Here is a 72,089-nt window from a genome sequence, read left to right on the forward strand (position 1 = left end):
TGGAGGGGAGCAAAATTAGAGTTTTCTAGTATAAGATGTGTGATTGGCAGGAATGACCTTTAAGGTTCCTGCCAAACCTGAAATTTGATGACTTTATGACTACAAAATTATCATAAAACTTCACCTCCACTTTTTATTCATTCTGCCCTCTGTTCCCCTTGTCACTGTTTCCTTTCTATTTTGTTTTCAGCAAGCCTTCCTAGAAATCCTTTTAGATTCATTTACTCTAGACATTCAAATTTAAGATATGACGTCTCAGTCAGTGCTTACCAGCAAATAGTAGCACTCAACTATTACATTTCTGGTTTGATTTTATCTTGTATTTCCCAAGATACACCCAAGGAAGTTTGTTTTCATTGACTCAATACCTTATTTAAATATATATGTACTTATTATATGTCCAGGGTGAAGAGCGCATTATAGGAACAGGAGAAACTTAGAGAAATAATACCATGCTTCCTGCCTCCCACCTGATGCCTACTGTCAAGCCATCTAGACTATGAGTTTCTGAGCATTTTCTGAACAGAATTTTATAATTTCCCTAAATAACATTCCTAAGTATAATATGTTTTATAAATTCATTTAAATTTGAAGCTGTACATGATATTATAGTTCATTTAATACAATTCATATTTTTTATAAAAAATCAAAGTCCGACTACATAGCATCTCCATAATCAATGTCTCAGAATTCTTTTTCATTGCGTTACATAAAGTTCCACCTAATGAAATAGGAATGAAGGCAGAGGAAGTGCCTTTGCATCCAGTTATCTAGAAATGTGGGCAATGGTAGCCAGGGTACTGACAGGCAGCATGAGTGCTTATTTCTAGCTTCAGAAACTATCCTATAAATCAGTGCTTCCCAAAAGTCTGCCTGACAGTGATTCATCAGAATCACAGGCAAGTTTAACAAAAACTCAGATTCCTGGATCCCTTTGAAAGAAGATGGTTGAATTAGATTTGTGGCTGGACCTTGGAATATCTATTTTTACTTTTCGACACTTTTAATCACCATCACTATGAAGGAGATATTCACAATAGACTTTGTTTTTTCACATCTTTCTTACGATTTTGTTTTGATAGTTTAGAATTTTTAGTTTCACACTATTCTTTTATTTTTTTTTAATTTTTAATTTCATTTTATTTATTTTTTTATACAGCATGTTCTTATTAGTCATCAATTTTATACACATCAGTGTATACATGTCAATCCCAATTGTCCAGTTCATCACACCACCACACTCACACCCCTGCCGCTTTCCCCCCTTGGTGTCCATGTGTTTGTTCTCTACATTTGTGTCTCAATTTCTGCCCTGCAAACCGGTTCTTCGGTACCATTTTTCTAGGTTCCACATATATGAGTTAATATACGATATTTGTTTTTCTCTTTCTGACTTACTTAACTCTGTAGGACAGTCTCTAGATCCATCCACATCTCTACAAATGACCCAATTTCGTTCCATTTTATGGCTGAGTAATATTCCATTGTATATATGTACCACATTTTCTTTATCCATTCATCTCTCAATGGGCATTGAGGTTCCTTCCATGTCCTGGCTATTGTAAATAGTGCTGGAATGAATAATGGGGTGCATGTGTCTTTTTGAATTACGGTTTTCTCTGGGTATATGCCCAGTAGTGGGGTTGCTGGAGTATATGGTAATTTTATTTTTAGATTTTTAAGGAACCTCCACACTGTTCTCCTTACTGGCTGCATCAATTTACATTCCAACCAACAGTGCAAGAGGGTTCCCTTTTCTCCACACCCTCTCCAGCATTTGTTGTTTGTAGATTTTCTGATGACACCCCTTCTAACTTGTGTGAGGGGGTACCTCATTGTAGTTTTGATTTGCATTTGTCTAATAATTCGTGATGTTGAGCAGCTTTTCATGTGCTTCTTGGTCATCTGTATGTCTTCTTTGGAGAAATGTCTATTTAGGTCTTCTGCCCATTTTTGGATTGGGTTTTTTGTTTTTTTAATAGTGAGCTGGGAGCCGGAGGAAGATGGCGGAAGAGTAAGACGCGGAGATCACCTTCCTCCCCACAGATACATCAGAAATTCATCTACACGTGGAACAACTCCAACAGAACACCTACTGAACGCTGACAGAAGACCTCAGACCCCCCAAAAGGCAAGAAACTCCCCACATACCTGGGTAGGTCAAAAGAAAAAAAGAATAAACAGAGACAATAGGATATGGACGGGACCTGCACCAGTGGGAGGGAGCCGTGAAGGAGGGAAGGTTTCTACACACTACAAGCCCCTTCGAGGGCGGAGACTGCAGGTGGCGGAGGGGAAAAGCTTCCGAGTAGCGGAGGAGAGCACAGCAACAGGGGTGTGGAGGGCAAAGCAGAGAGATTTTGGCACAGAGGATCGGTGCCCTCAGGCACACACCAGCCCGAGAGACTTGTCTGCTCGGCCGCCAGGGCGGGCGGGGCTGGGAGCTGAGGCTCGGGTATCGGCTTTCAGTTGGAGCGCAGGGAGAGGTCTGGGGCTGGCGGCAGGAAGAGAGCCTGAAGGGGTTAGTGCTAGCCCGGAGGGAGTCCGGGGAAAGGGTCTGGAGCTACCGGAGAGGCAAGAGACTTTTTTCCCTTTTGTTGCCTGGTGCGCGAGGAGAGGGCATTCCCCTCCCTCCCCTCTGCCTGAGTGAGCCAGAGCCCCCGAATCAGCGGCTCCTTTAAACCCGTCCTGTCTGAGCGAAGAACGGACGCCCTCCGGCGACCTACGCGCAGAGGCGGGGCCAGGTCCAAGGCTGAGACCCGGGAGCTGTGAGAGCAGAGACAGGGAAATCTCTCTGTGCAGCCTCCGAGGCAGCGGATTAAAGCTCCACGGTCCATTTGATGTGCCCTGCGTCTGTGGAGTGCATGAATGGACAGCGAATCATCCCAAATTGAGGAAGTGGACCTTGAGGACAAGATTTAAGACTTCCCCCTCTTTTTTTTTTCCTCTTTTTACAACGAATTATCTCAAATTAAGGAGGTGGACTTAGCAAGATTTCAGACTTTTCGCCCTTTTCCTCTTTTTACAATGAATTATCCCAAATCGAGGAGGTGGACTTGGAGAGCAAGATTTTTGATTTTTCCCCCTGCTCTCTTTTTGTGAATGTGTATGTGTAATCTTCTGTGTAAGATTCTCTCTGTATAGCTTTGCTTCCACCATATGTCCCAGGGTTCTTTCGGTCCGTGTTTTTTTTCAATAATTACTTTTTAATTTTAATAACGCTACTATATTTCATACTTTATTCTATTTTACTTTACCTGCTCTTTCTTTTTCTCCTCCCTTCCCTTCCTCCCTCCCTCCCTCCGCTCCTCCTTTCCTTCTTTCTTTTTCTTTCCTCCATCCCTCCCTCCCTCCCACCCTTCTTCTTTCCACTTTCTTTTTCTTTCCTTCCTCCCTCCCTCCCTCCCTCCTGTCTTTCTTTCTTTCTTTCCTTCCTCCCTCCCTCCCTCTCTTCTTCCATTCACTCTTCCTTTTGCTTTCATTCCTCCCTCCCTCCCTCCTTTCTTTCCTTTCTTTCCATCCTTCCTCCCTCCCTCCTTTCTTTCTTTCTTCCTTCCTTCCTTCCTTACTTCCCTTCTTCCTTTCTTTCAATCTCTCTTTCTTTCTTCTACTAATTATTTCTTTCTACTTTTTCTCACTGTTATTCTGAGCCGGGTGGATGAAAGGCTCTTGGCGCTGCAGCCAGGAGTTAGTGCTGTGCCTCTGAAGTGGGAGAGCCAACTTCAGGACACGGGTCCATAAGAGACCTCCCAGCTCCACATAATATCAAGCAGCGAAAATCTCCCAGGGATCTCCATCTCAACACCAGCACCCAGCTTCAGTCAACGACCAGCAAGCTACAGTGCTGGTCACCCTATGCCAAGCAACTAGCAAGGCAGGAACACAACCCCACACATTAGCAGAGAGGCTACCTAAAAACATAATAAGGCCACAGGCACCCCAAAACACACCACCAGACGTGGACCTGTCCACCAGAAAGACAAGATCGAGCTTCAACCACCAGAACACAGGCATTAGTCCCCCCCACCAGGAAGCCTACACAACCTACTGAAACAACCTTAGCCACGGGGGACAGACACCAAAAACAACGGGAACTACGAATCTGCAGCCTGCAAAAAGGAGACCCCAAACACAGTAACATAAGCAAAATGAGAAAGCAGAAAAACACACAGCAGGTGAAGGAGCAAGATAAAAACCTACCAGACCTAACAAATGAAGAGGTAATAGGCAGTCTACCTGAAAAAGAATTCAGAATAATGATAGTAAAGCTGATCCAAGATTCTATTTCCCAGATCCAAAATCTTGGAAATAGAATAGACAATATGCAAGAAACAGTTAACAAGGACCTAGAAGAACTAAAGATGAATCAAGCATCGATTAAAAACACAATAAATGAAATGAAAAATACTCTAGATGGGATCAATAGCAGAATAACTGAGGCAGAAGAACGGATAAGTGAGGTGGAAGATAAAATAGTGGAAATAACTGATGCAGAGAAAAATAAAGAAAAAAGAATGAAAAGAACAGAGGACAGTCTCAGAGACCTCTGGGACAACATTAAACGCACCAACATTCGAATTATAGGGGTTCCAGAAGAAGAAGAGAAAAAGAAAGGGACTGAGAAAATATTTGAAGAGATTATAGTTGAAAACTTCCCTAATATGGGAAAGGAAATAGTTAATCAAGTCCAGGAGGCACAGAGAGTCCCATACAGAATAAATCCAAGAAGAAATACGCCAAGACACATATTAATCAAACTGTCAAAAATTAAACACAAAGAAACCATATTAAAAGCAGCAAGGGAAAAACAACAAATAACACACGAGGGAATCCCCATCAGGTTAACAGCTGATCTCTCAGCAGAAACTCTACAAGCCAGAAGGGAGTGGCAGGACATAATTAAAGTGATGAAGGAGAGAAACCTGCAACCAAGATTACTCTACCCAGCAAGGATCTCATTCAGATTTGATGGAGAAATTAAAAGGTTTACAGACAAGCAAAACCTGAGAGAGTTCAGCACCACCAAACCAGCTTTACAACAAATGCTAAAGGAACTTCTCTAGGCAAGAAACACAACAGAAGGACTATAGCTACAATAACGAACCCAAAGCCATTAAGGAAATGGGAATAGGAACATACATATCAATAATTACCTTAAATGTAAATGGACTAAATGCTCCCACCAAAAGACACAGAGTGGCTGAATGGATACAAAAACAAGACCCATATATATGCTGTCTACAAGAGACCCACTTCAGACCTAGAGACACATACAGATTGAAAGTAAGGGGATGGAAAAAGATACTCCATGCAAATGGAAATCAAAAGAAAGCTGGAGTAGCAATTCTTATATCAGACAAAATAGACTTTAAAATAAAGACTATTAGAAGAGACAAAGAAGGACACTACATAACGATAAAGGGATCGATCCAAGAAGAAGATATAACAATTGTAAATATTTATGCACCCAACATAGGAGCACCTCAATACATAAGGCAAATACTAACAGCCATAAAAGGAGAAATCGACAGTAACACAATCATAGTAGGGGACTTTATCACCCCACTTTCACCAATGGACAGATCATCCAAAATGAAAATAAATAAGGAAACACAAGCTTTAAATGATACATTAAATAAGATGGACTTAATTGATATTTATAGGACATTCCACCCAAAAACAACAGAATACACATTTTTCTCAAGTGCTCATGGAACATTCTCCAGGATAGATCATATCTTGGGTCACAAATCAAGCCTTGGTAAATTTAAGAAAATTGAAATTGTATCAAGTATCTTTTCCGACCACAATGCTATGAGACTAGACATCAATTACAGGAAAAGATCTGTAAAAAATACAAACACATGGAGGCTAAACAATACACTACTCAATAACGAAGTGATCACTGAAGAAATCAAAGAGGAAATTAAGAAATACTTAGAAACAAATGACAATGGAGACACGACGACCCAAAACCTATGGGACGCAGCAAAAGCAGTTCTAAGGGGGAAGTTTATAGCAATACAATCCCACCTTAAGAAACAGGAAACATTTCGAGTAAACAACCTGACTCTGCACCTAAAGCAATTAGAGAAAGAAGAACAAAAAACCCCCAAAGTTAGCAGAAGGAAAGAAATCATAAAGATCAGATCAGAAATAAATGAAAAAGAAATGAAGGAAACGATAGCAAAGATCAACCAAACTAAAAGCTGTTTATCTTTGAGAAGATAAACAAAATTGACAAACCATTAGCCAGACTCATCAAGAAAAGAAGGGAGAAGACTCAAATCAGTAGAATTAGAAATGAAAAAGGAGAAGTAACAACTGACACTGCAGAAATACAAAAGATCATGAGAGATTACTATAAGCAACTCTATGCCAATAAAATGGACAACTTGGAAGAAATGGACAAATTCTTAGAAATGCACAACCTACCAAGACTGACTCAGGAAGAAATAGAAAATATGAATAGACCAATCACAAGCACTGAAATTGAAACTGTGATTAAAAATCTTCCATCAAACAAAAGCCCAGGACCAGATGGCTTCACAGGCGAATTCTATCAAACATTTAGAGAAGAGCTAACACCCATCCTTCTCAAACTCTTCCAAACAATATCAGAGGAAGGAACACTCCCAAACTCATTCTACGAGGCCACCATCACCTTGATACCAAAACCAGGCAAGGATGTCACAAAGAAAGAAAACTACAGGCCAATATCACTGATGAACATAGATGCAAAAATCCTCAACAAAATACTAGCAAACAGAATCCAACAGCACATTAAAAGGATCATACACCATGATCAAGTGGGGTTTATTCCAGGAATGCAAGGATTCTTCAATATACGCAAATCAATCAATGTGATACACCATATTAACAAGTTGAAGGAGAAAAACCATATGATCATCTCAATAGATGCAGAGAAAGCTTTCGACAAAATTCAACACCCATTTATGATAAAAACTCTGCAGAAAGTAGGCATAGAGGGAACTTTCCTCAACATAATAAAGGCCATATATGACAAACCCACAGCCAACATTGTCCTCAATGGTGAAAAACTGAAACCATTTCCACTAAGATCAGGAACAAGACAAGGCTGCCCACTCTCACCACTCTTATTCAACCTAGTTTTGGAAGTTTTAGCCACAGCAATCAGAGAAGAAAAGGAAATAAAAGGAATCCAAATTGGAAAAGAAGAAGTAAAGCTGTCACTGTTTGCAGATGACATGATACTATACATAGAGAATCCTAAAGATGCTACCGAAAAACTACTAGAGCTAATCAATGAATTTGGTAAAGTAGCAGGATACAAAATTAATGCACAGAAATCTCTGGCATTCCTGTACACTAATGATGAAAAATCTGAAAATGAAATCAAGAAAACACTCCCATTTACCATTGCAACAAAAAGAATAAAATATCTAGGAATAAACCTACCTAAGGAGACAAAAGACCTGTATGCAGAAAATTATAAGATACTGATGAAAGAAATTAAAGATGATATAAATAGATGGAGAGATATACCATGCTCCTGGATTGGAAGAATCAATATTGTGAAAATGACTCTACTACCCAAAGCAATCTACAGATTCAATGCAATCCCTATCAAACTACCACTGGCATTTTTCACAGAAGTAGAACAAAAAATTTCACAATTTGTAGGGCAAAACAAAAGACCCCGAATAGCCAAAGCAATCTTGAGAACGAAAAACGGAGCTGGAGGAATCAGGCTGCCTGACTTCAGACTATACTACAAAGCTACAGTAATTAAGACAGTGTGGTACTGGCATAAAAACAGAAAGATAGATCAGTGGATCAGGATAGAAAGCCCAGAGATAAACCCACGCACATATGGCCAACTTATCTTTGATAAAGGAGGCAGGAATGTACAGTGGAGAAAGGACAGCCTCTTCAATAAGTGATGCTGGGAAAACTGGACAGGGACATGTAAAAGTATGAGATTAGATCATTCCCTAACACCATACACAAAAATAAGCTCAAAATGGATTAAAGACCTAAATGTAAGGCCAGAAACTATCAAACTCTTAGAGGAAAACATAGGTAGAACACTCTATGACATAAATCACAGCAAGATCCTTTTGGACCCACCTCCTAGAGAAATGGAAATAAAAACAAAGATAAACAAATGGGACCTAATAAAACTTCAAAGCTTTTGCACAGCAAAGGAAACCATAAACAAGACCAAAAGACAACCCTCAGAATGGGAGAAAATATTTGCAAATGAAGCAACTGACAAAGGATTAATCTCCAAAATTTATAAACAGCTCATGCAGCTCAATAGCAAAAAAACAAACAACCCAATCCAAAAATGGGCAGAAGACTTAAATAGGCATTTCTCCAAAGAAGATATACAGACTGCCAACAAACACATGAAAGAATGCTCAACATCATTAATCATTAGAGAAATGCAAATCAAAACTACAATGAGATATCATCTCACACCAGTCAGAATGGCCATCATCAAGAAATCTAGAAACAATAAATGCTGGAGAGGGTGTGGAGAAAAGGGAACACTCTTGCACTGCTGGTGGGAATGTGAATTGGTACAGCCACTATGGAGAACAGTATGGAGGTTCCTTAAAAAACTAAAAATAGAACTACCATATGACCCAGCAATCCCACTACTAGGCATATACCCTGAGAAAACCATAATTCAAAAAGAGACATGTACCAAAATGTTCATTGCAGCTCTATTCACAATAGCCCGGAGCTGGAAACAACCTAAGTGTCCATCATCGGATGAATGGATAAAGAAGATGTGGCACATATATACAATGGAATATTACTCAGCCATAAAAAGAAACGAAACTGAGCTGTTTGTAATGAGGTGGATAGACCTAGAGTCTGTCATACAGAGTGAAGTAAGTCAGAAAGAGAAAGACAAATACCGTATGCTAACACATATATATGGAATTTAAAAAAAAAAAAATGTCATGAAGAACCTAGGGGTAAAACGGGAATAAAGACACAGACCTACTTGAGAATGGACTTGAGGATATGGGGAAGGGGAAGGGTAAGCTGTGACAAAGGGAAAGAGAGGCATGGACATATATACACTACCAAACGTAAGGTAGATAGATAGTGGGAAGCAGCCGCAGAGCACAGGGAGATCAGCTCGGTGCTTTGTGACCGCCTGGAGGGGTGGGATGGGGAGGGTGGGAGGGAGGGAGATGCATGAGGGAGGGGATGTGGGAACAGATGTATATGTATGACTGATTCACTTTGTTATAAAGCAGAAACTAATAAAAAAAAAATAGTGAGCTGCATGTGCTGTTTTTGTATTTTGGAGATTAATCCTTTGTCCATTGATTCATTTGCAAATGTTTTCTCCCATTCTCTGTGTTGTATTTTCGTCTTGCTTATGGTTTCCTTTGTTGTGCAAAAGCTTTTAAGTTTCATCAGGTCTCATTTGTTTATATTTGATTTTATTTCCATTACTCTAGGAGGTGGATCAAAAAAGATCTTGCTGTGATTTATGTCAAAGAATGTTCTTCCTATGCTTTCCTTTAAGAGTTTTATAGTGTCCGCTCTTACATTTGTGTCTCTAATCCATTTTGTGTTTATTTTTGTGTATGGTGTTAAGGAGTGTTCTAATTTCATTCTTTTACATGTAGCTGTCCAGTTTTCCCAGCACAACTTATTGAAGAGGTTGTCTTTTCTCCATTGTATATCCTTGCCTACTTTGTCATAGATTACTTGACCATAGGTGTGTGGGTTTACCTCTAGGCTTTCTATCTTTTTCCATTGATCTATGATTCTTTTTTTGTGCCACTCCCATCTTGTCTTGATTACTGTAGCTTTATAGTATAATCTGAAATCAGGGACTCTGATTCCTCCAGCTCCATTTTTAGCCCTCAAGACTGCTTTGGCTATTCGGGGCCTTTTCTGTCTCCAAAGAAATTTTAAGATTTTTTGTTCTAGTTCTGTAAAAAATGGCACAGCATTTGATAGGAATTGAATTGAATCTGTAGATTGCTTTGGGTAGAATAGTCACTTTCATAATATTGATTCTTCCAATCAAAGAACATGGTATATCTCTCCAACTGTTGGTATCATCTTTAATTTCTTTCAATAGTGTCTTATAGTTTTCTGCATAGAGATCTTTTTTTTTCCCTAGGTAAGTTTATTCCTAGGTATTTTATTCTTTTTGTTGCAATGGTAAATGCGAGTGTTTCCTTAAATTCTCTTTCATATTTTTCATCAATAGTGTATAGGAATGCAAGAGATTTCTGTGCATTAATTTTGTATGCTGCTACTTTACCAACTTCATTCATTAGCTCTAGTAGTTTTCTGGTGGCATCTTTAGGATTCTCTATGTATACTATCATGTCATCTGCAAACAGTGACAGTTTTACTTCTTCATTTCCAATTTGTATTCCTTTTATCTCTTTTTCTTCTTGATTGCCATGGCTAGGACTCCAAAAACTATGTTGAATAATAGTGGCGAGAGTGGACATCCTTGCCTTGTTCCTGATCTTAGACGAAATGCTTTCACTTTTTTACCATTGTGAATGATGTTTGCTGTGGGTTTGTTGTATATGGCCTTTATTACATTGAGGTAGGTTCCCTCTACGCCCACTTTCTGGAGAGTGTTTACCATAAATTGGTGTCGAATTTTATCAAAAACTTTTTCTGCATCTGTTGAGATGATCATATGATTTTTATTCTTCAATTTGTTACTATGGTGTATCACATAGATTGATTTGCATATATTTAAGAATCATTGCATCCCTGGGATAAATCCCACTTGATCATGATGTTTAATCCTTTTAATGTGTTATTGGATTCTGTTTGCTAGCATTTTGTTGAGGACTTTTGCATCTGTATTCATCAGTGATATTGGTCTGTAGCTTTCTTTCTTTGTGACATCTTTGTCTGGTTTTGGTATCAGGGTGATGGTGGCCTCATAGAATGAGTTTGGGAATATTCCTTCCTCCAGAATTTTTTGGAAGAGTTTGAGAAGGATGGGTGTTAGCTTTTCTCTCAATGTTTGATAGAATTCACCTGTGAAGCCACCTGGTCCTGGACTTTTGTTTTTTGGAAGATTTTTAATCACAGTTTAAATATCATTACTTGTGATTTGTCTGTTCATATTTTCTATTTCTTCCTGTTTCAGTCTCAGAAGGTTATACCTTTCTAAAAATTTGTTCATTTCTTCCAGGTTGTGCATTTCATTGGCATAGAGTTGCTTGTAGTACTCTCTTAGGTTTCTTTGTATTTCTGTGGTGTCTGTTGTAACTTCTCCTTTTTCAGTTCTAATTTTATTTATTTGAGTCCTCTCCCTCTTTTTCTTAATGAGTCTGGCTAATGGTTTATCAATTTTGTTTATCTTCTCAAAGAACCAGCTTTTAGTTTTATTGATCTTAGCTATTGTTTTCTTTGTTTTTATTTCATTTATTTCTGCTCTGATCTTTATGATTTCTTTTCTTCTGCTAACCTTGGGTTTTGTTTGTTCTTCTTTCTTCAGTTCCTTCAGGTGTAAATTAGATTGTTTATTTGAAATTTTTCTTGTTTCTTGAGGTAGGCTTGCATAGCTATAAACTTCCCTCTTAGATGTCTTCTTGCATCCCATAGGTTTTGGATCACCGTGTTTTCATTGTCATTTGTCTCTAGGTATTTTTTGATTTCCTCTTTGATTTCTTCAGTGATCTCTTGGTTATCTAGCAATGTACTGTTTAGCTTCCATTTGTTTGTATTTTTTATGTTTTTTTCATTGTAATTGATTTCTTATATCATAACATTGTGGTCTGAAAATCTGCTAGATATTATTTCAATTTTCCTACATTTACTGAGGCTTGATTTGTGACCCAAGATATGATCTGTGCTGGAGAATATTCCATGCACACTTGAAAAGAAAGTGTAATCTGCAGTTTTTGGATGGAATGTCCTATAAATATCAGTTAAATCTATCTGATCTATTGTGTCATTTAAAGCTTCTGTTTCCTTATTTATTTTCAATTTGGATGATCTGTCCATTGGTGTAAGTGAGGTATTAAAATCCCCCACTATTATTGTGTTACTGTTGATTTGCTATTTTATAGCTGTTAGCTTATGTAATGTGGTGCTCCTATGTTGGGTGCATATATATTTATAATTGTTATATCTTCTTCTTGGATTGATCTCTTGATCATTATGTAGTGTCCTTCCTTGTCTCTTGTAACATTTTTTATTTTAAAGTCTATTCCATCTGATATGAGTATTGCTACTCCAGCTTTCTTTTGATTTCCATTTGCATGGAATATCGTTTTCCATCCCTTCACTTTCAGTCTGTATGTGTCCTTAGGTCTGAAGTGTGTCTCTTGTAGACAACATATATATGGGTCTTGTTTTTGTATCCATTCAGCAAGCCTGTGTCTTTTGGTTAGAGCATCTAATCCATTCACGTTTAAGGTAATTATCAATATGTATGTTCCTATGACCATTTTCTTAATTGTTTTGGGTTTGTTTTTGTAGGTTCTTTTCTTTTCTTGTGTTTCCCACTTAGTGAAATTCCTTTAGCATTTACTGTAAAGCTGGTTTGGTGGTGCTGAATTCTCTCAGCTTTTGCTTGTCTGTAAAGCTTTTGAGTTTTCCATTGTATCTGTATGAGATCCTTGCCTGGTAGAGTAATCTTGGTTGTAGGTTCTTCCATTTAATCACTTTAAGTATATCATACTACCCCCTTCTGGCTTGTAGAGTTTCTGCTGAGAAATCAGATGTTAACCTTATGGGAGTTCCCTTGTATGTTATTTGTCATTTTTCCCTTGTTGTTTTCAATAATTTTTCTTTCTCTCTAATTTTGGCCAATTTGATTACTATTTTTCTCAGTGTGTTTCTCATTGGGTTTATACTGTATGGGACTCTCTGCACTTCCTGGACTTGGGTGGCTATTTCCTTTCCTATATTAGGGAAGTTTTCAACTATAATCTCTTCAAATATTTTCTCTGTTCCTTTCTCTCTCTCTTCTCCTTCTGGGACCCCTATAATGTGAATGTTGATGTGTTTAATGTTGTCCCAGAGGTCTCTTAAGCTGTCTTCATTTCTTTTCATTCTTTTTTCTTTATTCTCTTCTGCAGCAGTGAATTCCACCATTCTGTCTTTCAGGTCTCTTATCTGTTCTTCTGCCTGAGTTATTCTGCTATTCATTCCTTCTAGTGTAGTTTTCATTTCAGTTATTGAATCATTCATCTCTGTTTGTTTGTTCTTTCATTTTTCTCGGTCTTTGTTAAACATTTATTGTAGCTTCTTGATCTTTGCCTCCATTCTTTTTCTGAGGTCTTGTATCATCTTCACTATCATTATTCTGAAATCTTTTTCTGGAAGGTTGCCTATCTCCACTTCATTTTGTTGTTTTTCTGCGGTTTTATCTTGTTCCTTCATCTTGTACATAGCCCTCTGACTTTTCATATTGTCTATCTTTCTGTGAATGTGGTTTTTATTCCACAGGCTGCTGGATTGTAGTTCTTCTTTCTTCTGCTGTGTGCCCTCTGGTGGATGTGACTATCTAAGAGGCTTTTGCAGGTTTCCTGATGGGAGGGACTGGTCAGTTTCACACTATTCTTGAGTTGCTTCAGTAATGCTTACTTAGAACTTCTATTACAACTTTCTTTTATATTATCTATATTCTCTTTGCTTTATTTTACATTGCTCAATATTTGTTCATATCTTGAGACTTGTTTTCCTTTATCTTGAGACTTTAATTCTGATTTCTTTTTATTTGGTCACATTTTTTAAAGCATTTCCTCATTTATGGTACCACTGAGATGGTACTGTATCTGGGTATAAAATGCCTTTATTTTGTCCAGAATTCTTGATTCTCAATTTCTTCAAAGTCTCCTCATTGATTTTAACTTTCAGCTAGATTTGGAAACCAGTTCTAAATCCTTTGACTAATAGCACAGTTACAGATCTCATGTGCTAACATTCACCTAAGAATAAATCACTACTCTCCTTTTTCCTTCTCATTTAGGTTGCTGTTGATAGTTCATTAAAGGCTGAAATTTTAAATCCAATGACCATCTATATTTTTCTTAGGCATGTGTTGAATGTTGTGTAGATTGCAAATCATCTCTGACAATGTGTTAATATTGTTCCTATAACTATATAGTGAAACTCTTGAGAACGGGGGTTGTGCCCTCCCACTGTGGCTGGTACTATGGCTTATAAAGTGTGTGAATTCCTTGGAATTCAGAAAGTTAATATGGAAGTGCATTGAGTAGATCTCACCTATCACATTGTTACAGAACAGAGGTACCTGTTATCTCCCAGAAAGGGGCCAATTGGAGTAATCCAGTTATTCTAGTCTCCTTCTTATTCTAATCTCCAAGGCAATATTTGTACCAATGGCTGAACCAAGAGTCAACATTTTCCATGATGAGCATATGCCTGTTGGATGGTCATTCATAGAGAGGGGTTGGAAAGAAGGTCCTTCCATGTGCAGACTCAAAATAAAAATGTTGACAGTGCCATCTTTAAGAAAGCAAATGGGACTCAAATTGAGCTGTTAAATGTATAATATTGGTCCAGGTTTCAACAAGCTGGATCAATTCCTTGTTTTAATACTCACTTTTCGGATTGTGTTGTTGTGCTGGGTAACTATTTTTTTTAATGTTATAATTATATAAGCAATAACTAAACAAGATCATCCTGAAAAGGTTCTAAACTTTATGGGCATGACTAAAGTCCTTCTAATCTCTACAAAGACCTCATTTCCCTCCAATATAACCACTGTTGCTATGAATGTATATCCTTCCACCTCTAAGACCTTGGGCAGGTTACTTAGCTTCTCCAAATTTAGCTTCTCACGGGTACACGCAGAAGCTGTGTTCTGCATCTGTGTCCCATGCTTCTGAGAGATGTAAATGAGATAACTAACTTATACAAGAGTTTTGATAATTCCATAAAAATGTAAATGTATTGTAATATGGATGAATATTAATGAGATTTATAAATATAAGATACAGTGAAATATACATAAACAATTGAAATAATTTTAAATTATTAAAAATTTATAAAATAAATTTCAGTCCTAGTTTAAACTCCTTGAGGGTAAGGACATTATAGCAACATTTTTAGAACTCAGCATCATAGGAAATATATGATTGTTCGAAACTTAAGTACTCTGTGATTAATTATCTGTTTTAATTTTTTTACTCTAACATCTCACTAATACATTTATATAATTTCCAGTTCCTGATCTTTAGGGGATGATTAGGACTGAACCTAAGAAAGAAACATAACTTTTGCATAAACAATATATATTAATTTATTAGAGCTGTGTATTAGTCTGTTCAGGCTGCCATTACAAAATACCATGGACTGGGTGGCTTAAACAACAGAATTTTTTTCCTACATTTCTGAAGGTTGGGAAGTCTAAGACCAACTTACTGGTAAGGTAGGTTTCATTCTGATGACTCTTGTCTTGGATTTAAGGTGACTGCCATCTTGCTGTGTGCCAACATGACCTCTTTTTTGTGTACACTCAGAGAAAGCATGAGAGAAGAGAGAACTCTCTTGACGTCTCTTTACTGAGCAATTTAATAAAAATGGCACCAAAAATAAAAGCCACTAATACTATCAGATCAAGGCCCCACCCTTATGAACTCATTTAACCTTAATTACTTCTTTAGAGGAAGCATCACTAAATACAGCCACACTGGGGCTTGGGGCTTCAATATATGAATTGTGGAGGACATAAACATTCAGTCTATAACAGGCTGACATTACAAAGTACCAGATACTGGGTAATTTAAACAACAGAAATTTATTTTCCCACAATTTTGGAGGCTAGAAGTCTGAAATCAAGGTGTCTGCAGGGTTGGTTTCTTCTGAGGCCTCTGTCCTTGGCTTGTAGATAGTTAACTTCTCCCAGTGTCTTTACATGGGGTCACCCTCTAAATCTGTCTGTGTCTAATTTATCTTTCTTATAAAGACACCATTCATATTTGATTAGTCATAGGTTCAGGACCAAAGTTAATTACCTAATTTTACCCTAATTACCTCATTGAAGATCCTATCTCCAAATATAATAACATCTGAATTACTGAGAGTTAGGACTTCAACATGTGAATTTTGGGGGATATAATTCAGCCCACGTTCATGTACAAAACACTCAAGACTTGAAAAGGGCGTTTTATGTCTAGAAAAGCTTATGATTTGCTCCAATCAACACACACTCAACTGATATATTCCCAGAAAGTAACTACTATCTAGTCCTTTATAAACTAAGTTTCCAAAGGTCAGTCATTTGCTGGAACTCATGCCCCAATATTTACTTTAATGTAATAAAACATATTTTTTAAAAGCATATCCCCAGTTAGTCCATGAACCTGCTTCATAATATAGCATGTCTTTTAGTTCTCATCTAACCCTTAATGTGTATAGACATTCCGGAATGAAATTTTCAAAAGATTGTTCAATAATTTATGCTGATCACTAATTTCCACTACTGCCCCTTTTCTTTTAGTCTGAATAAGTAAAGATATTTTAAGTTCCATCCTCCATTCCCAACAAAGAAGCTTTGCCTGCCCTTGTGCACATTCACTCAGTCAGACAGAAGTAAACCTAACTGGCAGCTTTCTAGATTCCTTTTGTATGCAGAGCTGCCTGCATGAGGCTACTATTATTAAGGTTGAGTTTTGACATTTCAAAGGAACACTGGAAGATTTTGACCTCTTTTGGAATTTGAAAGAAAAAAGATACTGATGAGTCTCTGTTCACCTTATCCAGTATTATTCTCCTCTTCCTTTCCTCCTTCTAACTAGTGAAAAATTTGGTTATGTATCTTTAAAATGAGATTCACTTCCTTTTCTAATTAACTGTCAAGAATAAACAAAAACAGTCTCTTCGATTTTAGCTCTCACACATAGGTTTTCTAGCTGGAGAAGTGACTTCATATGCAAGGTCTCTGCTACTCACCTCTTACCATAATCACCCACAATTAAACCTCATCAAGATTTTCCTCACTTCCATCTTCCAAGGACAAAAATAATGCAGGCTATTGTCATTTGTTTTATTCCAATAGGGAAACCCATGAGGGGTTTTATACTGAGACTTTCAGAATTTTCTTTTTAAATCACAGGACTGAGAAATAATGAGCTCTTAGCTTCATTTTCTTTTGTCTTTGTGTGTAGGTTGTATAATGTTTATTCTGCTGAAGTTGTATATTCTTTTCAGTAAAGTTCACTTATTTTCCAGTGTGCATTGGTATAGTTTTCTTCTTCCACTAGTATTAGGACAGATGCGTTGCCATTTCTCAGAAACCTCCAAATCATCAGCCTTATGTGTAGTAATAGAGTAAGACTGTGTATTTGCATAGGCATGTATGTGTGAATAAGTGTGTCTATAAGTCTGTATATTCACACACCTTTAGTCCCCTATGAGCTAAATTTTCACCAGCCACTAGCTAAGATTAGGAAACAGAATAGGTACTTGAAGACATTGTGTCAGCTCCTCCACAACCCCAAGAAATCTTGTGATGATCTGACATCATAATCAAATCAGTCTTCTCCCAGTTGAAAGGCAATACACTTTCCAAGTTATCCTATTTACTTCGAGTGAATTATCTTGCTAACCTGGGAGGATGAAACTCCATGCAGCATACCTAGCATTTGCTTCCTTTTAAACCTAAATCACAAAGGTATGCAAGCACCTATAACCACATACAAATTCCTGCACACACAGGATATAAATTCTCTTCTTGCCCTCCCCCTTCCCACCTACAGGGACGTTCAATTGTTACTTTTTCATCATTAGTTCCAAATTCAAGAAAACCTAATAGTTCTTCATTGCTTATGGAAGACGCCTCCAAATATCTGCAATGAGGAGCTAATTTTTATATCTCTGAATCATTGAAAGCTCTCCATGCCTGTGTTTGGGAAGAGATAATAGGATTTCTGAGAGTGATGTCTATGAATCACACATGGATCGATTATCTATATGAGCCTATCTCCTTGGAAATATGTCATGAAACACAGGAAAATAATTAAGGAAAAGAAGATTTTGTACCAGGCATTCTGTAGGTACGAATCCAGATAATGCATCGATGTCTATTCATCTATTTATTGGGGATTCCTAATTTGCAGAATTCTTAAGCATAATATTAAAAACCCTCCATAATTTAACTCTTCCATAGATCTCCATGCTATTTACTCCCATTGCTTACAATATGTACCTTATCACGCTACAGCTCCAAGGGAGCAAGAATCCCCAGTGTCACTGCACTGGTTTTTCCTCTATTGTCTGACATTTCAAATGATGAAACTCTCTCATCTTTCTCCTGTTTTCCCTTTAATTCAATCTTTCTAATTCTCTCAGTAGAACTGCAGGCTGCTTCAGAGGTTCTCAGGGTCTTCTGCAAGATTTCTGTGAATGGGGAGAAGGAATTGGGAGGTGTAGGTGAAGCCCTGAGTTCTGAGACCTTATCCTGTGCTTCAATGAGAGATGGTCTGCTTAGGTTTGTAAAATAGGAATTTAATATAAATAAAAGTTGAAGAAACAGTGCTTTATATCTCATCTCAAATTCAGCCCACAATGATACCTTTGTCCTCAAGTCTCCTATACTAATTTCTGTGGTTATGTGGCTCTTGAATTTTTGTTTATATGTTTGCATCTTATGTGTTTTTTGTCCAATTAACATGTATGCTCCTTTTGAATGCCACTTGTATCATTTGGTAATGTCATATTTCAATGTATTTTAAAGACCTGACCACTCTGAGTGTAGCAACTTGGATGGCTGTAGAGTACATGTAGGTATCATGAGAGAAATCTGTGATTTCACACTTTCTGCTCCAACTTTGTCATGGTTGTCACTCTGTCTTTTGCAAGTCAAATAGTCTCACTTTAATTGCTGAAGCTGTTAGATGCTCCTCTTTTTGGGAAGGCTATATTTACATAAGTGAAACAATTAGATAATAGTGCAAAGTCCCATTAAAAAAGTTGAAGAGAGGGTCAGACAATAGCCTATAAAAATGAACAAAAAATACTTCATACATGTTTAGTGCTAGCTTATACAAAATTCTTTCATGTTATCTCAATCAATTCCACAAAGATTTTGGTAAGATATTATTATCCCCTTTTTTTCAGAGAGGTTAAGACTCTTTTGTCCAAGGACATAAAACAGTAACTAATGATCTAAACATAATTTAAAAATCCTCATTTTATCTGGACTGAGCTGGTAGAACAAAACCTCCACAGTAGAAGTGGATCCCAAGTTGGAACAGAAGATAGGCTATTAAAATAAATGAGATCTAATTCTGTGAAAAATTCCATTGGCAATTTGATAGGGATTGCATGGAATCTGTTGTTTGCTTTGGGTGGTATAGTCATTTTCACAGTATTGATTCTTCCAATACAAGTGGAAGATCTAAATAAACATCACTCCAAAGAAGACATACAGGTGGCCAAAAAGCACATGAAAAGATGCTCAACATCACTAATTAGTAGAGAAATACAAATCAAAGCTACAAAGATGTATCACCTCACACTGTTCAGAATGGCCATCATCAAAACATCTACAAACAATAAAGGCTAGAGAGGGTGTAGAGAAAAAGGAACCCGACTACATTGTTGGTGGGAATGTAAATTGGTACAGCCACTATGGAGAACAGTATGGAGGTTCCTTAAAAAACTAAAACTAGAACTAGCATACGACACAGCAATCCCATTCCTGGGCATATACCCAAAGAAAATCATAATTTGAAAAGATACTTGCACCCCGATGTTCATTGCAGCACTACTTACAATAGCCAGGACTTGGAAGCAACATAAATGTCCATCAACAGAGGAATGGATAAAGAAGATGAGGTACATATATACAATAGAATATTACTCAGTCATAACAAAAGGACAAAATAATGCCATTTGCAGCAACATACATAGACCTAGAGATTGTCATACTGAGTGAAGTAAGTCAGACACAGAAAGACAAATATCATGTAATATCGCTTATATGAGGAGTCTAAAAAAAGGGTACAAATGAACTTATTTACATAACAGAAGTAGAGCCATGGATGTAGAAAACAAATTTATGGTTACCATAGAGGAAGTGGTAGGGAGGGATGAATTGGGAGTATAGGATTAACAGATGCACACTACCATATATAAATTAGATAAACAAGGATTTACTGTATAGCACATGGAACTATATTCAATATCTTATAATAAATTGTATATATATATATATATATATATACACACACACACACACACACACACACACACACATGTATAACAAAAGAAATAAATAAAATAGGGACCAAAAAAAACCACAACAATGGAAAATCAATGAAACTAAGAGATTATTCTTTGATAATATAAACAAAATTGATAGACCTTTAGCCAGACCCATCAAGAGAAAAAAGGGGATAGGGCCTAAATCAATAAAATAAGTGAAAAAAGAAGTTACAAATGAAACCACAGGAATGCAAAAGATCATAAGAAACGACTACCAGCAACTGTAGGTCAATAAAATGTACAACATAGAAGAAGTTGTAGTATATATATACACTGGAATATTACTCAGCCATAAAAATAATGAAATAATGCCATTTGCAGCAACATGGATGAGCCTAGAGATTATCATACTAAGTGAAGTAAGACAGAGAAAGACAAATATCATATGGCATCACTTATATGTGGAATCTAAAAAAAATGACACAAATGAACTTATTTACAAAACAGAAACAGACTCACTGACTCAGAAAACAAACTTATGGTTACCAAAGGGGAAAGATGAGGGGGAGTGATAAATTAGGAGGTTGGGATTAGCATAACACACTACTATATATAAACTAGATAATCAACAAGAACATACTGTATAGCACAGGGAACTCTACTCATTACTCTATAATAACTTATATGAGAAAAGAATCTGAAAAAGAACTATGTATATGTATAACAGAATCAGTCTGCTGAATACCAGAAACTATCAAAACATTGCAAATCAACTATACTCCAATATCAAATAAAAATTTTTAAAACTCTTTGCTATTCTAGTTTTCTGCTATACTGTGCTATTTTAAAGTAATGACCAACAATTTTTGTATAATATTTTTATATGTTTCACACAATTCAGAGCATGAATTCTCTATATATTGAAATACATCCAGATATTTATTCAGTGTATTGAAATTTTGAATCAAATAAATACTCACATGATCTCTGAGCAAAATAATCTTCTTTTAAAACAATTTAAGGTATTAAAAATATTTCATTTATCATCACTTTGTATGGTTGCTGATCTGAATGACTTCTTCAGATCTGGTTGCCCTTCAGTCTTGAACTTGAGTCTTCAGAAACCTTATAGAGGCCCCTGTTCTTTGGGTACCTTTTTGTCTCTAGGACATGCTCCATATGTGTACTTGGCTCCCACAATTCTTGGGATCTATAAACTCCTCATCTCTGCTTTTCTGTATCATTTATCACACAGAAGTTCCCTTGTTTCTTTCTGAATCAATTTGTTTATGCCTTTAAAGCACCATAAGTTTAAGCATTGGGGATACAAAATCCTGTATGACTTAGAATTTTCTATTCATGTATATTTCCTTCCTATAGGAAAATGGCAGAGCTGACAAATAGATTAAATCACTTGAATGGCATGGGGTAGAGGGCTAAATAAGGGTGGAAATAGAGTAATAGCTCAAAATACAGTCGCAACATAGCAGACCTTGCAGAACCCATCATATTCCACGGACTCAACCTTTTCAAAGATGCTGGCCAACTTTCAATTACTCATCTGCTATCTGTATCTCTGCCTGAGGTCTTCTCTGGAATGTTGGAAGGTCATAATCGTTCTGCCTGAAGCCAGAAATGTTGGTAAATTAACCCTATCCCTACCCAGGAGCCTTCAATGACTCTTGAGAGGTGGTATAAAATCACAGAACATCAACATTTCCCCAAAGGATTTAAATGAGACTGAGAGGCTCAGAATGTAATATTCAAGATGTCCAGGATACAATCCAAAACTACTTGGCATATATAGAATCATGAAAATCTCAAGTCTCGTGGGAAAAGATAACTAACAGAAGCAAATGTGAGAATGACATCAGCAAGATGGTAGAATAAGATATTCCATCCCTGTATCCCAACAGAAATATTGATTTGACAATTACCCATGGACAAAAATACCTTCACAAGAGCTCTGGAATCCAGGTGAGAGATTACAGCACCTGGATGGAGCACCAAGACAAAGAAAGACACATTGAAGAGGGTAGAAAGAACAGTTTCAATGTACCCATATCATCCCTCTCCCAAGCCCATAAAGCACAATGCTGATAAGAGATTCCCTTGGCCCAGAAGCTCTCCTGTGGGGGAACAAGAACAAAGTGAGTGTCCAAATTCACCATAGATCCCCAACACTAACTCCAGAAAATTTTGTTTCAGCCATTCTAATAAATGTGCAGTGATATCTCATCACGACTTTTATTTATATTTCTCTAATGACTAATAATATTGAACACCTCTTATGTGTTTAATTTCCATTCATATATATCTTTTGGTGAATTATCTCCTCAACTCTTTAGACCCTTTATTAATTGTGTTGTTTTTTTTTTATTTTATGAGTTTGGGAGTTGTTTGTATAGTCTGGATAAAAATCCTCTGTCAGATATGTGATTAGCAGATACTTTGTCACAGTTGGTTGCAAGTCTTTTTTTTTTTTCATCTTTATTGAAGTATCATGTACATACCATATAATTTATCAATTTTCAGTTTATAATTTAATATTTTTAAATACATTTCCAGAGTTGTGCAGCCATTCCATTACTACATTCCAGTTTTAGAATATTTCCATCATCTAAAAAGATCTCTGGTGAACTTTACTGTTAATATTCATTTCCATTCCCATACCCATACAGAACAAAGTTACTTTTTGTTTCTATAGATTTGCCCAATTCTAGAGATTTCACATAAATTTAATCATGCAATATGCAGTCTTTTTTCTTTTTTTTGGTCTGGATTTTTCACTTAGGATAATGTTATTGAGATTTATCTACATTGTAGCATCTATCAGCACCTCATTCCTTTTTATTATCGAATATTATTCTACTGTGTAGACATACCACATTTTATTCTGTTCACCAGTGATGCACATCTGGATTGTTTCATTTTGGGATTATTATGAGTAATGCTGCTATGAACATTCATGTGCAAATATTGAGGTAGAACTATTTCATTTCTCTGGGTAAATATCCAGGAGCGGAATTACTCAGTTGTATTGTAACTCTACTTTTGACATATTCAGGAGCCATCAAACTGTTTCCCAAAGAGACTGCACCATTTTAGGTCTCAACCAGCAAAGTATGGAACTTCCATTTATCCATAACTTTTCTAACACGTTTATTGTCTTTCTGTTTTTAGTTTTGGTTTGTATTTTTTATTAACCATACTCTTGGGTGTGAAATGTTATCCATTGTGGCTTTAATATGCATTTGCATAATGACTAATGATTTTGAATATCTATCTTTATATTTATTGGCCATTCATTTTCTTCTTTGGAGAAATGCCTATTCAACTCTTCTAACCATTTTTAATTGAATTGTTTATGTTCAGGGCTTTTTCTTAACTCCATTATGATGAGTAAAGACTCCATAATCTAGACCCTTTAATTTCTAACAATAATTTTATTGACCCCACATAAAAAAATAAACAAAAACTAACTTTGTATACAGCATGTAAACACTTTAAAATCCTTTTAGGACCTGACTAATATAATAAATTCATATATGCATTTGATTTAATCACGGGTCTTGGCTTTTCACTCCACAGACATAGTGTTCATTACACAATGTGCAGAAAGGTTGTAATCCAGATAGAGTCTATATTCCCAATTTAGAAGAATGTGCTGAAAGTAAGCAGTCATTTCTTAGTCTGGTGTATGTGTTTTCAGTTTAGTAATCCCCAGGAAAATGCTTTGTAAAATAACTTCTTCAACATTCACAAAGATTATTTCTCCTTTCATATGGAATTTCCTCTATATTCAAATTATACCACCTGTCATAATTAGGTTTTCATTTTTCTGTAATATCTATCTTACCTTTCAATTAAAATATGCACACAATTATTCACATCCATATATACACACTGAATTCTTATGCTACTAGACTGTAATCTCCCTTAGGGCAATGAACATGATTGTTTTAGCCCAAGATGTATTCCTTGAATCTAAGGGAATACCTGTCAAAAGTAGGCACTCAATAAATATTTGTTGGATGAGGAAGCAAATGAATAGCTGCAAGGCAGATTTTCTAGGGGTCCAAGTCCACCACTTATTCCAGTCCATGCCAATCTCTACCTTTTGTTCTCTCTATCATATTGAGGACTTTTATATTCGGCTGGCATATAATTGTGCTCTACTGAAACCTGTGAGTATGAAGATTTATTTTTCACAACAGAGTTATAAACTACTTGAATGCCAGAATCTGAGGTATCCCTGAAATGAGGAATCCTTCTCTTGTGTCTCTAATAAACTTCATAATTGCTGTCATTAACTACAACATGTAAATATAAAGATAACACTGGGAGTCAATTTAAAGAATGCTAGGATGATGCCCCAGTGACTCAGCATCACAACACACTGGTTGCTAGTCTTATTTTAATCTTATGCATGAATACTCCCAACAAGTCTTGGTCCTGATTCTACCCAGTCTTGGTCCTAATGTTATAACTAAGCTTGCATTTTGAATTCTAACTTCAGCACCCAGGTTCTTATTTTGGTAGCTCAGTGATGCTGTTCTTCCATGCTTGTTATACTGTTTCTACTTGCTAGGCATTGTCGTGACCCAACTTATGGCATCTACTGGTTATCCTACTTAGTCTAGCTTGAAAAAGCAGATGCCTTTCACCCACTGTCAGGATATGAGCACCTTATCCATGGGACATGCTCCTCCAGTTTCCTGTAGCTCAGACCTCCCATATCCCTTCCACTATTCCTTTGTCTGTCTCATCTAGAGGATTCCATTGCTCCCTCAGCCTGACAGGTCACCAGAGTCCTAACTTTGACCCTCCTTTTGTGTCTTCCACAGCTCTTAGAAGAGGGCTAAATTTTTGGTAACCCAAATTATAATATTTATTGCTGGATAATTACTATTTTAAAACTCTTGACATTCTTCTTTCTTTTTTGCTTTGTCTTTAAAAGACTTCAAAAAGATCTGCAAAAATCAGAGATCCCATCCCTTTCTTAAGCAGTCCTGTGTTTCAGAGTCCTTTCCAAGGTATATGAGTCCTCAAAGCTGGGAGTATGAATGCCAAATAACACATGATGGGAAGATGTTTATGCAAGCTAGGGTGAGAGCTATTCAGCTCAAAATACTGTCTTCACATCCTGCTGAAAAAACACCACTCTGACCCTGAAGCAACGATTTTCTCTCCAACATAAAGAGTTCTGTGATTAGAACTGTCCTCATTTGCTACAAATACCATTTTCAAAGGATTTTGGTGTGCCTCATATTTAAGCATTATTCATGTTAGCAGAGAAATTAAATTCCTCAAATCCTATTTAAGGCTGGGGATGGGGGGGATGGAGAGCAGGGGGATTTGCCCAATGATGCTAAAGTAGAAAACAGAGAGCATGACTTGCAGCTGTTCAGCTCTGTCTTAAACAAGAAAACAAATCTCCTAACCAGCTACCACCAAACACCCTTCACTTGGTTCCCATGGCAACACCTCTAGCCTCTGGTGCCCACGATATCTCTAATGCTTCCGACTAGTTGGATTCATTGGCACCTGCTCCCCTTGCCAGCTTTTGTCAAAACTTATTAGAATGAGACTCTTTTCCTATAGCACCAGGGGGAGAAGAAAGCAAACACATTTCGTTCACTGGAGATCCCTTTCAACTCCCAGTCAAGCCAGCATCTTAGGCTTCCTAAGGAAGAGAGTTCTCTCCTGGGCTCACTGTGTCCTGCATGCAGACATGTTCACCCTGACTCACATGTTGAAACAGTGACCTGGAAGTGTGGGCCGCTCTGAAAAGCTGTCCTTGCCCAGGGCCTTTGTTTTAGTCTATGATACCCAGGTTTCTGATGCTTTGCAAGGGAAGGAAATAGTTAGTCCAAGGAATAGGTGTTTTGATCCTTCAGGTACCATCAGCCAATGGGAGCAGCCACTGGTGATGTAATGCTTTTAACTCCTCCAGCTTGAGGATTTAGGGTGGGGATTTGTGGGGTTTGGATTTTCTCTGGCCTATATTGAACTAGATTTTTCTATCCAGCTATTTATGTCCTGTCACTTAAGTTCAGGTTTTCTTGAGAACACAGGAATGCGGCATTTAAGACAGGATTCAGAATAGAGCCAGACAAGCGGGATAAAACAGCAAGTGTAACACCAAACTTTTTGCCTATAATCCAGTGTTGTGGTTTTATGTGGCTTCCTGAGAGAGAGTATCAAGAGACCGTTTGGCTCCTTCAACCTGAGCTGACCCCAAACTTGAAGCAGCATAGATTCCTTGATATCATTTCATACTTTAATTTCTTCAATTCAGATCACAATTACCTATTAAAACTCTCTGGTGCTGAGGAACAGCCAGTGATCCTGGAGTTCTAAGGTGACCAACCATCCCAGTTTACTCCTGGCTGGGGGATTTCCCAGAAGCAGGACTTCCAGTGCTAAAATTGGGAAAGTTCAAGGTAAACTGATTTAATTATTTACCCAAAGTAAAGAATATAATAAATGTTTTAGGGGGAGAATGAAGACATTAGAATAAACTTTGTTGAGTAGAAAAAATTCAGGGTCAAATGGAGACGTGTAGTACCCTTTAAGTCTAATAAATTTATTCCCCTTATAACCTATGATTTAAAATACATGTTCAATATTGGTTTAATGGTGATAGAAACAAACTGACTTTTTAAAAAGAGTGTTTACCTCTTTTCACAGGTTTGTAGCTTCTACACTTACTATCCTTGTATCTTTTCATTTGTGCTTCCCAAAGTAAATTTTTACTTGCAAAAGGAAATTAGTGAATGTTGGGGGAATTTACTGAAGATTTCACTGGAGAATAAAGAAAGAGGCTTACATTGCATTTCAGTAAAAAATAAAGTTACATTTTTTATTTTGCCTGTTTTTTTTTTCTTGCTCACGCAGAAACAAGGTCACTTGTCCTGTTTCCAGAGGTTTTCAGAGCCAGAACCTCCATAAAAATACGGCACCATTTATCCCTTATTTGTGTGAAATAATTAGCTTTTTTCATTATTTCTTTCTCAAAACTTATGTAACCCTACCAACAAAATATATTTAAGAATGTGAAAGACATTATATTTAGGAAGTAGATCTTGTTTTCACTCAGTAAACACAGGATTTGCCAGTAGCTAAGAGTAAACACTTTTAGAAAAAAGCTAGCATTATAAAAATATTTTTAAATTAAATTCAGGATAATAGTATATTTCTTAACTGAGCAGTAGGATTGATTTATATTTCTACAGAAACATACACACATGGATCTGAGTGAGGCAACCAGAGTTAACTGACAACATAGTTCCCATTTATCTCATTCATGATTAAACACAATGCAGAAGGGATTCAGGCAGTTGGCTGGCTGGCTCATGCCAATGACTGATTCTCCACAGATCTTATATCATCAGAGGACTTATAAATTGTTCTGGAGTTAATGCATATATATGTAGTGGCTGAAGAATCATACAAGTCAACATGTGAACTTAAGTTGAGCAGTAGCAATAGTGATGTTTGACATAAATGGCAAGTCTATTGAGGACTCCAGAGGTAAGAGAATTCATGGAGGATGTCAGAGTTTAACTGGGAATTGAAAATTGAGAACAACTTTGTGAAAATTATTAACTTATACACTAGTAAGTATGAATTATGTTTGTGCTACACTTTACAAAAATTTAAGAAATATTGAATTGAAAATTTAATGAGATATACATATTACAATATATCTATTACAGTTAATAGCAGTTTCCTGCTCCATACTTCCCCACCTTAATTCTAATATTATGTATTTTAGTTGTTTCTTCAGTTATTTAATGCTATTTTCCTAAATGACAAATTTATACTCCTACTTCCTGATTTTTAAAATTTTTCTCTCTTGACATACTACTCTGTTGCAAAAAGGTTTAACACTTGTGCTACCTCTATCACACACACACAATTCCATTACTTTTGTGTCATATTTTCTTCTTTGAATATATAATTGTGTTTTATCATTTTCTTTATTTTTTCCTAAGTATCATTAATCTGTCTCTGAAATCTGTGTCACAGGTATAAAACATCTTTAACTTTTGTCTCATTAAGGTGAACTTATTTTATAAAATAGCAGTGACATATTTTCCTTGGAGACTTCCCATCTGGAATCTTGTGTTCAACAGCTACTATCTGAAATCTTTATTTTCTGGTGTGACTTCACAGTTGTCTTCATGGGATCTCTGTCACTATTACTCTATGAATTTTTTTCCATATTTCTTTTGTTGCCAAGATCCTAAGTACTCCTTTCTTTAATGACTGATTTTGTGGAAACATTTTCTTTTGTTTCCTTCTATATTTTAGAGTCATCATGTAAATTTTTGCAAAAAACTTACTGGGGTTTTGATTAGGATTACATTAAATATATAGATTAGTTGGAAACAAACTGACATCTTGACAATATTAGGTCTTCTAATTTATAAATATGGAATGTGTCTATAATTATTTAGGTATTAGATTTTTTTCATCAGTGTTTTATGGTTCTAGCATATACATCTTTGACATATTTCATCATATTTATACATGATATTTTGTAGCTCATGATTGTGGAGCTATAATAAATGATATTGTTCAATTAAGTTTACTTTTCAATTGGTCATTGCTAGTATGTAGAAATAAAATAGACTTTTGTATGTTGATTATGTATCCTCATGACCTTACTAAACTCACTTATCAGTTCTATTAACTTTTCTGTCACCTTTTATGATTCTTTAGGTCTCAAAATATGTTGTATTTTGTTCTTTCCCATATATATGACTATGATTTCTTTTCCTGCCTTATTATGCTGGCTAGAATCAAAAGTAGGATGTTGAATAAGAGTAATAAAAGTAGCTAGAGTGAACATTTTGTCTTCTTATGATTATAGATGGCACAAGTTCAGTCTTTCAACTTTAAGTATGATATTAGGTGTAGAATTTATTTATTTTTAGATGTAATTTATTATATTACCTTTCAGTTTGGGGAAATTGTTTAAAATTGTTTCTTTAGTATAATATTCTTTCCTATTTTTCTATTATCTACTCGAAAACTCAAAATAATGAAATATTGAATCTCCAGGACTGATGATTTTTTTGTGTTTCTTTCCTAAGTCTTTTATTAACAGTTTTATTGTAATGTAATTTAAAAACTATAAGATTCACCTATTTGAAGTTCAATGATGGTTAGTAAATTTACAGAGTTGTACAACCATCATAACAATTGAGTTTTAGGACAACACCATCACCCCCAGAAGAATCTTCATACACCATTGCAGTCAATCTCAATCCCTACCTCTAGACTCAGGCAACTATTGAGTGGATATATGATTGCTTTAGCACAATTTATAGGTAAAAATAATCTTGGGATAACCTTCAAGATGGCAGAGGAGTAAGATTGGAGATCACCCTCCTCCTCACAAATGCATCAAATGTACATCTACATGTGGAACAACTCCTACAGAACACCTACAGACTGCTGGCAAAAGACCAAGATTTCCCAAAAGCTGTGAGGCTGACAGGGTCTTGGTGTTCCAGCCAGGTGTCAGGCTTGAGCCTCTGATGTTGGAGAGCCGAGTTCAGGACCTTGGACCACCAGAGACCTCCAGGCCCAATGTAATATCAATTGGTGAGAGTTCTCCCAGATATCTCTATCCCAGTGCAAAGACCCAGCTCCACGCAACAATGAGCAAACTCCAGTGCTGGACACTGCCCAACAATTAACAAGACAGGAACACAATCCAAACCACGAGAAGAGAGGCTGGCTAAAATCATAATAAGTTCAAAGACACCCCAAAACACACCACCAGATGTGTTCCTGCCCACCAGAAAGAAAGGATCCAGCCTCATCCACCAAAACACAGGCACCACTCCCCTCCACCAGGAAGCCTACACAACCCACTGAACTAACCTTACCAACTGGGGGCAGAAAACAAAAACAATGGGAATTATGATCCTGCAGGCTGTGAAAAGGAGATCCCAAATGCAGTAAATTAAGCAAAATTAGAAGACAGAGAAATATGCAGCAGATGAAGGAACAAAGTAAAAACCCACCAGACCAAACAAATGAAGTGGAAATAGGTAATCTACCTGAGAAAGAATTCAGAGTAATGATAGTAAAGATGATCCAAATCTTGAAAATAGAATGGAGAAAATACAAGAAACGTTTAACAAGGACCTAGAGGAACTGAAGAGCAAACAGTGATGAACAACACAATAAACCAAATTAAAAATTCTCTAGAAGGAATCAATAGCAGAATAACTGAGGCAGAAGAATGGATGAGTGACCTATAAGATAAAATAGTGGAAATAACTACTGCAGAGCAGTATAGAGAAAAAATAATGAAAAGGATTGAGGACAGTCTCAGAGACCTCTGTGACAACATTAAATGTACCAACATTAAAATTGTAGGGGTCCCAAAAGAGGAAGAGAAAAAGAAAGGGATTGAGAAAATATTTGAAGAGATTATAGTTGAAAACTTCCCTAATAAGGGAAAGGAAACAGTCAATCAAACCCAGGAAGGGCAGAGAGTCCCATACAGGGTAAATCCAAGGAGAAACACGCCAAGACACATATTAATCAAATTATCAAAAATTAAATACAAAGAAAAATATTAAAAGCATCAAGGGAAAAGCAACAAATAACATACAAGGGAATCCCCATAAGGTTAACAGCTGAAATTTCAGCAGAAACTCTGCAAACCAGAAGGCAGTAGGAGAAAATATTTCAAGTGATGAAAGGGGAAAACTTACAACCAAGATTACTCTACCCAGCAAGGATCTCATTCAGATTTGAGAGATAATTTAAAACCTTTACAGACAAGCAAAAGCTAAGATAATTCAGCACCACAAAACCAGCTTTACAACAAATGCTAAATGAATTTCTTGAGGCAAGAAACACAAGAGAAGGAAAAGAACTACAAAAGCAAGCCCAAAACAATTAAGAAAGTGGTAATAGGAACACACATATTGATAATTGCCTTAAATGTGAATGGATAAAATGTTCCAACAAAAAGACAGACTGGCTGAATGGAGACAAAAAAAAGACGTGTATATATGCTGTCGACAAAAACACACTTCAGACCTAGAGATGCATAACGACTGAAAGTGAGGGGATGGAAAAAGATATTCCATGCAAATGGTAATCAAAAAAATCCGGAGTAGCAATTCTCTTATCAGAAATAATGGACTTGGGCTTCCCTGGTGGTGCAGTGGTTGAGAGTCTGCCTGTTAATGCAGGGAATATGGGTTCGAGCCCTGGTCTGGGAAGATCCCACATGCCGCGGAGCAACTACGTCCGTGAGCCACAACTACTGAGCCTGCGCGTCTGGAGCCTGTGCTCCACAACAAGAGAGGCTGCAATAGTGAGAAGCCCGCACACCGCAATGAAGAGTGGCCCCCGCTTGCCACAACTAGAGAAAGCCCTCACACAGAAACGAAGACCCAACACAGCCAAAAATAAATTAATTAAAGTACCCTTAATTAAAAAAAAAAAGAAATAATGGACTTTAAAGTAAAGACTATTGCAAGAGACAAAGAAGGACACTACATAATGATCAAGGGATCAATCCAAGAAGAAGATATAACAATTGTAAATATTAATGCACCCAACATAGGAGCACCTCAATATATAAGGCAAATGCTAACAGCCATAAAAGGGGAAATCGACAGTAACACAATCATAGTAGGGGATATTAGCACCCCACTTGCACCAATGGACAGATCATCCAAAATGAAAATAAATATGGAAACACAAGCTTTAAATGACACATTAAACAAGATGGATGTAGTTGATATTTTATAGGACATTGCATCCAAAAACAACAAAATACACTTTCTTCTCAAGTGCTCATGGAACATTCTCCAGGATAGATCATATCTTGGGTCACAAATCAAGCCTTGGTAAATTTAAGAATATTGAAAAATTTATGAAGTTTCTTTTCTGACCACAATCCTATGAGACTAGAAATCATTTAAAGGAAAAAAAGTCTGTAAAAATACAAACATATGGAGGCTAAACAATACACTACTAAATAACCGAGAGATCACTGAAGAAATCAAAGAGGAAATCAAAAATTACCTAGAAACAACTGACAATGGAAACACAATGACCCAAAACCTATTGGATGCAGCAAAAGCATTTCTAAGAGGGAAGTTTAGAGCAATACAATCCTACCTCAAGAAACAAGAAAAATATCAAATAAACAACCTAATCTTACACCTAAAGCAATTAGAGAAACAACAAAAGAAACCCCCAAAGTTAGCAGAAGGAAAGAAATCATAAAGATCAGATCAGAACTAAATGAAAAAGTAATGAAGGACACAGTAGAAAAGATCAATAAAACTAAAAGCTGGTTCTTTCAGAAGATAAACAAAATTGATAAACCATTAACCAGACTCACCAAGAAAAAAAGGGAGAGGACTCAATTCAACAGAATTAGAAATGAAAAAAAAAGAAGTAACAAATGACACTGCAGAAATGCAAAGGATCATGAGAGATTACTACAAACTACTCCATTCCAATAAAATGGACAACCTGGAAGAAATGGACAAATTCATAGAAAAGCACAATGTGTTGGGACTGAACCAGGAAGATATAGAAAATAGAAAGTGACCAATCACAAGTACTGAAATAGAAACTGTGATTTAAAATTTTACAACAAACAGAAGCCCAGGACCAGATGGCCTTACAGGCAAATTCTATCAAACATTTAGAGAAGAGCTAACACCTTTCCTTCTGAAAATCTTCCAAAATATAGCAGAAGGAAGAACACTCCCAAACTCATTCTATGAGGCCACCATCACCCTGATACCAAATCCAGACAAAGAGGTCACAGAAAAAGAAAAGTACAGGCCAATATCACTGATGAATATGGATGCAAAAGTCCTCAACAAAATGCTAGCAAACAAAATCCAACAGCATATTAAAAGGATCATACACCATGATCAAGTGAGGTTTATCTCAGGAATGCAAGGATTCTTCAATATACACAAATCAATCATTGTGATACACCATATCAACAAATTGAAGGAGAAAAACTGTATGATAATCTTAATAGATGCAGAAAAAGCTTTGACAAATTCAAAACCCATTTATGATAAACACTCTTTGGAAAGTAGGCATAGAGGGAATTTACCTAAACATAATAAAGGCCATATATGACAAACCCACAGCCAACATCACTCTCAATGGTGAAAAATTGAAACCGTTTTCACTAAGATCAGGAACAAGACAAGGTTGCCCACTCTCACCACTATTATTCAACATAGTTTTGGAAGGGTTAGCCACAGCAATAAGAGAAGAAAAAGAAATAAAGGAATCCAAATCAGAGAAGAAGAAGTAAAACTGTCACTTTTTGCAGCTAGCATGATACTATACATAGAGAATTCTAAAGATGCTATGAGAAAACTACTAGAGCTAATCAATGAATTTGGTAAAGGACCAGGGTACAAAATTAATGAACAGAAATCTCTTCCATTCTTATACAAAAAATGGTGAAAGACCTGGAAGAGAAATAAAGGAAATATTCCAATATACTATTGTAACAAAAATAATAAAATACCTAGGAATAGGCCTTCCTAAGGAGACAAAAGACCTGTATGCAGAAAGCTATAAGACACTGATGAAAGAAATTAAAGATGATACAAACAGATAGAGAGATATACCATGTTCTTGGATTGGAAGATTCAACATTGTGAAAATGACCCTACTACCCAAAGCAATGTACAGATTCAATGCAATCCCTGTCAAACTACCAATGGCATTTTTCACAGAAGTATAACAAAAATTTCGCTATTTACATGGAAACACAAAAGACCCTGAATAGGAAAAAATGGACTAAGCACACCCCCCCATCCCTACCACCTGTAAAATAGCTAGTAAGAAGCAGCCACATAGCACAGAGAGATCAGCTCGGTGCTTTTGACCACCTAGAGTGGTGGGATAGGGAGGGTGGGAGGGATACGTAAGAGGGAGGAGTTATGTGGATATATGTATATGTATGGCTGATTCACTTTGTTATTAAGCAGAAAGTATCACACCTCTGTAATGCAATTATACTCCAATAAAGATGTTAAGGAAAAAAATGTTCTCCCACTTATTTATTTTATTTCAAGATATTTTGCATTTTTATATAGATTTTAGCCTCAGTGTGTGTTTTTCAATTTCTCCAAAAAAATGTCTGCTAGAATTTTGATAGGGATTGTATTGGATCTATAAATCTGCAGTTATTTGTGTTATTGTTCCCTTATGGTTAAATCATCATTTCTCTATGGCTACTTTCATCATATATATATATTTATCTTTAGTTTTCAGGAATTTGACTCATTTGTGCTTAGTGCGGATTTTTTTTTTTTTTCAGTTTATAATATTTTGGAGTCACTGTTCTTCTTAGACTGTGTTTATTTATATCTCAAAGTTTGGGAAGTTTTTTATGTATTGTTTATTCAAATATTTTGTCAGGCCCAAAACTCTTTTCCTCTCCTTCCTCTCCTTTAGGGATTTCAAGTACATGAGCATTAGGCTTTTTGTTACTGTTGCAGGTCTTAGGTCTCCCTTCCCTTTTTTTCTAATTCCTTTTATTTCTGCTGTTTTGATTGAATCATTTTTATTGATCTACCTTCAAGTTTCAGTTCTATTATTATGTTGAGACCATTAAGTATTTTTTTGTCTAGTAAGTGCTTTTTTTAAATCTAAAATTATTATTTTTTTCTTTTTCATATCTTCTAATTATTGGCTAGGACATTCTATTTTTCAAACATGTTTATAATTACATGGAATGTTTTGATAGCTCCTTTAAAATCTTGTAAATAATTCCAACATCTGTCTCATCTCTGTGTTGATATGTGTTGATTGTCTTTTCTTGAGTTGAGATTTTCCTGGTTCTTTATATGGCAAGTAAATTTGGATTTTATTCTGGATATTTTTAGTATTATGTATGAGGGTCTAGTTTTTATTTTAATATAATATCGAAGCAGGCAATACATCTATTTAGTTCTAGAGCACTTATATTGTTGTACTTTTGTTGAATGTTCTTCAATTGTCAATTGAGTTTTCAAAGTCTTGCAGTTTTTCAGGTCTGTCTAGTTTGTATGATACCCAGATGCTAATCTGAAACTTGGGCAGTGTTCCATACTGTGGTTGAGTTCTCACAACTTTTGCTGTGATGATTCTGGTTTATTTCACCATGAGATGCTCAGGGTTTTGCTTAGAACTTTATACACAAATTTAAAGAATCATTTTCATTAGCTTTTCCTCTCAATAATCCACGCCACACACTGTATCAATGAAAGCAGATGGGGTACTAAATGAAAGCACATTGGATTGTTATTTTCTTAATTTTAAGTAAAGACAGACAATGTGGCTTTTTCTCTCCATTTAAAGAGAGGAAGGGGAGCAGTCTCTGTTGGCCTTAGTGTACTAGAAATTATCAACAGGGCTCTGACCCAGGGTCCCTGAAGCAACAAGTGGCATGGGATGGGATCATTCTTCTTTCTCATTCTTTGCTTAGAGAAAATGGCCTTTTCTGCAATATCTTTTCATTAATTTCCATTGGCATTCATGGATTATGGACTGCTCTATCACTCCCAATGGTATATATATAGCAAAGATTGACAAACTATGAGTTTTAGGCCAAATCTGACACATTATCTGGCTTTGTAAATAAAATTTTATTGGAAAGCAGTTGTGCTTTTTTGCTGCAAAGGAAGAATTGAGTAGTTTTGACAGAGACCATGTGGACTGTAAATATGAAAGTATTTACTATCTGACATTTAATAATAAACATTTCCTCACTTCTAATATATAGAAAGAAAAAATAGAAATAAAATATGAAAAAAGGGGTAAGAAATTTGATGGAATTCATCACTTAATTTTCCCTTGAATCTTGATTTTCATACATAGCCTACCTTATTTTCTGCACCTTTCAGAGTCTTTTGATCAATGTTTTATATTTTTTCCAGTGTTATACTTTAATTAGTGGGAGGGAAGGGGGTGTGTGCTTAGCCCATTTTTTTCTGGAATTAGAAGTCCATGAGTGTAATTTTAATGGTTTATACAGATAACTTCAGTCATGTACATTTACAATAGACTTCAAAGAATTTCCACCAATAGTTTATCATAAAAATGAATAGCTCATAGTAAAATATAATAAACCAGCAAACTCTGGGAAGTTAGCATGAACAGGGCAGTACAGAGTTTGGATTTTTCTTGATCTCACCTAAGAACAGGGAAACAAGCTAGTAAAAGTGAAAACTAATGGATAAAATTTATGTGAAAGCTAGTCAACAGGTTTTCACATATACTCCAAATTACAAGACTTTATGGGCAAATCACCAATAGTTACAAGAACTAAAGTATCATACAAAGTTATTATGAAGTAAAAAAGATGAAGGAGTAAAATAAAATCTCCCCAGTGAGTAAAACAATGCCACAAAGACATACCTAATAGATATATGACAACTATAATGTACTATTTTTAAATTTGCTGAAATATATTGATATAATTAAATAAGACATGGAAGAACATAAATCAGAATGATAAAAATTCAGAGGTAGGTGACAGAATTTAAGAATTCCAAAGCAAAGTAAATATTTAGAAATTAAGACTAAAGTAGATGGAACATGTTCTAAGTAAATGAAAATGACAAAAATACCTGTAGAAAAAATTTAAATATAGAGAAATTGAAAGTGAGATAAAAAAATACCTTTCAAGAAAGTGAAAAATTGAAGACAGGCACAGAAGATCCAAAGTATTTATAATGGGAGGTCCTGAAAAGAAAACCAAGGCAAGAAAAGAGAACACATATTAAAATCTATTGTTCAATAAAAGTTTCTGAAATGAAGATTTGAAAATACATATTGAAGAAAATAACATGCACTTGATAATATTGAATGACCAGCAGCAAGATGTATTCTACTTACAACATTGGTCTTTAAAGAAAAAGAAAAAAAATACTTTGTATATCTAAGAAAACAAGGGCATATGAATAATAAGGAAAATATAATCAGTTTGCTATTAGAGTTTTTATAAAAATGTTTTATGTCAAAAAAGCTATTAACATACTTAAGATATTTAAGGGGAGGAAATGTGAGGCAAAGATTTTATATCCAGTAAAATTGATGTTCAAATATAATGTCACATATAAGAAATTATTGTCATAAAAAGCTCAGAGAAAATTGTTCTTTCCTAAGGAATTTACTTAACATCAAGCTTCAGACAACCAAAATGATTAAAAAGTCATTGGTATGGAAAAAAAATGCATAGATGCAATGTAAGGGGAAATACCACTATTATTTTACAAGGTATTTCTAGCTCAGTAGTAAACATTTCTGGAATTCAGATTGTGGTCTTGAAATACTATCATCTCCCATTGAAAGAAATGAGGACTTCATGGAGAAATGGCTGAAACAAGAATGTTTATTCTGGAATTTCTTGTCATTTGGTAGCAAGAAAGCTATTAAAGTTTCTAGACTTATGTGCAAAAGACTCAGAAAACAACTTTTATCTAAATATACAGGCCAAAGATGGGACAATTTGAACTGTAATAGAGATATCAATTTTAATAAATTGAAACTAATACATGTTTAAATCCATGAGTTAGTAATATATTTTCAAAAATATGTAATTAGTCATCTGAGGATAAAATGAATTCAATATATTATAAAAATTATAAATGAGAGGGATAAATTAAGGATGAATTTGTATTTTCTATAAGAACTGTATAAGTAAATATAGTAGGTATAATATGTATAACTGTATAAATAGTATATGAAGGAGGTATCTATTAAATGTATTCAAGTTAATAAGTTAATCATATATATTTAGAAAGTTACCAATTTGTTCCTCTAATTAATTTAAATACCTAGACAATGAGCACAAACACCTACTAAAATACAAAAGAATAAAATAAAAAGCAAAACCTGGACATTCTTTGCCTACTTATAAAAGCATATATGATCCTGACACAAAGATGAAAGCTAAACCTGATCAAGCCTCTGGATTCAGATGCCAACTTGTGAGAGATATAGAGAACAGAGATACGATACCAAGAGAAAGCAATCAGAAAAATCCCAAATGTTGTGAATTCTATAGGTGAAATATACTGGGATGTTCAGTTAAATTATTTTAGAAAGATAAAGGGGGACCATGTAAAATACAAACATATATTTTAAAAAAATGGTTAGGAACTTAGAATGGTTAGGATTAAACTATGGTGTTTAGGACTGCAACTTGGGTGAAAAAAATCATAAATAAGTAAAGGAAAGCAATTACTATAAAAGTCAGATCGGTGGTTATATTTTGGAAAAAGACAAGGTCTATGATTGATATAGGTATGTGGAGAGGATCCTGGTATGGATCATATCATTGTTTCTTGATTTTTGTTGTGATTAAAGGGTTGTTTGCCTTACAATTATTCATTAAGCAAACAAATTAGTGATTAAAAAATTACTCATGGATTTTCCATCCTATAAACTGTTTCAAATTGAAAACAAAAACAGAAACAGTAAAACACAAGAAAATTTTGTATCAGGAAGAAAGTCCAGTAGTAACAGATTTAAAAAAATAAATAAACAAAAAAACACAACTTTTGATATTTTAATTACAAGAAAAATATTAAAACACTATATTACTCTGTTTAAATAGTGAAAGCAAAGTTTCCAAATAACTGCAAAAATCTAAGTGCTTAGTAGTTCTGAAAAAAATCAATAGATTTCATAAATATTAAAAGTAAAATAATTAAAATAAAGAACTCAAAGATAAGGCTTAAGAGTAGATTGGACACAACTGACTATAAAATTAAAAAAAATATAAGATATTTTAGTATGATATTTAGTAAAAAGACTTTTGGTAAATTGAAAGATATGGTCAACAGGAATTATGCAGGATGCAGCATAGTGACAGGACTGAAAAGATAAAAGAGTGGTTAAAAAACAGGGAACATAGGACGAAAAGAGAGAAGAGGGAAATATGCACAAATATGACCTGGTGGAACACTTAATAACAGCATAACAAATTATTTTCAAGTTTTCATGAAGCCTTTACTAAAATTGACCACAGAGTGTTCAACAAATTTCTCAGCAAATTTCAAAAGACCAAACTCACACAAAGCATGTCCATGGACCATGATTAAAATGAACCTGCAATACCGAAAAGCTACATGAAAACTCTTTTGTTTGAAAATAAAAAAATACACCTCTAATTATATGGTTCAAAAAACAAGTTACAATAGAAGACATAAATATGTTAAAACTGAAAAATAAGGAAATACTGTATATCAAACTTGTGACATATGATTAAAGTAGTGCCTTTGGTGTTGTGTCTAAAACATTATCACCATAGCCAAGGTTATGTAGATTTACTCCTAAGTTATCTTCTAGAAGTTTTATAATTTTGTATTTAACATTTAGGTCTATTATTCCTTTTAAGTTAATTTTTGTGAACGGTCTGTGTCTAGATTCTTTTTTTTTTTTTTTATGTGGATGTCCAGTTGTTCCAGCATCATATTTATGTGTTTGAAAGGACTATCATTTCTCCATCAAATTACCTTTGTTCCTTTGTCAAAGATCAGTTGACTGTATTGGTGTAAATCTATTCCTGGGTTCTCTAATCTCTTTCACTGGTTTATTTTTCTATTCCGTCACAAGTACCACTCTGCCTTGATTACCATAGCTTATAGTAAGTCTTGACTTTGGGTAGAGCCAGTTGTCCGACTTTGTTCTTCCTCAGAATTATGATGGCTCTTATGGGTCCTTTGCCTTTCCATATTAACTTTAGAATCAGTTGTCAATATCCACAAAATAAACCTCTGGGATTTTGATTGGGCAAGTATACATTTTCTAGGTCATAACATTTCCTTTAAGTACTAAGACTGTAAGCACGCTGGAGCTAAGCACTCTTTGTGAAACCCATTCTCTTCAGTCATGCCTAGACTGATGTATTCTAGGGACTATTACATCTTCCACCAGATATCCTAAAATTCTATCAGCAAAGCCGTATGAAAACTTTTTTGTCATAAAAACAAGTGAAGTATTTTTACATCGTCATTTAGGAAGAAACTGTACTGCACAAGCTGATATTCCAGATAGCTGAAGATTAATTTTAAGTGGTCCATAGATTTCAGGGAACTCCAGAGTCCCATGTGAAAAGGAAGGCTTAGCTTGTCTCCATCCCCTGCCTTTTCACTCTTCTCTCTCTTTAACCACTTGGTACAGAATTAATGACTCTATACTCTAAAATAGGAAAATAAAATGGAATGTACATACCTGAGATAAGAGAGAGTACCTAAACTTCTGTAGAAGAAAGGGTAGAAGAAATCCTATTAGGGAAAGGAGTTGAAGACGTAATTGCCAGAGAAAAACCCATAACATTTCAAAAAATGCTGAGATGGTTGAACAGAGATCTTGGTACCTGTGTTGAGATGAAGGATATGGTAGGGAGTGGTCCAGAGAGGAAAGGGTGGGGCAGAGTTGAGAAGTACCCACCTAGGACAGGGGAGGGTCACTCAGAGAATTAGTAGGTATAGATTCAGTATTAGCCTCTCTAGCAGAAGTACAGACTTATTTCTGTCAGTTGGGAGTGATATAAAAAATAATAAAAATATTATTTCCCATAGGTCCAGTTTTTAGGCTGTTAAACCACTTGATGTCCTGGGAGACTATGTTATCCAGGATGGTGTATGGAGGGGGAATTCCCTGCAAGTTGGAAGACTTCCACAACAGCAATATGTTTTAAAAAACTGCAAAACTCTCTTCCTTTTATGGTAGTAGTAAATATTTTTGTTCAAAATAATTCTAAATTGGTCAGTATGCTATTTAAATGCAATGCTTTTAGTGAAGGAACTGCTCAATAATTTGCTAAATTGCTTTAAATATACTATGAGGAGCATCAATTAAAGTTTTCTTGGTGACTTGGGAGTCATCATTATCAATGTACTTGTTGACCATAGCTATAATGCAGCTGCCTCCTCAGGGTCTCTATTGGGATATGAGCAGCTATTAGTTCTAGCACTAAATGGTCCCCATTTGTGTAAGCTAGGAGCTGTTTCTGATCCTTTACATGTCTTGCTGGAATGGTTCACTTCTTTGTTTTCATTCTTATTTCTATCAATCTTGCTTAACTGTACAACTGTCTGTTTTTAGCTTCTGTATGTTGGGATTAATCATCAAAGTTATTAAGAATTGTTTGTAAAATATAAATTCATAGAGTGTGAGTTTTTGAGACAGGGATTTTCAGCTGCAGGTCAGGATCCATTAATGGGTTGGAAAATCAATTTGGTGGTAAGGATTCACTTTTGTTATTTAAATGAATAGAGTAGAATGGGAAATATAATTGGAAATATTTTGTTCATCACATGTGGCACATGTAAACGTTTTGTGAAATTCAGTATTTTTATAATGGTAGAAAATGTAAAGTATGAGTTATTATATGAATGTGACCCACATAAAAAATTAATAGAATAAGTTTTAAGGCATTGGATTTTTGACATGTGTCTTTTAAAAAAAAAATCCAGCTTATTCTTTATTCGTCTTGATTTTTTACAGATACTTGAGGGATAAGAATATGTTATCTCCATGTAAAATCTCATCTCTCCCTCTTAACTTTAACCTCATTAAGGAAGGGCCCTTTTAGACGTCTAGTACCTACAATGGAGTCATTTTTAAAGAACAACCCTACTGAAAAGATTAAAATCAGTACAAACCTAACATCTTCTTGAGGTGGTGGTTATGACAGAGACACACTCATCAGCAGTCTCAGAAGTGGGAGCAAGTCTCAGAGAGAAAGAATGAGAAGGGACAAGAACTTCATTCATCTGTGCCATATTTTGGGTAGAAATGTGGGTCTGGAAGTGCTTTCATTTTGGAATATGATTTTTCTTTGATATGCTAAGAGCAGCAAATTAGCCTCAAAAAAAGTAGAGAACTCCCTAGCTAGGGCTGAAGTCACACTTTCAGAAAAAGGCTTAACAGGGTCATTGAGCTTGCTTTTGTGCCCACTTCAGCTTGCTGTGGAAGGAAATCTGATGGGGATTTTTGGTAGTAGTCTGAAATAATTAGATGGTATTACAGCATTTCCCTGAAACCTAAGCATGAGGGTAGAAGGATGCTAGGCAGGGCACAGTTTAAAAATAGGAAAGGAGACTCCTAACTCTACAGACAATCTAGATAGTTAAATATTTATCAAATAAAAAATGATGATGATGATCATGATTTTACTAACTTTACTCCTTTCTAGCAGGTATGAAAAGAAGTAACACACACCTGTATCCCCTGATATTATTTTCATGATCCTTTGCTTTTCTTCTTTCCACTTGATTCCTGTTATTTCTTTCAATATTAAAAAAAGCAAACAGACTCTCAAGCTCTTATTTATTTAATGATTAAACTCATTTTGATGCCAGTGTTGTGAAAGTCACTGGATTGAGTACTTTGAAGGATACAAGAGTAGATAGAAGCCCATAGCTCCAGTAGTGTATAACACAGGGTGGTGAGGGCATTAGGAAAGGAGAATAGGTGCAGCTTGTTATTTCCCCCACGGCCCAAACATATGCAGAGCAGAATCCATAAATGTACTTATTCTTCAGAAGACACAACAGACCAGGGATTTTGTTTTTCTTGCTTTAATTTTATCCACTAGATAGCTGCCCTTATAATATTCAAGCCTGGATAAACTGACTTACTGTAAAAAAAAATCTAGTTTCTTTACAAAAGGCCACATTGTGGCCACATTCTTTACACCCATGTCTCAAGACATTTTAGTGTGAGTTTACTTGGAATAGATCTGGGAGGTCAATAAATAGGGAGGCATTGTTTCTTCCATGAATAATACAAAACCTCACGAAGATTTTTCTAGAAACTCAGCCATCATTAGAATTATTCAAAGAATGAAAACTTCTCCTGAAAGGAATTCCCAATAGCTCATTTGCTATGTAAACAAATCTCATGTCCTGAAGATATGGTTGCAGTATATAAAATATTAAAATGTTGATACCTGATAGATTCTAGGAAGAAATTTATAAGCAAGCATTTCCTGGAAAAGTGGGAGAACCTTATGGTTCAATGAGTCATAATAAAAATAAGACAAGGTGAGATAAATTAGCCCAGAGGAAACTAAAGGCATGAATTTTTTGCACAGTATCACCATGGCTGTAGTGCTAGATGCCCTTTTGCTCTTTCCGAATTGTACAAAATGAAGACTATATCTACCAATCAACCCATGCAGATCCAGCTAATTTGTATCATTGAATGGAAAATAAAAAAGTCAGGAAGAAGACAAATGATAAAGGGAAGTGAGTGATGGCAGCACATCATTATTATAAAGGTTATCATTCACTGAATCCTTTCAGTGGAATTACTGTGCTAAGCATTTTCACGTGTTTTTTTTTTTTTCTCCTATAATCTTCAAGATAAACCTCTGATATAGATTTTAGTTTTATTCCTAAAAAGTAACAACTATCAAGGGCCCAGGTGAGGCCAGGCTTGTTCAGTGTCAACAATCAAAGTGGTTTATTCTGTTTGGTAGGCATGGAGACAGGCAACACTGGAGACTAGGCATGCCTCTTGTCAGAATTCCAGGCAGCAAGTGGATTCAAGCTGGATCTTCAAGCAGAAACTGGGATACAGGGGTTCTGTTTTCTAAATGAGAAAAGCTGGAAAGTGTTAGAAGGTTGTCAGGGTCCCAATCAAGGGAGAGCCCATTCAGAGAGGGCTATCCACAAAGACATCCAGAACAGTATACCAAAAACTGAGACAAGAAGCTTGGCAGAGGCAAACCTCATCAGCTTTATGGGCTAACTGCAATTCACTAGGCACATGAGACTCAGGGAATCACGAGATTAATTACAGAGCTCATCCATGATTACACTTAGTCCTCTAATATCCTAATATTATCTTACCCTAACTTAAGTGTTTAACAACAAACCTATAAGAGAGACGTTATCATTTTATAATCATCATGATCATCACCATCACCAGCATCATTGCCATCATCATCTTTACCAATAAGGCAATTGTGGTTTAGAGAAATTAGATAACTTGCCCATGGTTACTAATAAGAAAATAGAGCCGTCACTTGAACTCACATTGTCTGATTCCAGAGAGAGTTGTCTTAACAAGCCATCAGCTTATCCATGTTAAAGTACCAGACTCATCCATTCGTTCAGTGAAAAAATATTTATAGAACACCTACTATGTGCCAGCCACAGTGACAAGTCATACATATTAGGTGTTCAATAAATATTGCTTTGCTAAATGAATACATGAATGAATGAATATTCTGTTATGTTTGAGAACTTGTAATTTAGGAGACACAAATCTGAAGCTATGACATTTTGATTAAACTGCCCTGCTGGAGGCCATTGTGTAAAATCATACCCTTGTGTGTGGAAGCAGAGTCTCCCCAGAGTGAATGGTTATGTTCTCACTGTCAATTACCTCGATATAAGGTTGGATTAGGGAATGACAGATGGTGAAGCAGACATAAGACCAGAGGGAAAGCAGAACTCCTTTTCTTTCAGTCTCATGGCAGTTAGGTCTGGGCTTGGCAGCAGTTGTGCTCATGTTATCGAGTCCAAGCTCGTAATGCTTGCCACATGACAGGTCAATAAATTGGGAGATAAGGTGGTGGGGCAAGGAATAACAACTTGATTCGGAAAGCCGGGAGTCCAGGAAGATGGTGGGCTAATGTCCTAGAGAACCATCTTACCCAAGTCAGAATTCAGGCTTCATTTATCCTGAAAGGGGGAGGGGTATGCTTGGTCGTTGCCAACTTCCTAGTGTTAGAATCCTTTGTTCTTGCAGCTGTACACATAGGCCAGGTCACGATGTTCCTGTAAGCCTCCAACAAGAAAAATGCTATTCTCTGTTCTGCAACTTTTTATCTCTATATGAACAGAAAAGTGTTATAACTCTTAAGTTCAGAGCTTTGATAATGGGCTATCCTATATATTTCAGTCTATAGGCAACATTCTTAACTGGAAGCAAAAGCAATAGAATAAAATGGTTAAAGTAAAATAAACAAATCTAACGTGAAGTCAGATTGGTCTTCCCTATTACACTCAGGGCACTCCAGACATTCTGGGCAGCTATTCTTGATGCATAAAGGTAGATACTGTGAATGGGCCTGAACCTCTGAGATCCAGCACTTTATTATGCTATACAACGTATCTTTAGGTCTACACTTCCATTTTGTTATTATTGAACATTCAGTAAACTCTTATTAAAGGTAACACCTAGTCTTGGCTATGTTGAAATGAGGCAATTTACAGTGAGTTCAGGAGAAAACAAGGAAGTCCCTTCTGGTCAAGAATAGAGGTTGCAATGTTTCCTTAGTTCTCAGCAGAGTGGAGAGCACAGGGGAAGGCAGTGTCATGACAATCTCATGGATGCTTAAGAGGGAATTGTTTCCAAGTACATATGAGCAGCGCTTGGGAGAAGTCATATATTTAACTAGCAGACACATAGTTAGTAGTGAGGAATTATAGGATAAGAGGGTTGAGAGGAGTTAATCTCATAAGAATATAGTTTAATTTTGTGCACACTTGCTGATGTACACTGGGCAAACACAATCCCACACCCTCAATTGCTAACTGAGCATCCATGGTGTAGTGAACAGAGTGGAACCCTGACAGCCTGGGGACCCAGGCTCTCCCAAGGGAGTGGTCGGAGTTCAGTGGGCATCCATCACTTTCTCTGAAGCTAGGACTAGTGAGGTACACGTGTGTGACACATGACCAACGGAATCCAAAATCTTATGTTTAGTTCTCATTCCTAGCACTGACTAAAGCTCAGTCCTTTCTTCCCCACTCAACAAAGCATATAGGAGTCCAAGAAAAGTGTGAAGCTCTTAAAAGGATCATCTTAATTCTTCCTAATTTACATGTAAAACAGGTACTTACCAACTATAAATAAATGTGAAACACTCAGAATGACACTGAGCAAAATTATATGTAAAATTTCTTCCTGGCCTATTAATCTGTGCGTACACTATCTTCAGATCAATTGGTTTGGATATTCTTCCACAGGAAGAAATGAGGAAGAGAGAGCAAGGAAACAGGCATGATGCCATAAATTCATTCTGATATTGGTCGCTTGAGAATGAAACAAATTGATGGAAGCTGTTCTGGGTATACAGTGAAGAGAGTTCTTCACCAGAAGAACCCACTGGAGGAAGAGCCATCATCTGTACGCTCTGGAAGTCCCCCGTGGCAGGAAGAACAGGGCATAAACATCCTCCAACTTCTGCAGAAGTTCAGGGGATGCCATTTAAGAGATTAGTCAGTATTTTCCCTGTATGAAATGGTTCTTAGTGAGAAGTCAAGATGGAAAACAAAACAAGACAAAACAACAACAACAAAACTTCATCCAAATCCACATTCCTAGTTTCTGTTTAATCCAGAACTCAGGCACCCTTATCATCCTCCACACAGGATTCTCCTTAATGTGCTGAATGTGAATTCAAGTGGGGGTATGAAGAGTGCCTGTGATGTGATTCAAACACTCCACTAATATTTTCTCTTCCTTGTTTTCACTTTGTGTCTCAATATCCTTGGAAGTCAGTAGATCAGTGGTACTCATCCAGGGAGAAAAGTTGAAACACACAAACTTGCAGGGACTTGCTGCCAAATGAATGGTGGACCGGGGGATAGAACAGAGCCCTGCCAGAGGGTTGATCATTCTCCAGCTCTGCCTCATTTTCAATCTGGCCTCTAATAAGAGGACACAGGACATTGTTTCACTTCTCCTAAGCCCATAACCCTGGGCAGACTCCCTGGGGTGGGTCATCTCAAATTGAGCTCATGCCTTTTGGTAGGGTCAGGAGATTTTTCCCTAGGTAAGTGTGACTTTCACTTCTGACAAGCAACTACATCATTTGATCAGCAAGTAATTCTTAGGAAAAGAAACATTTGGCTGAGCTAAATGGAAAAGCATCAGTCACAGACAGATTAGATTTTCCTTTAAATAAACATGGCCTTTCAAAAAGGCAAGAAAAACATTTGGAGAAAAACATGCTGGGCATGAAAATTTCAGATAAAATATCTACCCACCCTCAACAAGAACAAGAATCACTCCACAATCTTTGAATAGTTAGAATTACTCCTTTGTTAAACGAAGGAGAATGGCTTAAAGATGTTTGTTCTTATAGGCAGAGGTGTGCCTTTCTAATGCTAAATCCTGTACCACTTGGGTCTCACAGAATATTCATACTCAGCGGTTATGTAATTAAATGACTAGTATTTGGGATACTCGAAGTTTGCCCAGCTTCCACTTCATCCTGAAGATGACAAAGAAATTTCATCCCTAAAGTCACCAGCAGGTTCTTCACATTGAGTGGAATGGCTGTGTTGTAGTCTGATCACTGCATCATAAAATATTTTTGATCCACCGGATTCTTAAAACTTTTTAAAGCTATTTACAAGGCTTTCTTACATGTCTCATTGACTATATGCCCTTTAGCTTCTGTCCAAATTCCACTCTTTTCTATTTTTTTTAAATCTCAGTGGCCCAAATTAAAAAGCCAAGATCCTTTCATGTTTCATTTCCATTGTCAATCACATTCAATTAATCATCAAGTCCAAATCATTTAAAATTTTCTTCAAATGCATATACTGGTTTAATAAATACCTGTTAAACAATCTGATATGTATCAGCCATATGTCTATACATTAGAGATAATGAGTGAAAAGGGTGATGGCATCTTGGAACTTCCTTTCAGTGGGAGAGGCAAACCGTAAACAAATAAACAAGTTAATCCACATATGGATCCCTTATGAAGATGATAAGATAAGATATTATGACTGAAAATGACTTGCTTATCCTCTCTGAGTGACATTTAAGCTGAGGTCTGGATGATGTGAAGGAGCCAGCTACAGATATCTGGAGGAAGAGCAGTCTAAGCTGGAGGAACAGCAGCAGCAAAGGCCCTGGAATGATGAACAGTCAGCCTATAAAAGTGAAGGGCTTTTAGCTGGAGCACAGTGATTTCAGGGCCTAACACTATTTCTGAAAGATAAACAGAGGAAAGAACCCAGTGAGATATGATAAAGAGTTTAATTCATTTTAAATTCAGTGGGAAACCATTGAGGGGTCTGAGAAAGATAGTAACATAAATCTAAACTATATTTTAAAAGATATGGAGAATGAATGATGTCTATGATGGTGGCCTGGGCTAGGTGATAGCTATGGAGAGAAGTTACGTATTCTCTGACTATTAGGGAGTTATGGTTAATACAGCTTGCTGGTGACTTGGATGTGGAAAGTAAGGCAAATAGATAAATCAGGGGTGAGTCCTAGGTTTCTGATCCAAGTAACAGGTTGGCAGTTGTACCATTTACTTCCACTGCCCCATCATCATCTTTCACTTAGACCTCTGCCATAGTCTAATATCTTGTCAACCAAACTACAGGTCCTCTAAAATCTCTCATCCACATCACTGATTCACAGAGAAAACAATATGCTTTCATCATTCCATTTCTCATATCCTTTCAATGACTCTCCATTACTCGGGAGAGATGAGAAGCTTCTTTATACAGTGTTCAAAGATATGATAGGCAGAATTCTAAGATGGACCCTAAACTTCTATGCCCTGGCCTGCATAATCCCATTCCCTTGACCTATGAATGTGACAGATGTCACTCTTATGATTAAGTTATGCTACATGTCAATGCAAAATTGCATGGGGAGTAAGTGTGATTTAATCTTGGGAGACTGATTAAAGGGAGCTGGCCCTTTGCTGTCCCCGAAGAAGCAAGCCATCATGAGTCTTACAGCTGGAAGGAAGTGAATTTTGCCTAACAAATGCATGTGCTTGGAAGAGGATGCTGAGATCCAGCTGGATCCCCAGACCCAGCCCTTTGATTGCAGCCTTGTGAGACTTGAGTAGAGGTATCAACTAAGCCATGCCTGGATTCTTGACCCATGGAAGCTATGACAAAATACAAACAAAATACAGAGAATTAAGAAATGAATGCAAAGCCCTTTCATGTCTGACCTCTATGACTTCCAACCTTATCAGGCATCTTCAGTGACCTCAATATTTATGTTTCAACAGCACCAAATGATTTATAGATTCTGGACTTTACTTAGGCTTTTTACTCCCATGCTCAAAGTAATATTGGCCCTTCTTTCTAGAATTTCCTCCATCTCCCCATCACCTAATATTTAGCAAGAAACACTCATTTGGGAAGGATCAGCTCACTTTTCATCATTATCCATTAATTCATTCTTTTAATACATATTTATTGGCATCTACTTTACACTGGTCAGAGAATATAGAGTGATAAACAGAAATCTCTGCCCTCATTTCCATTACATTCCAGTGGGACAGAGATCTTTACACAAATAAACAATCAAATGAATATGTAAGCTCCAACTAGGATAAAATCTATGATGGAAAGGAAGATCAGATAAAAGTATAACAATTGCTTCTTTTGGTCCACCTTGACCTGTCCCCCTGTTTTGCATCTGCTCTCCATAGATTGTAAATACACTGAAGATAGGGATGGTATTTTACTCCTCTTTATATCTCAAGTACCTGGACCATGTGCCTAGCACTTCGCATATGCACAATAATTTTGCTGAATAAATGAACATAGGATCTGTCAGTTCCTTTTGGCCCTGTAAATACCTTAGCAAAACATTACAAAACCAAAGGAAAATTAAGAAACCCAGATCCACCTTGTCCCTAAATCAAAAAGGGCCCAGCTTAGGGATTTAACAACCAATAGAGTAGGACCTTAATTAGCTAGCTGCTCCTAGTATATTTCCCAGCATCTCTGGTTACTTGTTTTAACGTGACCCAGCAGCATCCTTGATCCGCCAAATGAGCCATCAATCTGTTTTACTTGACTTCTAACCATAGTCCCTGGTGCCCTTCTAGTTTCCTATTAGTTTATTTCAGTCCTCAAGGGTTTACTTGTCACATAGTCCCATGTCGGCTTGTAATTTAACTTACACAGATTCCTTATCTTACACAGATATTTATACCTTACACAGATATTTATAAATTTGAGCACCCTTTTTAAGTTGAGGTACTTTACTTCCTACCTTTTCACTCTTGGCAGGAGCCCCATACCCAATTCTCCAGCTTCCTTTGCAGCTGCGGTCCACTCATATCTGTCAATCAAGCTCAAGGGATGGACTGTGAATTGGAAGTTAAGAATTTAAAGAAGTAGATCCCATGTGGAATCCTTTTAGGAAATGGTAGTGGCAGATACATCCAGTTTCCAGGGACAGTGGTGGCTAAGGTTCCAGCAGAAGCCTCCAGGGCTGGCTTTCATGGTATCTGTACCTGGCAGAGGTACCAGGGTGCCTCCATGGGGCCAGTTCTGTGGTTTGGCTTTGGACGTCCTCCTGGGCTGCATAGCCTGAAGACTCTGTGAGCTAGCCAATATTCTTTAATATATGTCTTAAACTATAGAAGCTAATTTATATTTGTTACAACTAAGAACTTTACCTGTTACACCTCTAATTACCACTCCTTCCCCAACAGCTTGGCATTCTCCTGAAGGAACAGACATTCCAAATGATGGTCTTGGTCTCTTCTGCCATCATTATCTACATGGCCATTGCCCTTATTCCTGCCACACACACACACACACACACACACATGCACACACACAGAAAGTAGAAGCCTGAGTACGGGTGAAGGTCCAAAGAATACTAGTGTCTAGCAAGTCCCCTGGGTTTTGACGTGTTCCACTGATCTTTTCCTTGCCTCAGTGGATCTCTCTGAGCCCCTGACATGATTAGTCTCAATACTTTATCCTCCACCACTTAATATTCTCCCGGAGATGCTTAACAGTGAAGGCTTGCTGGTGGAATAGTATTATTCTATAAATCCCTAAAGTGGAGAGCTAAGGGGAGAGATTTGGGTAAATATTTCACTTGAGGAGTAGTGCAAGACTTGCTTATTCCCACGCATCTCCCAGAAAGAAAACTCACTATGGTGGCCTCATTAGCAACTGCTATACAGATCAGCTATCAAGGAAACTACATCGTTTTTGATACTTAAAGCCAGAGCTTAATCAAAAATGGAAACAGAAAAGAAGTTCTAAAACAAACAGCCCAGGTTTTTCCTACACCACAATCTCAGCAGGCCCATTATACTGGTAGGTCATCTAACTCATGCAGTTATGCATACAATGAATGGGGGGCAGAAAGCAGGGTGGAGTCAGGGTGGGGTGGGGTCCATCAATGCCACAGCTCACCATTTTCAAAAGAGAGATGAGCCGGTCATCAGCAGTGGTGATGGAATGAACACCATCGGAAAAGGAGATACATGTAGAGATGGAAATCCAAGGCTGCTCTGAGCATCCCTACAAGTACCAAGATGCAGTTCCCTAGGCAGCCACCTGCTATATTAAGTAAACTTCTCAGTATTTCCATATATGTATTTTTTATCACCTGCCTTTGAATTTTGTTCAACAAAATGTAAATTAATTCAAGGTTCCAAGTGTACTGATGAACCATGCTATTTAGCCTGATTTAGTTATACCAGTTTCTCTCTCCTACCCCCTACCAAGGCACTTTCATGAACAAGGGAAATGGTGGAGTGTGGGAGGGGCTCACTCATGGAGTGGACCTAACCCAGTATTGATTCTGCTACTTCCTGATTCTGAGTCTTGGGGCAAGTCACTCCCTAAGCCTGAAGACATTTCTTGTAAGGAAGGAAACTCAGCATGAGTAATGTGAGAATGTGCCTGGCATCTCCACATTTGTCATGGGCTGTCAATTATATTTTGCATAATCTGTTGTTGTAGAGTCTGTGGCCAGCCCTATTCTAAAGCACAGAGTCCTAGAAGCCAACTGCAGGAGGAAGAGAAAGCATTAGGAATATATTAGCTGAATAGCTTCCTTCCTCACCTTTCTCTTCAGCTATGGCAGAAAAGATACTGTCAGCATCTGGGTCCCCACATAAACAGCTGTCTAAATGAAACAAGGCAGGAGGCCCATATTAAGTAATGAGGATACAATACATTAATTATACCTTGGTAAGTAACTATCATATAAAATATGACCATTATATGATTGTTGTTACTTTTACTACATTATTCATGCTGACATAAATATAACAGCCCACTAGTCATCAGTGTCATACTGCTTTTATAGAGAAGGAAAATGGAGCTCAAAGCATTTAATGGCCTAATGGCCAAACCTCTAAAACACCAAAATAATCGTTGGCAATGCATGAAAAGAGACCAGCAAGTTTGCCAAAAGGACAGCTTAATGACTGAGCTACATTTTAATTTTGACTTCTCATTTCTCAGATGCCTTCCTAGACTATCAGCCCTATAACTGGGCATAACATGTTGCAACATATGGCGGGGAATGAATAGAAGGGCACTTAACAGGTTACCCTAACCTAGACTATCAAACATGGTGTTCTATTTCTACCATTGGAGCTTCATTTGTTTGATTCTTAAAGATAAAGTTTTAGATCTATACCAGCTTCACACATAACAAAACGTTGATGTGTTAACTCATATCATTTAAGAAGTGTTATAGCAACTAATATCTTGTATGAAGTGGGCAAGGTTTTAGCTCAATATAAAACTAGGAAAATAAAATCCAGAGACACTTTCCCAAGGACAAACTTGGCATCAATATAATTTACTGAATTAAAATTCTTGTTCTTTTTGTATATTATGCTACTACCTCTTATTAGCTAAAAGTACCCATAGGAAAATGGGTCTGGAAAGAGGAAAGAGAAATAAGAATAAACTGGTAGAACATGTATAGGAAAAATATGTTTTTAACTCCATAATTCTCATAATTCTCATAATTCTCTTTCTAGACCTACTAAGCTGGATGTGCTTATCACTTGATCTACTCCTCAGCTTCTTTCTCATACAAGTCTGAAACAGACAAGGCAAGATAAAAAACAAAAAAGTAAACTTTTTGAAATTATCAGAAAGAGATTAAAATTTATCCCTTATAAGCACTTAGAATATGTAAACAAATGTATGTGAAAATATCTCAATGGGACTGAACTTTAGACTTCTGTAGATGGCTATTTTAATCATACATCAGTATGAAAGTGGGTCATTCACTCATCAGAACATATTCATTGAGGACATTCTGGGAACAAAGTAGATGCTGGGATTATTATTTTCAGACTTGTGCTAATGTGTTTGGGCCTTTGTACCTCCTTTGACAGCAATGACAATCACCATTATTTTGTCATTACTGTCTATCTTTGCTAAATTTTCAATTGCCATGGGAAATTCAAAGGTCAAAGTAAGATATTTTAAAGTCTCCACCAGAATCCTCTCACTAGATGCCAAGTAGGACAGACTTCATGCTGGGAGCCCAGCTACTCTCAGGAATCCTATGAAGATCATATAAAATGATGCATGTGAAATACTTTGAAGTAAAGGATTATATGTGTGTAAAGTATTGCTATTATCAGATGTACTTTTCTAAGCTAATAACATAATGGGAAATGACTTGAGAGCTGATCCTGAAACCATGCTCACTTTTTTTTCAGGAAAGTCCATTGTTGTTTGATTTCACAGTCTCAAAAATTCACAGGTTGGTTTATTATTTTATATTTTACTTTATACTTACCATTTAAAGCAGTACTAAAGTTGTTAATGATTCTTATTTAATTTATTATTATGGAAAAACTTTAGGATATGTAAAAGTAGAACAGTATCACAAACCTTCATGAACCCATGAAACAACGTGAACCAAGTTTGTTTTCATTCCTACTCCATTTCCTCCAATGAACATAGTGGATTTTTAAAGCAAACAGTTTAAACATCCTACCATTTCATCCTTAAATATTTCAATATATATCTGCAAAATATAAGGAGTCCTTCACCATGTGTTTATTTTTAACACAACCACAATAGATGACCACATTTAAAAGAAGCCTTCAGGAAATTGTTTCCTATTAAGGAAGAATATTGTGCCATATGTCTTACTTGAGAAAATTCTGTGACTCTCCTGTGCCCTCAGGGTGAAATCTCAACCCCAAGATCATCTTCTAATCAAAACCTTCCCACTGTCCCCCACCCCCATTTTCTGGGCATATTTGTTCTCACTATTCAATCCATCCTATGCCAGGCCTTTGGTCACCCTTCCATCTTGACCTTACCCATTTTTCAAGGACTTGTCTAATCCAACCTCTTGATTTCTATACATTGTTGCAGCCTCTAGTGATCCTTTTCTTCTTTAAACCCTTGATGCATTTACTATACTATTAGAAGGTGGTATTATTGGGATTAAAAACATGTGCTCTGATGTCTGACAAAGCTGGGTCTGGAAATTCCTCCATGACATACTAGCTAAATGTCCTTGGGAAAGCCCTCCTTAATCCTCATGTACTCAGGTGCTAAATAGGAACAGGAACAATATTTTAGTTAAGGAGATTAAGTATAAATATATATATAGAACACACATTCACATATATATATGTAAACCATATGCATACTCACACATACACACATATACATAGCACACACTCACATAAATATATACATTGTTTACCAGATAGAACAATCAAGGTAGTATTATTACTGATATTGTTACCATCTGTATTCAGTATCATATTTTACCTGACTTGTGTATTGTTGGTTATCTATCTTTCTTTGTGTTTACTTCTTGAGGTCAGAGACAACTTTGGCTTCACAGAGGAGATTCTCAAAGATATTTCTGGAAGACAGCCAGGCAATGTGCAGAAAGATGAAGAGGAGCCAGGGTTCTGCCTCCTCCCTGAACCCCTCCAGGATGTTGTGAATAGAAGAACATCTCCCCTTCTCCTCAGGCTCCCTGCCAGGCTTGCTCTGTGTGTGTGTGTGTGTGGTACAGGGCACTTTGAAGTGAATCTGTAGATTTCTCCAAAAAGCAAAAAGCTTTTATGCAGAAAAACAGGAAAAACAGTCATTTCTAACTGAAGTGAGTTTGCAGGCAGCTGATCCTACCACAGAGCTGGCTGTCTTTATCCTGGAAATGTCATCTTTCTTTAATCTGTAAATATCATGCTATAGAGAACACCTTAGCACTGGCTTTCAGAGGAGACGGAGCCAATGTTGTACGGCAGTTTACTGTCAACCAAAGGACAATGCTTCTCTCTTGGATTTAATAAAGTGGGAAGTGGGCTGGGCAAGCTGCTCTAGAGAAAGGACATGCAATACCCATCCTTCCATCACTTTGTGGTTTCTTTAATAAAATGATGAAAGAGCGTCTTTGTCCTCCAAACACCAATGTTACTTGGGCACATTCACTTTTTCACTTTCAAATGTGTGAATTCTTGGAATATGGCTGTGGCCTCCTTTTTAAACATGCACCCATAGTTTCTTTAAGAACTATGTAGGGGCCTTTTACCTTGCAGTATCTCCCTAATCCAGGCCAAATCCTCCATTTCACATTTTCATAGTCTAACACTCCACTAAGTAAAGATGTAGCTCAGTTAACCAACACATTTTAGAAAATAAATTTCCCCAGAAATGTAAAGATTATCTTTCTTACTGTGAAGCATTCCTTGCTGTAAATTACATAGTCAGATTTCTCTGTATTCGCTACCTGGCTGAGAACAGAAAATGACTATTTCATTGTGAAGGGGGAAGCAATTTTTGGCATATGGATCAATTCTATTAAGGTCTGGTCTGAGAAGGGGGTTGATATGATAGAATTTGTGTTGCTAAAAGGTAGTACTAAAGACTGATGGTGGGTATGGTGGAGGGGGAATTTGGGAGGAAATGAAAAGCACAGGAGATGATAAGAAGGAATCAGAAAGAAGTGGCAAGCATGAAGGATAAGTTTCTTCCTTTTGGAAATTGTGCTCGTGGTGCACATACACAAGCAGTTAGGGGGCTGGTGTAGAGAGCAGGGTCTGGATATGAATGACTTGGAAACTAATCCCCACCACTCTGCCCTACACACCAGCTCTGTGACTCTGGGCAATTTACTTAGTTTCCCTAAGCTTCAGTCTCCTTATCTGTAAAATGAGAATGAAAGAGCATTCACACGTCATGGCACTGTGTTGAGGATTAAGGGAAATAATGCATGTTAGACATTTATCACAGTGTCTGGCACACGTTATATAACCTCTAAATGCTCAATAAATATATTTTTCTTAAAAGTAGGGAAATAGTCTTTTGATTTATAAACTTCTGATTTATAAACTATTCCTCATATATGATTTTATTGTCTAATATTCTCTTCTAAGAGTCAATGTTAAAAAATCTATGCCTAATCAAAACTTTGCACTTATCTGATTAATTTCCCTAAACTAATACTTAAAGGGACACTCAGTACTTCATAGGAACTGTTTAGTGTTTTCCCTCTCCCCTCCCCCAACAACTCTCTCTCTCTCTCTCTTTATATATATATATATATATATATATATATATATATATATATATATGTATATATATGTATATGTACATATATACATATTACATATATCCACACATTTAATCTTCACCATAGCCTATTGTCCAGATGAGGATGACAAGGCACAGAGAGAAATTACGTAACTTGTCCACAGTACCTCAGCTACTGTGGTAAAACCAGTGTTTGACCAAGGATGGTGTGATTCTAGAGCCTATATTCTTAACAGTATAAAGCCTGGAAAGATGAGGTGAATTGTTAAAGACCATGTAGCAAGTGAGAAGCAGGACTGGAGCCCAATTCAGTTTTCTTTATTTCTTCCCAAATAGGATTCTTTCCTTACTAGCTTCATCTTTCCTCAACTAAGGCTGCCCAGATTCACTGACTGGGAAGGACTAGAATAGCTACTCAGAGGCCTGGGCTACAGCCTAGCATTGCCAGTTAATACCCTTGATACATAGGGTAGGGGCTAAGTAGAGATTTAGTACCTTGAGTTTTACTTGTATCATATGTTACTTGACTTTGGTCTATAAAACAATATTTTGATTTATTGCAAAGGTCAAATTAAATAGTTGGTGGAAAAGTACTTTGAAAACTGGAAAGCACTAAATAGCAATAAGATATTAGTCTAATTATTACCAACATTAGTATCCTTTCTTTGAATATATATTCTGCCAATAGTCTATAGTCACAAATCTGATTGATAATAATAATTATCTGAAAGTTTTTTTTAACTAACAAGTCTCAGATCTCAACCTTTGAGAATCTGATCCAATTGGTCTGGGATGGGCTTATGGAATTTTTAAACCTCTCAGGTATTTCAGTTAAACAGGTTTATCAATCCCCATTCTATGCCATAATGTATCATCCTGGATCATGGACCATCTTGAGTATTTCCCATCTATATTTTATCAAGCTTTATCTTCTGTAAAACCTATTTTCTTAACAAAAGTTATGTATATTTTTAATGTTTTCCTTGTAAAACTTGCAGAACACAGATCAAGACTGGGTAGAACAGTTGATTGAGTTGTATGTATTGACTCCATTGAAAACTGTTGTAAGCAGATCCGCTGAAAGCTTGTGTAAAACAGTTTTTAAAAGAGACAGTTAAAGTTGCAAAGAGAAGTCTTTATTGACCTTGAGAAATTACCTTCTTGAATGGTACCCCCAAGGCATGGATATAGATTAAATGACCTTTTAAGGTAATGATCCTATAGAAAAGTTAGTCTTGATTCAAAGGCCAAATCTAGACAAGCAAATCATTTTGGAGAGAATAAAATAGCTGAATCCAGCCAGTAAACTGAATATTTAGTGAATTATCCTTTAAATGAGGTAGTATTCTTAGTGTTTTCTTAGGGGTTTAAAATGTGATCTAGTGCTTTACTGAGATGAAACATCATGGACCACAGACTCTACAACCAAACCTGGGACTGAGTCACAGCATCATGATTTAACAGTTGTATAGACATCCAAAAAGTTCCTACTTTCTCTCAGCCTATGTTTTCTCATCTGTGCAACTGAAAGAAGACAGGATTATATGAGGTAACAATACATGCAAAGTACACGTGGTGGCACATGGTGGACATGGGATAAATGGTAGCTACTATTATTTTAGACATAACTAAACCACCCAGAACTGTCTGTTGTCTCCATTTCCCCTGATGGTTGAAAGAAATTAATGCAGTTGCTGAGGGAGTGGAGAAGTACATAAAGCACTAGGAAAGGCTGATTTAATATGTGTTTCTGAAAATCTGACTTCTTCGTGAATATCCAATATCTATCTGTTTAAAAACAAGGTGCACAACACTTCTTGTAACATTTTGGCTGCTTGTTTTAGAATGAGACATTGATAAATTGGAGAGGACCCCCAAATGATAAAAGGATTAAAGGATATGACCTACAGAGAAAGATTATTCAAAGTGCTTTATACATCCAGCCTAGAGCAATGGTGACAGTGGGTAGGGGATATGATAACGGAATATAAATCTAGGTATAGGTAAGGAATAAGGACAGGAATTATTTCAGGTGATCAGAGTGTGGGCAAATTAGGATCGATGGCTTTAAACCAGAAAAACAAGCACTTGTGTGAAGTATTCTTAGAAGAAACAAGTTCAAAGAGAGGCCAGTTAACACCTTGAGCATTTCGTCTGAGAGGAGATTTTACGCAGCTCTTTAAATGGTACCTCCATAGGCCGATTCATCCATAGAGTCAAACCTGAGGAATGAGAAAGGAAAGTGTGTCTTGGCTGCCTGTGTTTTTTTGGGTCTAAGCCTTTAGGCAATGTACAGATCTCCAATGTGGAGGACATACGTCCATTTCTTCTCCATTTTTTTTCTCCTTCCTCTAGTGCAATAAATAGATTAGTGACCTCCAAAATGATACGTCCTTTTCCTAAATCCCAGAACCCATGAATGTGACCTTAATTGGAAAAAGGGTATTTGTCTGTGTAATTAAGGATCTTGAGATGAGGAGATTATCCTTGATTAGCTGGATGTGCCTTAAAAACTGTAAGAAGTGCCCTTATGAGATACAGAAGAGAAGACACAGAGACATAGGAAGAGGAGGAAGCAATGTGACCAGGGTGATAGAGATAAGAGTGAAGTAGCCAAGGAAGCTAAGGGTTTCTGGAAGCAGCCAGAAGCTGGGAGAGACAGGGAGCAATCCTCCTCTAGAAACTTCATGGGGAGCATGACCCTGCCAATACCTTGATTTCAGACTTTTGGCCTCCAGAACAATAAAATGATTAATTTATGTTGTTTTGAGCCACGAAGCTCATGTGAATTTGTTATGGATGCCCTAACAATATAGAACTCCCATGAATTCTCAACATCAACCACCAAGAAAAGTTGATAATTAACACAAGGAAAAGAGTCTTCTATGGTTTCTTGTGGTCCAAATATTAGGATGCAGTGAGGTGTGCCTTTAAGTTACTAGTTCATTATGGGAGATGGGGGTAGAAAAATTGGGGGACAGGATGGAGACCAGAAATACTAACCTAGTCTAGGGCTGGCCATGAAAGCTCAGTAGAGCAGCAATCGTGTCCAGAATTAAAGTTGTGGTCCGAATGTTAAGAACATACACAAGATATGCTTAGGTGGAAGGATAAGTAATAAAGCTGACTGAACATTTACTAGGTATTGGGCTCTGTGCTAGGTGCTTTACATAAATTTTAAGAGTAAAAGCTATCATTTATTAAACAGTTGATGCTAGCTACTCTACATGTATTGTTCCACCGTATAATTAATTACATTATTATTATCCCCATTTGCAAGTGAGTTGTAGATAAGTCATTTGCCCAAGATTCTACAACAAAGTGAAAAATCTCAGATTTGAACCAGATCTGTCTGATTACATAGGATATGACATCCTAAGGTTAATGGGTAGTAAGAGTTGGAAGTGGAATTCAGCCATATTCCCACCATTTGCAAAAGCTGTGCTTTTCCCTCAACAACTTCATTTCAAATTACAAAACGGTGGTGGGAGAGGACAGAAATACCATGCTGGGTAATATAAATTTATACACTCTAATAAAGGATAGAATGCTGCCTGGAGAAGGAAATAAGCTCTGAACCAGAAGTGGGAGCTACAGGTGTAAGAAGAACACTCAGGTGTGGACACTGAAGAAAGGACCCTGCTGATGGATCTCTGAACACACAGAGGCAGAGTTAGAGAAAATCTTAGAGGTCACTGAGCTCAGGCCCCTCGGTTCCCAGGTGCACTACTATCTCCAACACACGGTGAGACTTTTCAGATAACCAATTCTCACTTATGTAGCCTTTGAGAATTATAGCCTTCATCATGAATCTCTTTTGCCCTAGGATGATGCTAAGCCAACACCTGCCATGCCACCGATGACCACATAGAGTGTTTTTAGGATTGTCCCAGAATGAAATCTAACTAGCAAAGTAAATCTACTGACACTAGAAAGAAAAGGCACAGAATTTGCACAGAAGAGGCTCAGAATAGGTTCATGATTGTCTGCTATTTCATTTTCACTTTTGGACAAAGAGCAATAAAAGTGTACAGTGTAGACTCACTCCTCTGAATTAAAATTATAGGCTATGTGACTGTAAAACAAGTGACAGTTATGAAATGAGTGAATTCCCCCAATCAATGCTTTGGTGGCTCAAAGAAGGGCTGGTCCGGACAGTGCCATTAGATCATCAGATTCAATCTTGGCTCTGTCACCTTATACCTACAGTGTGATGTTAGATAAGTTAATCAGCCTTTCTGTTTCTAAAATTTCATATCTGCTAAATGTAAATTTTTAAAAAAATCATCTGATCTTTGGAAATGTTGGGAAGATTGAGATACTGTACATAGTGAAAATAGCACCACACCCTGCAGATGGCAGCTGCAGGAATGATGTTGGTAGTAGAAGGATTTGTTGTACCAGGAATGTCACACCTGTGAAGCCTGGCTCATTCCACCATTACTGTAGAGCCTGCCTCTAAGACTCACTATCACAAATCACAAACCCCTGACATCACATTTTTTCCAAAGTCTATGTCATTGAGACATTTAAACACCATTTTGGCCTCATCTTCACAGAGGATTCTATTCTGGATCCATCATCAGAGGACCAAAAACATCAAATAATTTTCAGATCGTAATAAAGGGGTTATAAACACATTTATAAGCTTTGCTCCCTGTGATCAACAGTTTGGCTCACAGAGTGGCTCACGAAGCCTGGGGGAGAAATTTGTGGCCAGGAGGTGCAATGATCTAGGGGTGGAAGTCCTGTTTTTGCATACTTCTCAAGGTCTCTGACCTATAAAGGGAGTGGGCTGCAGTACAGGATCCGCTCAGAAGTACTGCGTCAGGTTTGAGAGGGACCTCGGGGCTCATCTGGTCCTGATACTTATAGAGCATTCCTCTCGCGAGATTATCCAGCCTGCATGTGAAAATCTCAGGGTGGAGAAAGGCAAGGTAGGGCATAGCACAGTTCAGATAGAGACTTAAAGTGACACAAATGTCATCCTCTCACAATGCAGCACACAGATTTTTGCTGTTGGCCTTTCTTGTCTTCACACATTTGAAGCCATCAATTCATGTCTCTCTTGGGGCTTCCTTTCTTCAGATTGTAATTTCCTGGATCTTTCTTTGGGTCCTCACAATAAAAGGTGTTCAGTTTTCCTGGCATCTTGGGCTCCCTGATCTGAACTTGTTGCAGTTAGTGTTTTGAGTGTGGCCTGAAGGAGTGAGCTCCATACATCCAGGGTCATTCAAACCAGGGTGCATTACCCGCCTTTCTAGATATCCCACTTCTGTTAATGCACACATAATCACAAATTTTGAAATTTGAATTTTATAGTTTCAGAATTTATTATTTGTTCATATTCTAGTGACAACTATTTCACATTTTGTCTCATTCATCTTCCACATATAGCTCTCAACTGATATTCTTAAAAACTCAAAAGCGACCTTTGTTTGGTCCAATCTTATAGTACTGCTTGTCTCTGTGTTGGTGTCTTTTTTTTTTTATATAAATTTATTTATTTTGGCAACATTGGGTCTTCCGTTTTGTGTGTGGATTTTCTCTAGTTGCGGCAAGTGGGGGCTACTCTTGGTTGCTGTGCACAGGCTTCTCATTGCAGTAGCTTCTCTTGTTGTGGAGCATGGGCTGTAGGCACACAGGTTTCAGTAGTTGTGACATACGGGCTCTAGAGTGCAGACTCAGTAGTTTTGGTGCATGGGCTTAGTTGCACCACGGCATGTGGGATCTTCCCAAACAAGGGCTCAAACCTGTGTTCCTTGCATGCACTGGCAGGCAGGTTCTTAAACACTGCGCCACCAGGGAAGCCTTGTGTTGATGACTTACAATAAGATCCATTAAGAGATTCCAAGCTTTTTGAGTTGAGATGATCAAATCAGATTCAGAAATACTTATAGAACATGAATCATGCATGTCCTAGACACATTCATACAGATGACCTTATATTCCCCTCACAATAAAAAAGAAAACTAGGCCTCAGTCATGTTAAATGTCTTACATCATTGTGAGCAAGAGGTCAAGCCAGAAGCTGGAGGCACATCTTCTGCTCTAATCTCTGTGCTTTTCTTCATTTATTTTAAATTTATTTTAATTTGAAATATTTCAAACAAGAATTACAGAATAGGGATTCCCTGGTGGCACAGTGGTTGAGAGTCCGCCTGCTGATGCAGGGGACACGGGTTCGTGCCCTGGTCCGGGAATATCCCACATGCCGCAGAGCATCTGGGCCCGTGAGCCATGGCCGCTGAGCCTACACGTCCAGAGCTTGTGCTCCACAACGGGAGAGGCCACAGCAGTGAGGGGCCTGCATACTGCAAAAAAAAAAAAAAAAAAAAAAAAAAAAGAATTACAGAATAACATAATACATACTTGTGCTCTAAAACAACAAATTCATCAAATTATATAGTATATTACCAAATTTGCCATAAAATATCTGGGGCTGTTAACTTTGAAGGCAAAACATATTGTTACACTTAATTACAAAAATTGTTACTGATTTATCAAGACTTTCTATTTCTTCTTTTCATTAAGATATATATATTTTTTCATGTGACCATTTTAAAAGTCTTTATTTAATTTGTTAACAAAATTGCTTCCGTTTTATGTTTTGTTTTTTTGGCTGCGAGGCATGCAGAATCCTAGCTCCCCTACCAGGGATCGAATCCACACCCCTTGCATTGGAAGGCAAAGCCTTAACCACTGGACCACCAGGGAAGTCCTTCTATTTCTTCTTCAGTCAATTTGGCTTATTGTGTGTTTTCAGAAAATCATTCATTTCATTAAGGTTTTTAAATTCAGGTGCATGGTTTTAAAAATATTATCTTAATATTTTAAGATTTTCTGTATTCTATGCAATTGTGTCCTATTTATTTATATCAATAATTTGAATGTGTACCTTTGTGTTCCTTTTCTCCCACTTTATCATTTTTTTAAGCATCTTTATAGGAGTATAATTGCTTTACAATGGTATGTTAATTTCTGCTTTATAACAAAGTGAATGCATCATACATATACATATGCCCCCATATCTCTTCCCTCTTGCATCTCCCCTCCTCTCACCCTCCCTATCCCACCCCTCTAGGTGGTCACAAAGCACCGAGTTGATCTCCCTGGGTTATGCGGCTGCTTCCCACTAGCTATCTATTTTATGTTTGGTAGTGTATATATGTGCATGCCACACTCTCACTTTGTCCCAGTTTACTCTTCTCCCTCCCTGTTTCCTCAAGTCCATTCTCTACTAGGTCTGTGTCTTTATTCCCATCTTGCCCCTAGGGTCTTCATGACATTTTGGTTTTTTTTTTAGATTCCATATATATGTGTTAGCATACGGTATTTGTTTTTCTCTTTCTGACTTACTTCACTCTCTATGACAGACTCTAAATCCATCCACCTCCCTACACATAACTCAATTTCATTTCTTTTAATGGCTGAGTAATATTCCACTGTATATATGTGCCATATCTTCTTTATACATTCATCTGTTGATGGACACTTAGGTTGCTTCCATGACCTGGCTATTGTAAATAGAACTGCAATGAACATTTTGGTACATGTCTCTTTTTGAATTATGGTTTTCTCAGGGTATATGCCCAGTAGTGGGATTGCCGGGTGGTATGGTAGTTCTACTTTTAGTTTTGTAAGGAACATCCATACTGTTCTCCATAGTGGTTGTATCAATTTACATTGCCACCAACAGTGTAAGAGTGTTCCCTTTTCTCCACACCCTCTCCAGTATTTGTTGTTTGTAAATTTTTTGATGATGACCATTCTGACAGGTGTGAGATGATATGTCATTGTAGTTTTGATTTCCATTTCTCTAATGATTAATGATGTTGAGTGTTCTTTCATGTGTTTGTTGGCAATCTGTATATCTTCTTTGGAAAAATGTCTATTAAGTTCTTCTGCCCATTTTTGGATTGGCTTGTTTGTTTTTTTTGATATTGAGCTGCATGAGCTGCTTGTAAATTTTGGAGATTAATCCTTTGTCAGTTGCTTCATATGCAAATATTTTCTCCGATTCTGAGGGTTCTCTTTTCATCTTGTTTATGGTTGCCTTTGCTGTGCAAAAGCTTTGAAGTTTCATTAGGTCCCATTTGTTTATTTTTGTTTTTATTTCCATTTCTCTAGGAGGTGGGTCAAAAAGGATCTTGCTGTGATTTATGTCATAGAGTGTTCTGCCTATGTTTCCTCTCAGAGTTTGATAGTGTCAGGTCTTACATTTAGGTCTTTAATCCATTTTGAGTTTATTTTTGTGTATGGTGTTAGAGAGTGTTCTAATTTCAGTCTTTTACACGTAGCCGTCCAGTTTTCCCAGCACCAGTTATTGAAGAGGCTGTGTTTTCTCCACTGAATATTCTTGCCTCCTTTACCAAAGATAAGGTGACTATATATGTGTGGGTTTATCTTGGAGTTTTCTATCCTGTTTCATTGATCTATATTTCTGTTTTTGTGCCCGAATCATACTGTCTTGATTACTGTAGCTTTGTATTATAGTCAGAAGTCAGGGAGCCTGATTTCTCCAGCTCCATTTTTCTTTCTCAAGATTGCTTTGGCTATTCCGGGTCTTTGTGTTTCCATACAAATTGTGAATTTTTTTGTTCTAGTTCTGTGAAAAATGCCAGTGGTAGTTTAATAGGAATTGCATTGAATCTGTAGATTGCTTTGGGTAGTAGAGTCATTTTCACAATATTGTTTCTTCCAATCCAAGAACATGGTATATATCTCTATCTGTTTTTATCATCTTTAATTTTTTTCATTAGTGTCTTACAGTTTTCTGCATACAGATCTTTTGTCTCCTTAGGTAGGTTTATTCCTAGGTATTTTATTATTTTTGTTGCAATGGTAAATGGGAGTGTTTTCTTAATTTCACTTTCAGATTTTTTCATCATTAGTGTATAGGAATGCAAGAGATTTCTGTGCATTATTTTTGTATGTTGCTAGTTTACCAAATTTACTAATTAGCTCGAGTCATTTTCTGGTAACGTCTTTAGGATTCTCTATGTATAGTATCATGTCATCTGCAAAGAGTGACAGCTTTACTTCTTCTTTTCCAATTTGGATTCCTTTTATTTCTTTTACTTTGATTGCTGTGGTTAAAACACTATGTTGAATAATAGTGGTAAGAGTGGGCAACCTTGTCTTGTTCCTGATCTTAGTGGAAATGGTTTCAATTTTTCACCATTGAGGACAATGTTGGCTGTGCATTTGTCATATATGGCGTTTATTATGTTGAGGAAATTTCCCTCTATACCTACTTTCTGGAAGGTTTTTATCCTAAATGGGTGTTGAATTTTGTCAAAAGCTTTCTCTGCATCTATTGAGATGATCATATGGTTTTTCTCCTTCAATTTGTTAATATGGTGTATCATATTGATTGATTTGTGTATATTGAAGAATCCTTGCATTCCTGGGATAAACCCCACTTGATCATAGTGTATGATCCTTTTGATGTGTTGTTGGATTCTGTTTGCTAGTATTTTGTTGAGGATTTCTGCATCTATATTCATCAGTGATATTGGCCTTTAGTTTTCTTTCTTGTGACATCTTTGTCTGGTTTTGTTATCAGAGTGATGGTGGCCTTGTAGAATGAGTTTGGGAGTGTTCCTCCCTCTGTTATATTTTGGAAGAGTTTGAGAAGGATAGTCTTAGCTTTTCTCTAAATGTTTGACAATTCGCCTGCATAGCCATCTGGTCCTGGGCTTTAGTTTTTAAAAAATTTTTAATCACAGTTTCAGTACTTGTAATTTGTTTATATTTTTTGTTTCTTCATGGTTCAGTCTCGGAAGGCTGTGCGTTTCTAAGAATTTGTCAATTTCTTCCAGGTTGTCCATTTTATTGTCATATAATTGCTTTTAGTAATCTCTCATGATCCTTCGTATTTCTGCAGTGTCAGTTGTTACTTCTTTTTCATTTCTAATTCTATTGATTTGAGTCATCTCCCTTTTTTTCTTGATGAGTCTGGCTAATTGTTTATCAATTTTGTTTATCTTCTCAAAGAACCAGCTTTTAGTTTTATTGATCTTTGCTATCATTTCCTTCATTTCTTTTTCATTTATTTCTGATCTGGTTTTTATGATTTATTTCCTTCTGCTAACTTTCGGGTTTTGTTGTTTTTCTTTTTCTAATTACTTTAGGTGTAAGCTTAGGTTGTGTGTTTGAGATTTTTCTTGTTCCTTGAGGTGAGATTGAATTGCTATATACTTCCCCCTTAGAACTGCTTTTGCTGCATCCCATAGGTATTGAGTCTTCGTGTTTTCCTTTTCATTGCTTTCTAGGTATTTTTTCATTTCCTCTTTGATTTCTTCAGTGATCTCTTAGTTATTTAGTAGCATATTATTTAGGTTTCATGTGTTTGTTAAAGGTTTGCATATTTTTTTGTTTTGTTTTTTAGGAGTCTTTTAAATGTTATTCTTTTAATTTTTATACAAGTTTTATAGGTTACTCTCCATTTACAGTTATTACAAAATATTGGGTATATACCCAAAAATTTTCAAAGTAAGAGCTTTGGATTTTGCTGACATACTCTCATGTTTCTTAGATTTCTATTTAGTTATTTTTTCTCTCTAGCTTACTTGGTTTGCCTTTTTATTTTTCTTAGTTAAATTCTTGAGCCATTTATTTATACTTGCTCATTTTAGAAGATTACTATTGAAATTACATTGTTATTCATTTTAAAGTATTTTTTAATTTTCGTTTCCTTTTTCTTCTATAGGAAGAACTAATTTATTTCCAAATATCTAAATACATGGTTTGTCTAAAGTGAACTTTTTGTTTTTGTGTTTTTTTGAGTTAAGTTGCCTTTTGGAGTGAGGATGTAATTTGCATATTATTGATTCTTTGAAAAATTTTAGCCTTATTTGTTTGACTGAATAGCTGGTGAGTGGTTCCAAGGGTTCTATGCATATACTTTATCTGTCACTTTCAGATACATGCACACATACATATCTGTCACCTTGTCTGCTGATTTTTTAATTTTATTTTTCAAATTAACATACTGAAAGTTTTGTTATCTTTTGGTGTTAAATTCAACGATTTTAAATTATGTATAGATTCATATTCATATACCACCAGAATCAGGATGCAGAATAGTTGTATTGTTCCTCAGAACTCTCTCATGCTGTCACTTTATAGTCATGTCTTCTCCAAATCTGTAACTTCTGGTTGCTATTGCTCTGTTCTCTGTCATTGTGGTCTTTCCTATTTCAGAATGTCACATAAATGGAATTATATAGTATGTAACTTTTTGAGATTTACTTATTTTATTCAATATGATGCCTTTGAGCTGTGTCCAAGCTTTTAAATATATCAGTAGTTTGTATACTATATCTATAGTAATTTTTAGTGATTATACTACAGTTGGCCTATCCATTAACTTACTGAAGAGCACTTGAGTTGTTTCCAGTTTTAGGTGATTATGAATAATGCTGTTATAAACATTCATGCAGTCTTTATCTCTAGGTACATACTCTGGAGTCGATAGCTGGATCATATGCCAAATGGCTTTCCAGAGTCATATTCTATTTTGTATTCACACAACAACATATGATGGCTGCCAGTTTCTTTACATCCTTTCCAGCTCTTGTTATTATCAGTATTTTTTGTTTAAACCTTCCTAATAGATGTGCAGTGGTATCTCATGATGGTATTAATTTACATGTCTTTAACAGCTATTGAGTTTGACACCTTTTTATGTGGTTACTCACCTTTTGTATACACTCCTTGGTGAAAGGTCTGTTCAAGACTTTTACCCAGTTTCTCTTTGGGTTGTTTGTTTTCTGACTGTCAAGTTTTGAGAGTACTTTATATATTCCAGATGCAAGTCCTTTCTGCATATGAGATTTGCAAATAGTTTCTCCTAATCTTTAATTTGCTTTCTCATTCTCTTATTAGTGTTTTTCTCAAAGCAATATGTTTAAATGTAATGAAATCCATTTTATATATTTCTGGTGGGTTTGCTTATGGAATGTGCTTTTGGTGTCACATTTAAGAAACTTTGTCTATCCTGAGATCATGAAATTTTTCTCTTTACATACTCTTTCACATAATTTATCAAATTATCTATCCTACATGCTGAATGTTGTCTTTAGTGCTATTTTTGAAACTACTGACTCTATCTTCTACCAGGTCTAGTCTACAATTATCATATCAGGTGCATTTTTATTTAAAATACTATATTTTTTACTTCCAAACTTATGAACTAGTTCTTTTTCCTATACCTCTGATCTTATTTTCAGTTTCTGTGTGCTTTCATAATTTTTTTCAAATAAATGGCATAGTGTCATTATGTTTTGATCATCTTCAGCATACTAAACGAAGACTAACAGCAGACTGAAAAACTTAAATGTTTATCAAATAGTAAAATGCTTTTAATCTGTAATGAATATTTTGTAATATTAATTGTGCTGATTGGCATATTTACTGTTTGAATTTTTAATCTGTTTTTGGAATTTTGATTTGTATGCTCATTTAGAGTGGAAGATTTTGGTTTGTTTGCTCAAGATTTGTTTTGTATTGTATGATGTTTCTCTGAAAAAAAGCAAGAAGTTTTTGGTTAGTTGGGTACATTTACACCTTAAGCTTATAAGGCAAAATTATGTAATTTACATATATTTCAGTGGTTTTGCTCTGCATCGGTATTGATAATTTTGCATATTTACTCACAGACCCAAAGATCAGCTCAATTCAGTTCAGTGTCATACAGCTATTACTTTCTGCCATCGTCCTAGTCTTATAGCTTTGGCAAAAGAGTAATTCCATAAAGTAATCTAGGAATTATTTTTTTAAATCTATCTACAGGAAAAAAATGCCACTGTAGCACAAAGAATGGACCCACACCCAATCCTGTCTGGAGTACTTCTACTCCCTTTTATGCCATGGTAGCTGAACACTTGGATTCCACAGTTTGTTTCTGTCATCAGAAACAGCAGACCTGAAAGGACATTTGACTAATAGCTTTTCATTTTTATTCTCATGGGTTCTCTTTCTGTAAGTTCATTACCATTTTTTATATGTATGGAGTTGAAAAGGGCTGACAGAGTGAACTTGAGGAGCCATCATGAATGGAAATACTTTGTTCCCTCCACACATCTCTACCAGGTTTTGGAATAAAAACTTGGTTTGAGGAAATGTTTCACCAGTGACTTCTAACTGAGCCATCCAGTTCAGACATTCTGGAACAATGTCATCTGACCACCACACAGAATATTCAACCATCTTGACTATTACTGGTATCATTTCCTACATCGCTTCCTTTTTTGGAAAATAAAGCTACTTGCCCTTCTTCCTGAAATCCCCTGTTCCTAACACACTCAAATATTTAAATTATCTTGCATTTAGAGGGAGACTTTTTTTCTCATTCCCATGAAACATTCCATTGCTAACAGAGAGGGTGACAAGGCAGCTGACACAATGGTTATTACTTTGAGCAGTTTCTAAACAATGTCATTTTGCTGCCCTTCCACTTTCAGTGAAATTATAGGGCGCTTTCTTCTTTGTGGAACAATGGAGTTCAGCTCCCACACCCAGAGTCCTGAAAGGATTCCATACATCCTAAACCTAAGCATTAATACAATTATCATTGAAGATGTCAATTCAGACACTCACATCTTCACTGGTTCATCTTGGCATGCCAGAAAAATGAAGAGTAGAGTTATAAACCTTAGTCTGGATATGCATTGTATGTGTGTGTGTATAAAATATGTATATATGTGTAATATTTATATATAAGATATGTATATATGTAGGTATCTAAATATGTGCATAAAATATGTGTATAATATCCTGCACATTTGAAATGCATCCTGGGTAAATAAGAGCAATATTTATAGAAGTGTGTGGTGACAGATCAGCTGTGAATCTGAACTGGGAGCTGATAAATTCTCATTACCTTCATCTACCTGACAAATGAAATGACATGCTAAGCAGCTGCTGAAAATTCAGTCAGATACCTGCAAGTAGTAAGCATCCCATGTGAAAAGTGGACAGGTTTGGACATCTTGGACTGGAATCACACAGAATGGAAAATAAAGGAGAAGCTTTCTCCCTCCCCAGAATCTGCTAGTTTATTTGAGATAGGGGCATTTTTAATTTCTGTCACCACTATGCCAATTCAAACCACTCTAATTTTCTTCCCATTCCCAGTCCAGAGAGAAAATAATCTCTGAATTTTCCTAACCTTGATATTCCCATTAATCCCTCTCCTAAGACTCTACCTAATGCACAGGATTGTGTCTGCTAGAGAGCACAAATCACCAATATGGAGAGCACACACCCAAGATGGAGTGATGTGACAATCTATTGAGGAGTGGGAGGAAACTACAAAAATTACCCCTAATATTTTTGCCTTATTCTTTTAATTCTCTGTATTTGTGAATATTTTTTCAATGTTTATGACATATTAAAATAATTGTACATGATATCATTATAATTGATAAATATTGTATAGATTTCATATTATATATTATCACATATAATAAGCAAGTAAATATATAATAAACAATAAAAATGTTATATTATTATACATAATATAAATAGTAGGAGTACATGCTCATTTTTTAAATGATAGGAATGTGTCATTCAAAAACATTTCAAGAGAACTGTTCCAGAGCAGTTCTTTTCAAACTTGAATATATATACAAACCATCTGGGGATTTTGTAAAAAGCATATTGAGATTCAGTAGGTCTGGAATGGGATTAGGAAATTTGTGTTTTTGACATACTCCCAGGTGACACTGATGCTGCTACTCCTTAGATTACACTTAGAATAACAAAGCATAAGTATGATTTAGTGACCTCCTTTGAGTAATCCCTTCCCCCAATTTCTCCCTCTGGGAAAGTAAAGATACTTGGAAACTCCTTCTATGTTAAAACTTCTTTTTGGAGGACAAAGATATTGCTTTCTGTTTGTTCTGTTTGTTTGGTTTGGTTTTAATTCAAGTCTCCCTGGATAGGTAGAGATATATAGGTATGCCAAGGTTGGGATCCTCTGGAAATAAACTCTGAGACAATGATTGGCAAACATGAAATTTATTGGATTGTGCTTTCAGGAGATACAGTTGTAGGATGTACATCAATCAGTCACTAGATATGTCTCTGAGATGAGAAAGTACTCTTGCATGAGATGGTTCTCTTCAGCAGTGGGAAATTCCAAGAGACCTATAAGCTGAGGACTGTCAACAGCCAACACTCCCAGAAGCTGGAGAAATGAGGGTCTCTGTCTTAAATGGTAGAGATGTGGGCAGCACACCATAGTATTCACTATAATTTATGCTAATTAAGCCCTTGCTACACTCAGATACATTTTGTACAATGAGCTCCTCTAGGATTCTGATGGAACCTTTTCCTGTGGAAATGTAAGATACAGTTTAGTGGGATGTGCTGGAAGTCCATTACTAATGGTCTTAAATTGCCATGGATACTTGTCAAAGTTGACCCAAGTGACACCAAGAAGTTTCTAAGTGAATGATCTGTGTATCCAACACATTCTTTTCTGGATAGTGTAACAGCAGTCCTATCTATTCCTGATAATCAGGATCCATAACCCTTGCCTGCTTTCCTGCTCGTCTCATGAAACAATGAAGCTGAAGTGATGGGGTGGAA

This window comes from Hyperoodon ampullatus (genome assembly GCF_949752795.1).
Source record: "Hyperoodon ampullatus genome assembly, chromosome: 13".
Lineage (NCBI taxonomy): Eukaryota > Metazoa > Chordata > Mammalia > Artiodactyla > Ziphiidae > Hyperoodon > Hyperoodon ampullatus.